The sequence below is a fragment of the Hyla sarda genome, chromosome 3, assembly GCF_029499605.1.
Source record: "Hyla sarda isolate aHylSar1 chromosome 3, aHylSar1.hap1, whole genome shotgun sequence".
In the NCBI taxonomy this organism is placed as follows: domain Eukaryota; kingdom Metazoa; phylum Chordata; class Amphibia; order Anura; family Hylidae; genus Hyla; species Hyla sarda.
This window is the reverse complement of record NC_079191.1, coordinates 26,763,562-26,835,650: the sequence shown is the minus strand read 5'-3', so window position 1 is coordinate 26,835,650 and position 72,089 is coordinate 26,763,562. Positions and strand designations below refer to the sequence as shown.

The 72,089-nt window shown below is 44.8% G+C and overlaps 1 protein-coding gene across 1 annotated transcript; it reads left to right on the top strand.

Moving 5' to 3' along the window:
• The first annotated feature begins 16,881 nt into the window (after positions 1–16,881).
• On the top strand, positions 16,882–71,134 carry CDC5L (cell division cycle 5 like). Its single transcript, XM_056563942.1, has 16 exons — positions 16,882–17,061; positions 21,792–21,895; positions 26,965–27,126; positions 27,366–27,493; positions 28,178–28,277; positions 38,487–38,705; positions 41,537–41,684; positions 50,462–50,650; positions 52,694–52,842; positions 54,083–54,245; positions 55,386–55,550; positions 60,475–60,555; positions 61,701–61,946; positions 63,979–64,176; positions 67,222–67,434; positions 70,534–71,134. The coding sequence occupies exons 1-16, from the start codon at positions 17,017–17,019 to the stop codon at positions 70,636–70,638; spliced, it is 2,415 nt and encodes an 804-aa protein (XP_056419917.1). The 5' UTR covers positions 16,882–17,016; the 3' UTR covers positions 70,639–71,134.
• The last annotated feature ends 955 nt before the right edge of the window (positions 71,135–72,089 follow it).

The window sequence follows — 72,089 nt, the reverse complement described above, 5'->3', positions numbered from 1 at the left end:
ATGTTCAACCTTTCGTCAGAATTCAGTTCCATATTTAACAAAGCAGCAGAATCCCATTGAAATTAATGGGAGTCTGCTGCATGCAGAATCCACCCAGAATTTCCATATTGTGAGCAGGGCCTTAGTATGTAAACCATAGGGGTTTCTTCACCCCAGTAACACATTGTTTTTTGTTTTGTTTTAAAGGGGTACTCTGGTGGAAAACATATATATATATATATATATATATATATATATATATACACACATATATATACATATATATATATATTTATTTTTTTATTTTTATTTTTTAATCAACTGGTGCCAGAAAGTTACACAGATTTGTAAATTACTTTACTATTAAAAAAATCTTTACCCTTCCAGTACTTTTTAGGAGCTGTATGCTACAGAGGAAATCCTTTTCTTTTTGAATTAATTTTTTGTCTTGTCCACAGTGTTCTCTGCTGACACCTCTGTCCATGTCAGGAACTGTCCAGAGCAGCATAGGTTTGCAATGGAGATTTTCTCCTACTCTGGACAGTTCCTGATACAGACATCAGGTGTCAGCAGAGAGCACTGTGGACAAGACAAAAAAGAAATTCAAAAAATAAAAGAATTTCCTCTGTAGCATACAGCTGCTAAAAAGTACTGGAAGGGTAAATATATTTTAATAGAAGTCATTTACAAATCTGTTTAACTTTTCGTCTTTCCACTTTGAAGAAATGACCACTAGGGGTCTCCCTACCAGTCCTGGCAGCAAGCATTTCAGACTCATGCTGGAGTCCTAAACCCTACGAGCTGCCAGTCTGCTTTGTTCACAAAGGAGAACACTCAGAGCTGCCAGCCTGCTTTGTTCACAGCCTGTTTGGCTGTGAACAAAGCAGGCTGGCAGCTCTGAGTGTTTAGGACTCCAGCATGAGTCAGAAAGGCTTGCTGACAGGACTGATCGGGAAAAATACAATAGAAAGAAGCATATTTTTCATTAACATGCTATTGGAAAGTTATTCAACATTCATTAATCTAAAATATATCAAAAGTTTATTTGATGAGAGGTACCCTTTAAAGGGATGCATGTGTGACCCCAAATAACACTCAGCAACTGAATTTAAAAGGGGCCACATTCATAGATGGTGAATGTGGCATTGAAATTTTAAATTATTTTCTATATTGGTCATCGATTTGTATAGGTAATATAGGTAAAGTTTTCCTTTTATCATACTATCCATACGTACCCTCCATTCACTGGGAAATTGTTCCTTTTTGTCTGTTAATACATATTCTACAATAAGTACTTTTTGAAAATATGTGTATAAACAGATTTTATATGGATATACAAAGAAAGTTTCCTAAATCCCCCTTTTTTGCCCTCAGGAATGATAGAGCGGTGGTAGTTTATCGTTCTATACCTCCCATGAAGAGCTCCATTGCTCCACATCCGGCAATATTCTGCAGAGTGCGCTGCACAGCTGGGGACTATTACACCGTGTATAGTATACACAGTCGGAATACAAGTCAGAGATGAGAATAGGAGAGCGCTCGATAAAGTAATAAAACACACTGCAAGGCATGGCGGGGGGTAAATACTCTACAATGTGCAATGGATATAAGACAATGATGCTGACTGGGAAACACTCCTGATTGTTGAGAAGAAAATGGATGAATAGGGACAAGGGGCCCCACATCACCCGTAGTACTAGATCCTTTTTTGCTTTGTTTTGTAGTGTTGCTTGTGAATATTCGCAATACGAATTTTATTCGCGAATATTGCATATTCGCGAATTCGCGAATATTCACAAATATAGCACTATATATTCGTAATTACGAATATTAGTTTTTTTTTTCACAGTACACATCACAGTGATCATCCCTCTCTGCTTCCAGCTTGTGTGGTGTAAAGAAGGCTCTAATACTACTGTGTGAGACTGGCGTTCGAATTTTCGCATATGTGAAAATTTGCATATGCAAATTTTTGCATATGCAAATTTTCGCTCATGCTACTTTTTGTATATGCTAATTTTCACATATGCTAATTTTTGCATACGGGAATATTACGAATATGCGAATTTAGCGAATATATGACGAATATTCGTCCATATATTCGCGAAATATCGTTAATTCGAATATGGCCTATGCCGCTCAACACTATTGTTTTGCTGTTCTGCTGACCATTTGTATAGTTGTTTTTTGTTCAGTATTGTTCATAATATGGTTGGACATCGCATTATGTCAACAAGGTCGTGGCCATATCTCAATAAGGTTGCATTCACACTACGTTTGCAGCCTACGGCTGGGAGATTCCAAAACCGGGCTCTCCCGTATCCCGGCCAGCTTCTCATTCACTATAATGAGCCGACCGGAGTCAGATAGTGACTCCCTGTGTGATAGCCTGGGGATGTAGGGTATGGGGAGTGTAGCTGTGCAGTAATTAAAGGGTGCTTGTTAACCCTTGCTATTCGTGACGCCAGGGTGGGGGCAGCATAAATTCCGTTGCGGAAAATCTGCTGCAGACAGCCGAGGAGAGCCCGCCCCCTTTTGAATACGCAGCGGGAAACCCGCAAATAAATCCGCCCGTGTGAACGTACCCTTACTGAAGATTTTCTCCCAGCTTCATAAACTGAACAGTCTCTATGCATACAACTGCTTTCTCTGGAGATTGACGAAGGTTGGGACTTTAGCAATTTAGAGTCTTTAGGTATTATGCGCTGTTCCACTGGATTTAGGGGATTTAGTTGCGGTCCAGTAGTCACGCTAGCTTTAGAACTCACGGTTTTAGTTCTGCTGAGGCCGGTAGGCTTTGAGGCCTAGCATGTCTTTGAAAGTTGCGCAGATCCGTCCTGCTAGTCCGGCATCCACGAGAGCAGCAACCCAAGAGAGCCATAATTGGACGCAGCTCCCTTATATGGGCAGGGGCTGGACTAGTGCTAATTGGTACAAACGGATGTCAATCACCATTACAAAGATTTGTGGGTAACACGTGACCCAAGGACCTCCTAAGGTCCTCCAACATACCATAAAGGATATTAACATGGTCACATGACCGAAGGTCCTGCGACGCTAAACAAGGTAAGTACTATACATTATATTAGATATATTCTATTATTAAATATATACATTTATTAGCATTAGAGAATTAGACTTAAGGAGAGGCGACTAGGGGCTGTCCCACCTGAGGGACCCTAACTGAGCGTAGTTACTCTGACTTTGGGGACCTCTACACTAGGTACGGTATGCAATATGGTACCGGGCCACCACAGCTGACTCTGGTCGGCTCATTAAAGTGAATGGGTTTTGGCGCCGGTCCGGCTGGGAACTGGGAGCTCCCGGTTTTGAAATTTCCCAGCCAGATCCGGCAGCTGTAGTGTGAATGCTGCCTAACCAAGCATGTCGGCCTGCTGCGCATCTTAGGAATGGACAGTTAATTCATCCAGAATTTTAAGACGCGATTTCTTATGAGATTTGGTACCACCAAACGTGACCAAAATATGTATTAAAATACAAACTTTTGAGAACATGGAATGTAATTATGCACAGCATTGCTGTTACCCACCATTTACCAGGCGAATGTGAGGTGGTTAGTGCAGTGGCATTGCTAGGGAAGTAAGGGGGGTGTAAGGGTGACAGAATGGGGGCATTATATGTGAAGGGCACAGAACTGGGGCATTATGTGTGAGGGGCATAGAATGAGGACATGATATGTGAGGGGCAATGAACGGGGGGCATGCTATGTGAGGGGCAAAGAATGGGGGCATTATATAAGAGGATCACAGAACGGGGGCATTATATGTGAGGGCCACAGAACGGGGGCATTATATGTGAGGATCACAGAACGGGGGCATTATATGTGAGAAGCAGAGAATGGGGGTATTATATGTGAGGGCCATAGAACAGGGGCATTATATGTGAGGGCCATAGAACGGGGGCATTATATGTGAGGGTCACAGAACGGGGGCATTATATGTGAGAAGCAGAGAACGGGGGCATTATATGTGAGGGCCATAGAACGGGGGCATTATATGTGGGGCCATAGAACAGGGGCATTATATGTGAGGGCCATAGAACGGGGGGCATTATATGTGAGGGCCATAGAACGGGGGCATTATATGTGAGGGCCATAGAACGGGGGCATTATATGTGGGGCCATAGAACAGGGGCATTATATGTGAGGGCCATAGAACGGGGGCATTATATGTGTGGGCCATAGAACAGGGGCATTATATGTGAGGGCCATAGAACAGGGGCATTATATGTGAGGGCCACAGAACGGGGGCATTATATGTGAGGGCCATAGAACAGGGGCATTATATGTGAGGGCCATAGAACAGGGGCATTATATGTGAGGGCCACAGAACGGGGTCATTATATGTGAGGGTCACAGAACAGGGGCATTATATGTGAGGGCCACAGAACAGGGGCATTATATGTGAGGGCCACAGAACAGGGGCATTATATGTGGGGGTCACAGAACAGGGGAATTATATGTGAGGGCCACAGAACGGGGGCATTATATGTGAGTGGCAAAGAACTGGGGCATTATATGTGAGTGGCAAACAACAGGGGCATTATATGTGAGTGGCAAAGAACTGGGACATTATATGTGAGGGGCACAGAACGGGGGCATTATATGTGAGGAGCAAAGAATGGGGGCATTATATGTGAGGGCCACAGAACGGGGGACATTATATGTGAGTGGCAAAGAACGGGGGCATTATATGTGAGTGGCAAAGAACGGGGGTATTATATGTGAGTGGCAAAGAATGGGGGCATTATATGTGAGTGGCAAAGAATGGGGGCATTATTTGTGAGTGGCAAAGAACTGGGGCATTACATGTGAGGGGCACAGAATGGGGGCATTATATAGAGGATCAGAATCCGCTGACATAGTGAGGAGCCATCTGGGCGTCAACTTCTGCAGAGAGAAGATATAGCTGGAACAATTCCCGGTGGTATATACCAGCTGAATTAGATCAGGAAAGACTATAGAGAAGATGTCACCTGTAGTCACTGATATCATTGTGTATTCTCCTCACTATAGAGAAGACATCACCTGTAGTCGCTGATATCATTGTGTATCCTCCTCACTATAGAGAAGACGTCACCTGTAGTCACTGATATCATTATGTATTCTCCTCACTATAGAGAAGACGTCACCTGTAGTCACTGATATCATTGTGTATTCTCCTCACTATAGAGAAGACGTCACATGTAGTCACTGATATCATTGTGTATTCTCCTCACTATAGAGAAGACATCACCTATAGTCACTGATATCATTGTGTATTCTCCTCACTATAGAGAAGATGTCACCTGTAATCACTGATATCATTGTGTATTCTCCTCACTATATAGAAGATGTCACCTGTAGTCACTGATATTATTGTGTATTCTCCTCACTATAGAGAAGAGGTCACCTGTAGTCACTGATATCATTGTACATTCTCCTCACTATAGAGAAGACATCACCTGTAATCAATGATATCATTGTACATTCTCCTCACTGTAGAGAAGACGTCACCTGTAGTCACTGATATCATTGTGTATTCTCCTCACTATAGAGAAGACGTCACCTGTAATCACTGATATCATTATGTATTCTCCTCATTATAAAGAAGACGTCACCTGTAGTCACTGATATCATTGTGTATTCTCCTCACTATAGAGAAGATGTCACCTGTAATCACTGATATTATTGTGTATTCTCCTCACTATAGAGAAGAGGTCACCTGTAGTCACTGATATCATTGTACATTCTCCTCACTATAGAGAAGACATCACCTGTAATCACTGATGTCATTATGTATTCTCCTCATTATAAAGAAGACGTCACCTGTAGTCACTGATATCATTGTGTATCCTCCTCACTATAGAGAAGACATCACCTATAGTCACTGATATCATTGTGTATTCTCCTCACTATAGAGAAGATGTCACCTGTAATCACTGATATCATTGTGTATTCTCCTCACTATAGAGAAGATGTCACCTGTAATCACTGATATCATTGTGTATCCTCCTCATTATAAAGAAGAGGTCACCTGTAGTCACTGATATCATTCTGTATTCTCCTCACTATAGAAAAGATGTCACCTGTAATCACTGATATCATTGTGTATTCTCCTCACTATAGAGAAGATGTCACCTGTAGTCACTGATATCATTGTGTATTCTCACAATAGAGAAGATGTCACCTGTAATCACTGATATCATTGTGTATTCTCCTCACTATAAAGAAGATGTCACCTGTAGTCACTGATATTATTGTGTATTCTCCTCACTATAGAGAAGATGTCACCTGTAGTCACTGATATCATTGTGTATTCTCCTCACTAAAGAGAAGACGTCACCTGTAATCACTGATATCATTGTGTATTCTCCTCACTATAGAGAAGACGTCACCTGTAGTCACTGGTATTATTCAGTATTTGTCACGATGCCGGCTGGCAGGTAGTGGATCCCCTGTGCCAGAGAGGGATGGCGTGGACCGCGCTAGTGGACCGGTTCTAAGCCACTACAGGTTTTCACCAGAGCCCGCCGCAAAGCGGGATGGTCTTGCTGCGGCGGTAGTGACCAGGTCGTATCCACTAGCAACGGCTCACCTCTCTGGCTGCTGAAGATGCTGAAGATAGGCGCGGTACAATGGAGTAGGCAGAAGCAAGGTCGGACGTAGCAGAAGGTCGGGGGCAGGCGGCAAGGATCGTAGTCAGGGGCAACGGCAGGAGGTCAGGAACACGGACTAGGAACAGACAAGGAATGCTTTCACTAGGCACAAGTGCAACAAGATCCGGCAAGGGAGTGCAGGGGAAGTGAGGTATAAGTAGGGAGTGCACAGGTGATTACCAATTAAGCTAATTGGGAAGATTGGGCCAGGCACCATCATTGGTGCACTGGCCCTTTAAATCGCAGAGACCCGGCGCGCGCGCGCCCTAGGGAGCGGGGCCGCGCGCGCCGGGACAGGACCGAGGGAGAGCGAGTCAGGTACGGGGACCGGGGTGCGCATCGCGAGCGGGCGCTACCCGCATCGCGAATCGCACCCCGGCTGAAGGCGGGACCGCAGCGCACCCGGTCAGTGGATCTGACCGGGGCGCTGCAACAACGAAGATGAGGCGAGCGCTCCGGGGAGGAACGGGGACCCGGAGCGCTCGGCGTAACAGTACCCCCCCCCCTTGGGTCTCCCCCTCTTCTTGGGGCCAAAGAACCTGAAGAAAAAAAACTCGATTTTTCCGAGATTAGGTCCAATGCAAATTAGGAGGGGTTCTGTGTGGAAATGTACGAGACAGTCCAATCTTTTATTGAAAAAACAATAGATGTAGAGGGGTCTGGCGAGACTGGTCACAGGAACGTAGAACCTGTTGATGAGAGAGGCCAAAAAAAATTTTCCTGCAGATCCGGAATCCAAGAAGAGCATAGTAGAAAAGGAGAAGGTAGAGGCAGATATCCGCACAGGCACAGTAAGGCGTGGAGAAGCAGAGTTGACATCAAGAACTGTGTCACCTTCGTGCGGAGTCAGCGTGCGTCTTTCCAGGCGGGGAGGACGGATAGGACAATCCTTCAGGAAGTGTTCGGTACCGGCATAGTACAGGCAAAGATTCTCCATGCGGCGTCGTGTCCTCTCTTGAGGTGTCAAGCAAGACCGGTCAACATGCATAGCCTCCGCGGCGGGAAGCACAGGAACAGATTGCAGAGGACCAGAGGAGAGAGGAGCCGGAGAGAAAAAACGCTTCGTGCGAACAAAGTCCATATCCAGGCGGAGCTCCAGACGCCATCCGGAAGAACGCATGTCAATGCGAGTGGCTAGATGAATGAGTTCATGTAGGTCAGCAGGAGTCTCACGTGCGGCCAGAACATCTTTAATGTTGCTGGATAGGCCTTTTTTAAAGGTCGCGCAGAGAGTCTCACTATTCCAGGACAACTCGTAAGCAAGAGCACGGAACTGAATGGCGTACTCGCCAACGGAAGAAACACCCTGGGCCAGGTTCAGCAGGGCAATCTCGGCTGAAGAAGCTCGGGCAGGTTCCTCAAAGACACTTCGAATTTCCGAGAAGAAGGAGTGTACAGAGGCAGTGACGGGGTCATTGCGGTCCCAGAGCGGTGCGGCCCATGACAGGGCTTTTCCAGACAGAAGGCAGAACACGAAAGCCACCTTAGACCTTTCAGTAGGAAACTGGTCCGACATCATCTCCAAGTGCTGGGAACATTGCGAAAGAAAGTCACGGCAATACTTAGAGTCCCCATTAAATTTGTCCGGCAAGGACAGGCGGAGGCTAGGAGTGGCCACTCGCTGCGGAAGGGGTGCAGGAGCTGGCGGAGGAGATGATTGCTGAAGAAGTTGCGAATGTTGGCGCACTTCCGACAGCTGGTGGGTTAGAAGGGCGACCTGTCGGGCGATATCAGAGGCAACTGGCAGGGGATGTTGGTGCAAAATGGTGGACACTTCCGACAGCTGGTGGGTTAGATGGGCGATCTGTCGGGCGATATCAGAGACAACTGGCAGGGGAACCTCAGCGGGATCCATGGCCGGATCTACTGTCACGATGCCGGCTGGCAGGTAGTGGATCCCCTGTGCCAGAGAGGGATGGCGTGGACCGCGCTAGTGGACCGGTTCTAAGCCACTACAGGTTTTCACCAGAGCCCGCCGCAAAGCGGGATGGTCTTGCTGCGGCGGTAGTGACCAGGTCGTATCCACTAGCAACGGCTCACCTCTCTGGCTGCTGAAGATGCTGAAGATAGGCGCGGTACAATGGAGTAGGCAGAAGCAAGGTCGGACGTAGCAGAAGGTCGGGGGCAGGCGGCAAGGATCGTAGTCAGGGGCAACGGCAGGAGGTCAGGAACACGGACTAGGAACAGACAAGGAATGCTTTCACTAGGCACAAGTGCAACAAGATCCGGCAAGGGAGTGCAGGGGAAGTGAGGTATAAGTAGGGAGTGCACAGGTGATTACCAATTAAGCTAATTGGGAAGATTGGGCCAGGCACCATCATTGGTGCACTGGCCCTTTAAATCGCAGAGACCCGGCGCGCGCGCGCCCTAGGGAGCGGGGCCGCGCGCGCCGGGACAGGACCGAGGGAGAGCGAGTCAGGTACGGGGACCGGGGTGCGCATCGCGAGCGGGCGCTACCCGCATCGCGAATCGCACCCCGGCTGAAGGCGGGACCGCAGCGCACCCGGTCAGTGGATCTGACCGGGGCGCTGCAACAACGAAGATGAGGCGAGCGCTCCGGGGAGGAACGGGGACCCGGAGCGCTCGGCGTAACAGTATTCTCCTCACTATAGAGAAGATGTCACCTGTAGTCCCTGATATTATTCAGTATTCTCCTCACTATAGAGAAGACGTCACCTGTAGTCACTGATATCATTGTGTATTCTCCTCACTATAGAGAAGATGTCACCTGTAATCACTGATATCATTGTGTATTCTCCTCACTATAGAGAAGACGTCACCTGTAGTCACTGATATCATTGTGTATTCTCCTCACTATAGAGAAGACGTCACCTGTAGTCTCTGATATCATTGTGTATTCTCCTCATTATGTCCTGTCAGAGCTGGAGTCACTTGTAAGTTCTGCAGTAATGATGAGTGAAACAACAATTCCCAGCATAACTTCACCACTTCTTAGATTATACTGGGAGCTTTAGGTGGTAGATTTTCGATATGAGACTTCTCTAGCACTGTCCCATATTGTGGCAATTGGTATATTTGATTATTATACTGGAAATAATTTTCCTCAACACACTACACCACTGGCGTCCTTCACCACAGGCTAACTGACGTGTGTTCTTCTATTAAGAGATAGTGAAAATCAAAGTAGTAATATCTGCTGTAAGTATTGCCGTGTATGGTACAAGTATTTGCTTGTAAAAGTCGTCCAGTAAAGCAAAAAATGTAAGAAAAAAAAGTATTACAATATTTAAAACATTTCAAAATTAAAATAAAAAAAATGCCCTTTTCCCATTTTTTTTGTCTTAATAAAAAAAAAAAATCTAGACTACAAAAAAAATAAAGGGGTACTCCGGTGGAAAACAATTTATTTTAAATCAACTTGTTACAGAAAGTTAAACAAATTTGTAAATTACTTTCAGGAACTGTCCAGAGCAGAATATGTTTTCTATGGGGATATGCTCCTATTCTGGACAGTTCCTGACATAGACAGAGGTGTCAGCAGAGAGCACTGTGGACAGTCAGAAAAGAAATTCAAAAAGAAATGAACTTTCTCTGTAGTATACAGCAGCTGATAAGTACTGGAAAGATTAAGATATTTTTTATAGAAGTAATTTACAAATCTGTATAACTTTCTGGCACCAGTTAATTTAAAATAAATTGTTTTCCACCGGAGTACCCCTTTAATACCATAATAATGGTATTGTCATGTGAGGAAATGTCCAAACTACTAAACTATAATGTAAAAATTTAAAAATACCCAATGCCAGAATTGCAGTTTTTTGGCAATCTTGCCTCCCATAAAACATAATAATAAAAACTGAAAATCTCATCTACCCCGAAATCCTACGAATAAAAACAACAGTTCCCTATGCAAAAAACAAGTCCTCACATATTGTAGATCCATGGATGGAAAAACACAAAAGCAATAGGGGTCAGAATTTGGTGATGGAAAGCAACTAACATTTAAATTTTTATTTTTTAATAGTAAAACATAAAAACTTTAGTAATCCGGTATTGAAAAACAAAAAAACAAGACTGTGAATGATTCGTTCACAGTCTTGTTTTTTTGTTTTTTACCCCTTCCAACAAAATTGTCCAATATTTGTTTGTTTATTTTATCTTATTTATAATTTTTTTATTTTTTATTTATTTATTTTTTTTTTTTCGTTTTTTACAATAACAACCTAAAAATTATTTTTGGTTTCACAAGACATTATGGTAAAATAAAAGGTGCTATTAAAAAGTAAAACTTGTCCTGCTAAATATAATCCCCCATATGGCTATGACAATGGAGGAATAAAGAGGTAATGGCTCTTAGAAGGTGAGGAGAATAAAAGCGTAAATAAAAAATTTTTAAAAATCGCTGAAGGATTGACACAAGGAATAAAAACACAAGAACAAAGGGGAACGATGGGAAATGTGTTTGGAGATCAGAAGCAATGTCAGAAAATATTATTCCTAAGAATATAGTATTATCTGATTATCTTCATCTCACCTGGTTATTATAGAAGCTACAGAGAAGTCTTGTCCTTGTATTCTAGAAGGACAATGTTTGTAAATTCTGAACACAGTACAGTGGTCCCTAAACATACGATGGTAATCCGTTCCAAATGAACCATTGTTTGTTGAAACCATCGTATGTTGAGGGATCCGTGCAATGTAAAGTATAGGAAGTTGTACTCACTTGCATACCCCGCCGCTCCGGCCCGTCAACGCTCGTCACCGCTGCCCTGGATGTCGCCCTCCATCGCTGTCGCCACGTCCCTGTGATGTCCCCGCCACTCCGGAACGTCTCTGCTGCCCGGGATCGTCGCTCTCACGTCGCCGTCATCACGTCGCTATGCACGCCGCTCCTATTGCATAACGGTATGGCGTGCGCGGCGACGTGATGGCGACGATGGAGAGTGCCGATGATGCAGGGGATCCCGAAGAGGACGTGCCGGAGCCCCGAGGACAGGTAGGAGACCATCACCGGAGCACATGCGGCACCGTAAACGGCTATCTGGTGGCAGCTGAAGCAGTCTGCGCTGCCGGATAGCCGTTTATGCGATGGCCCCGACATGCAAAAGCATTGTATGTTGATGCTGCCTTCAACATGCGATGGCCTCTGAGAGTGATCGTATGTCGGGGCCATCGTAGGTCGGGGGGCACAGTAATAGGGTCACCTAGGTTGTCTGCTATGTGGATAAATTCAATGGAGCCCAGAAATGATGTACACGTTGAGCAAAGACCATGAACATACAGTAACTAATGTGCTTATCCAGCAGGGGGGATGGGGGGGGGCTTCTCAGACTTGAATATCCAAGTCCAGGAGTCTGAGATTTTGGGGTTGTATGTGGGGTCTTTATACTCTGTGCCTTCCTAGAATGGGTATCATTGCATCTCTTTCATTCACAAAGGGCCCTTGGGTGTTGCCATCGTTGGGAGTCCAAGTGGCCGGACCCCCAGTAATCACATATTTTTTACCTATAGATATTCCTGTAGACAGATGGTAAAACTTATTCAGAGGCCAAACCAGATGCCACATGTGTTGTCGGTGCCCAGGAGTGAGGACGGCAGGAACAGAAAGAGATCAGTATGCAAAGATGGGAGTATCTCCACACATTCTGACAGACCGGGTAAGTATGGTTCACTTTTACCGGTACTCCGGTTAAAAACTTTTTTTTTTTTTAAATCAACTGGTGCCAGAAACTTAAACAGATTTGTAAATTACTTCTATTAAAAAAATCTTAATCCTTCCAGTACTTATTAGCTGCTGAATACTACAGAGGAAATTATTCTCTTTTTGGAACACAGAGCTCTCTGCTGACATCACGAGCACAGTGCTCTCTGCTGACATCTCTGTCCATTTTAGGAACTGTCCAGAGTAGGAGAAAATCTGCATAGCAAATATATGCTGCTCTGGACAGTTCCTAAAATGGACAGAGATGTCAGCAGAGAGCACTGTGCTCGTGATGTCAGCAGAGAGCTCTGTGTTCCAAAATGAAAATAATTTCCTCTGTAGTATTCAGCAGCTAATAAGTACTGGAAGGATTAAGATTTTTTTATAGAAATATTTTACAAATCTGTTTAACTTTCTGGCACCAGTTGATTTTAAAAAAAAAAAAGTTTTCCACCAGAGTACCCTTTAAAGATCTGTGGAAAGCTGGATAACAGTCCCTATGGGCCATGTAGTAGTGTGTTTTTGCTACCCATGTACATCAGAGACACGTTTCACAGGCTGTTTTTTTCTTTTTTATTATCATTTTGAAGTTCTCCTTAAAGGGGTACTCCGCTGCTCAGCGTTAGGAACAAAATTTTCGGAATCCTTAGAGCTGCAATGGGAGCTCGTGACCTCATAGCCCCGCCCATCATGATGACATGCCCCGCCCCCTCAATGCAAGTCTATGGGAGGGTGTGACACGCCCCCTCCCATAGACTTGCATTGAGGAGCGGGGCATGACATCGGGAGGGGGCGGGGCTACCACGTCACGAGCTCCCGGATCAGGCTCTAAGCGTTCTGAAGATTTTGTTCCAAACGCTGAGCAGCGGAGTACCCTTTTAAAGTAATGAGATGACCGGAGTACTGGAAATGACGACCTCAGGCTGATATCTGGACTCAAGTATTTGTATTGATGTTGTATCAATTATAATAATTAGGCCTCTGAGGCCAGAGGAAGCGCTTTTCTTAGCGCAAAACTGCCGGCAGTCGCCTCCTCCCTGAGCGCCCCCTGTTCCTGCCGAGGATTCCGTCGGGTGATGTCCACGTTTGGAACCTGAAGACGCTATATGTGCGGTGAGTGCGGGTACTGTGTGGCCTTTGTGTCATTAGATTTGTAAATTACTTCTATTAAAAAATCTTAATCCTTCCAATAGTTATTAGCCTCTGAAGTTTTCTGTCTAACTGCTTATTGATGATGTCACGTCCTGCTGTACATGATGGGAAAATATCCCCATAGAAACTGCACAGCTCCCGGGACGTGAGTCATCATTTTCTTTTTGGAACACAGAGCTCTCTGCTGACATCACGAGCACAGTGCTCTCTGCTGACATCTCTGTCCATTTTAGTAACTGTCCAGAGCAGCATATGTTTGCTATGGGGATTTCCTTTTACTCTGGACAGTTCTTAAAATGGACAGAGATGTCAGCAGAGAGCACTGTGGTCATGATGTAAGCAGACAGCGCTGTGTTTCAAAAAGAAAATAATTTCCGTTGTAGTATTCAGCAGCTAATAAGTACAGGAAGGATTAAGATTTTTTTAATGGAAGTAATTTACAAATCTGATTAACTTTCTGGCACCAGTTAATTTAAAAAAAAAAAAGTTTTTCACCGGAGTAACTCTTTAATATTCCAGCAACTTAATAGAACAAGACTAAAGCGATCAGGATACAGATTTGCCTGAAGTGCGATGCAAGTCTATGGGACTTCCAGCCCATCCGTATCCTTATCGCTGTAGCCTCAGGCTATGAAGTTCGAGATTTAAAGGGGAACTCCGGTGAAAACCTTTTTTTCTTTTAAATCAACTGGTGGCAGAAAGTTAAACATATTTGTAAATTACTTCTATTAAAAAAAACTGTAATCCTTCCAGTACTTATTAGCTGCTGAATGCTACAGAGGAAATTCCTTTCTTTTTGGAACACTGATGACATCACGAACACAGTGCTCTCTGCTGACATCTATGTCCATTTTAGCAACCGTGCATAGCAGATGCATAGCAGATGCATAGCAGATGTATGCTAAGGGCAGCATGGTGGCTCAGTGGTTAGCACTGCTGCCTTGCAGTGCTGGGGACTTGGGTTCAAATCCCACTAAGGACAACAATAAATAAAGTGTAATTATTATTATAATAACGTCAGCAGAGACAACTGTGGTCATGATGTCATCAGAGAGCATTCCAAAGGTATTTCCTCTGTAGGATTCAGCGGCTAATAAGTACAGGAAAGATGAAGATTTTTAAATAGAAGTAATTTACAAATATGTTTAACTTTCTGCCACCAGTTGATTTAAAAGAAAAAAGCTTTTCGCCGGAGTACCCCTTTAAACAGATATCCTGCCTTCAGAGTGTGATCTGATTTACCCTTTATAGAAGGGGTTTTCTTCAATCGGTCACATTTATAAAAACAATTGCAATTTGGAACATAGGTGCAGCCTATGTATGAAGCATCTAGTAGCGGTCCTGATTAATTTTTCTTGTGTTTTGTCCAATTTAGGAGATTTGCACCATAAGTAGATGTTTTTCAGTACCATAAAAGTGTCTGTCTACACCAGATGACTGTTTACACGCTGAAATATTTGCGGAATTTCTGCCTAAAAAAAAACGGTTTCCAGGATGGCCATTGTATGTTGAGACCATTGTATGTTGAGACTATAACTCTATGGAAACCTGGTAATTGGTTCTAAAGGCACCAAAATGCCATCCAAAAATAGGAAAAAGTGAGGATTAAAGAAAAATAAATAGATAATTAATATAGATAAAGCAAATCCTTACATATAAAAGTAATAAAGATCTGCTGGGAGCTGTAATCACTGTCTATGTCAGTGTTTCCCAACCAGGGTGCCTCCAGCTGTTGCAAAACTACAACTCCCAGCATGCCCGGACAGCCAAAGGCTGTCCGGGCATGCTGAGAGTTGTAGTTTTACAACAGCTGGGGGCACCCTGCTTGGGAAACACTTGTCTATGTAGAGGACAAGAGCTTCTTCAGGGTCCTGTACAGTACACAGTGTCCTAAAAATGTAACATGGAGCCGCCCTCACCTGGTGCCCAAAGGAGCAGCTAACCCTGGGACAGGTAAAGAGTACAGAACATGTAATACCTCCCTGTACTGTAGGGGGCGCTACCAGACGCCAGTCAGTGCATGCACTTCAGTAATACAGGTAAAGAGTACAGAGCATGTAATGCCTCCCTGTACTGTAGGGGGCGCTACCAGACACCAGTCAGTGCATACATTTCAGTAATACAGGTAAAGAGTACAGAACATGTAATACCTCCCTGTACTGTAGGGGGTGCTACCAGACACCAGTCAGTGCATGCACTTCAGTAATACAGGTAAAGAGTACAGAACATGTAATACCTCCCTGTACTGTAGGGGGCGCTAACAGACACCAGTCAGTGCATGCACTTCAGTAATACAGGTAAAGAGTACAGAACATGTAATACCTCCCTGTACTGTAGGAGGTGCTACCAGACACCAGTCAGTGCATACACTTCAGTAATACAGGTAAAGAGTACAGAACATGTAATACCTCCCTGTACTGTAGGGGGCGCTACCAGACACCAGTCAGTGCATGCACTTCAGTAATACAGGTAGAGTACAGAACATGTTATACCTCCCTGTACTGTAGGGGGCGCTACCAGACACCAGTCAGTGCATACACTTCAGTAATACAGATAAAGAGTACAGAACATGTAATACCTCCCTGTACTGTAGGGGGCGCTACCAGACACTAGTCAGTGCATTCACTTCAGAGTAATACAGGTAAAGAGTACAGAACATGTAATACCTCCCTGTACTGTAGGGGGTGCTACCAGACACCAGTCAGTGCATGCACTTCAGTAATACAGGTAGAGTACAGAACATGTAATACCTCCCTGTACTGTAGGGGGCGCTACCAGACACCAGTCAGTGCATACACTTCAGTAATACAGATAAAGTGTACAGAACATGTAATACCTCCCTGTACTGTAGGGGGCGCTAACAGACACCAGTCAGTGCATACGCTTCAGTAATACAGGGGTTTTACCAGTGAATACCCATTCTGATTGGTCGGTTCTTCCAGCCATTTACACGTTTCACAGATCTAGACTGTCTGTACATTGTATGTTGAGTTTAGTTTCAAGTTACAATGGTCCAGAAAAGACCATTGTATGTTGAAACTATTGTATGTTGAGGCCATTGTATGTTGAGGGATCACTGTAATGGGCGCTGGCAGAACATGGACTACAGGAAATGCGTTGTCTCCATAGACGGCAATGCATTTTCGAGCGGATTCAGCAGAAATAATTTAATTCTTTCAGCAGAGACCCAAATCCTAATTTCTGTGGCAGATGTTTCCACCATGGAAATTCTACACGGTGCAAACAAAATTCTGATGAGAATACTGCTCTGGTAAAGTAAAAGCAGAGAGGTGATTGGTTGCTATGGGCAACAAAAAGAATTTTACTAAGATAACTCGATAAATCTCCCCCTATGTCAGTAGTTCATTATACATTGTAGCAGTTCCCGCCTCCGGACAGCAGAGGGCGCTGAGAAGATGACAGGTCTCCCCCAGGACGCTCTGCCTCCTCCGCTCTCCTCGGACTTAGCGCGTCACCGCCAACCACAACAGGCGGCGCGGTGTCCCCGGAGCGGACGGATCAGAGGACGGTATCTCTCCCGGTGACGGAGCCCGCACACCGCAGCCATGCCGCGTATTATGATAAAGGGAGGGGTGTGGAGGAACACGGAGGTGAGGAGCCGGGCTGTGCGGGGGAGGTCTCCGTGTACCGGGGCTCTGCGGCCTGAGGGGCCCGATCATACATCACACAGGTGGACAGCATGCTGGGACTAGTAGTACTGACTGCACAGCATGCTGGGACTAGTAGTACTGACTGCACAGCATGCTGGGACTAGTAGTACTGACTGTGCTGCACAGCATGCTGGGACTAGTAGTACTGACTGTACTGCACAGTATGCTGGGACTAGTAGCACTGACTGCACAGCATGCTGGGACTAGTAGTACTGACTGCACAGCATGCTGGGACTAGTAGTACTGACTGTACTGCACAGCATGCTGGGACTAGTAGTACTGACTGTGCTGCACAGCATGCTGGGACTAGTAGTGCTGACTGTACTGCACAGCATGCTGGGACTAGTAGCACTGACTGCACAGCATGCTGGGACTAGTAGTACTGACTGTACTGCACAGCATGCTGGGACTAGTAGTGCTGACTGTACTGCACAGCATGCTGGGACTAGTAGTGCTGACTGTACTGCACAGCATGCTGGGACTAGTAGTACTGACTACTGCACAGCATGCTGGGACTAGTAGTACTGACTGTACTGCACAGCATGCTGGGACTAGTAGTGCTGACTGTGCTGCACAGCATGCTGGGACTAGTAGTACTGACTGTGCTGCACAGCATGCTGGGACTAGTAGTGCTGACTGTACTGCACAGCATGCTGGGACTAGTAGTGCTGACTGTACTGCACAGCATGCTGGGACTAGTAGTACTGACTGTGCTGCACAGTATGCTGGGACTAGTAGTACTGACTGTACTGCACAGTGTGCTGGGACTAGTAGTACTGACTGTACTGCACAGCATGCTGGGACTAGTAGTACTGACTGTACTGCACAGCATGCTGGGACTAGTAGTACTGACTGTGCTGCACAGCATGCTGGGACTAGTAGTACTGACTGTACTGCACAGCATGCTGGGACTAGTAGTGCTGACTGTACTGCACAGCATGCTGGGACTAGTAGTACTGACTGTGCTGCACAGCATGCTGGGACTAGTAGTACTGACTGTACTGCACAGCATGCTGGGACTAGTAGTGCTGACTGTGCTGCACAGCATGCTGGGACTAGTAGTACTGACTGTGCTGCACAGCATGCTGGGACTAGTAGTGCTGACTGTACTGCACAGCATGCTGGGACTAGTAGTACTGACTGTGCTGCACAGCATGCTGGGACTAGTAGTACTGACTGTGCTGCACAGCATGCTGGGACTAGTAGTGCTGACTGTACTGCACAGCATGCTGGGACTAGTAGTACTGACTGTGCTGCACAGCATGCTGGGACTAGTAGTACTGACTGTGCTGCACAGCATGCTGGGACTAGTAGTGCTGACTACTGCACAGCATGCTGGGACTAGTAGTGCTGACTGTACTGCACAGCATGCTGGGACTAGTAGTGCTGACTGTACTGCACAGCATGCTGGGACTAGTAGTACTGACTGTACTGCACAGCATGCTGGGACTAGTAGCGCTGACTGTGCTGCACAGCATGCTGGGACTAGTAGCACTGACTGCACTGCACAGCATGCTGGGACTAGTAGTACTGACTGTGCTGCACAGCATGCTGGGACTAGTAGTGCTGACTGTACTGCACAGTGTGCTGGGACTAGTAGTACTGACTGTACTGCACAGTATGCTGGGACTAGTAGTACTGACTGTACTGCACAGCATGCTGGGACTAGTAGTGCTGACTGTACTGCACAGTATGCTGGGACTAGTAGTGCTGACTGTACTGCACAGTGTGCTGGGACTAGTAGTACTGACTGTACTGCACAGTATGCTGGGACTAGTAGTACTGACTGTACTGCACAGCATGCTGGGACTAGTAGTGCTGACTGTACTGCACAGTATGCTGGGACTAGTAGTACTGACTGTGCTGCACAGCATGCTGGGACTAGTAGTGCTGACTGTACTGCACAGTGTGCTGGGACTAGTAGTACTGACTGTACTGCACAGTATGCTGGGACTAGTAGTACTGACTGTACTGCACAGCATGCTGGGACTAGTAGTGCTGACTGTACTGCACAGTATGCTGGGACTAGTAGTACTGACTGTGCTGCACAGCATGCTGGGACTAGTAGTGCTGACTGTGCTGCACAGCATGCTGGGACTAGTAGTGCTGACTGTGCTGCACAGCATGCTGGGACTAGTAGTGCTGACTGTGCTGCACAGCATGCTGGGACTAGTAGTACTGACTGTACTGCACAGCATGCTGGGACTAGTAGTGCTGACTGTACTGCACAGCATGCTGGGACTAGTAGTACTGACTGTGCTGCACAGCATGCTGGGACTAGTAGTACTGACTGCGCTGCACAGCATGCTGGGACTAGTAGTACTGACTGTGCTGCACAGTATGCTGGGACTAGTAGTACTGACTGTGCTGCACAGCATGCTGGGACTAGTAGTACTGACTGTGCTGCACAGCATGCTGGGACTAGTAGTACTGACTGTACTGCACAGCATGCTGGGACTAGTAGTACTGACTGTACTGCACAGCATGCTGGGACTAGTAGTACTGACTGTACTGCACAGCATGCTGGGACTAGTAGTGCTGACTGTACTGCACAGCATGCTGGGACTAGTAGTGCTGACTGTGCTGCACAGCATGCTGGGACTAGTAGTGCTGACTGTACAGCATGCTGGGACTAGTAGTACTGACTGCACAGCATGCTGGGACTAGTAGTGCTGACTGTACTGCACAGCATGCTGGGACTAGTAGTACTGACTGTACTGCACAGCATGCTGGGACTAGTAGTACTGACTGCACTGCACAGTATGCTGGGACTAGTAGTGCTGACTGTACTGCACAGCATGCTGGGACTAGTAGTACTGACTGCACTGCACAGTATGCTGGGACTAGTAGTGCTGACTGTACTGCACAGCATGCTGGGACTAGTAGTGCTGACTGTACTGCACAGCATGCTGGGACTAGTAGTGCTGACTGTACTGCACAGCATGCTGGGACTAGTTGTGCTGACTGCTGCACAGCATGCTGGGACTAGTAGTACTGACTGTACTGCACAGCATGCTGGGACTAGTAGTACTGACTGCGCTGCACAGCATGCTGGGACTAGTAGTACTGACTGTGCTGCACAGTATGCTGGGACTAGTAGTACTGACTGTGCTGCACAGCATGCTGGGACTAGTAGTACTGACTGTGCTGCACAGCATGCTGGGACTAGTAGTACTGACTGTACTGCACAGCATGCTGGGACTAGTAGTACTGACTGTACTGCACAGCATGCTGGGACTAGTAGTACTGACTGTACTGCACAGCATGCTGGGACTAGTAGTGCTGACTGTACTGCACAGCATGCTGGGACTAGTAGTGCTGACTGTGCTGCACAGCATGCTGGGACTAGTAGTGCTGACTGTACAGCATGCTGGGACTAGTAGTACTGACTGCACAGCATGCTGGGACTAGTAGTGCTGACTGTACTGCACAGCATGCTGGGACTAGTAGTACTGACTGTACTGCACAGCATGCTGGGACTAGTAGTACTGACTGCACTGCACAGTATGCTGGGACTAGTAGTGCTGACTGTACTGCACAGCATGCTGGGACTAGTAGTACTGACTGCACTGCACAGTATGCTGGGACTAGTAGTGCTGACTGTACTGCACAGCATGCTGGGACTAGTAGTGCTGACTGTACTGCACAGCATGCTGGGACTAGTAGTGCTGACTGTACTGCACAGCATGCTGGGACTAGTTGTGCTGACTGCTGCACAGCATGCTGGGACTAGTTGTGCTGACTGCTGCACAGCATGCTGGGACTAGTTGTGCTGACTGCTGCACAGCATGCTGGGATTTGTAGTTCTGTCTCTGCAGCACATCATGCTGGGACTTGTAGTTCTTCCTCTCCTTATTGCAGTATAATTTTCCTGGCAGAGAATGCTGGGACTTGATGGAAAGTGTCTGGGACACTTCAAGGAGATCCTGTTCCCTATAGTTTACCAGTAGATGATAGAACCTTTTTATTTACCTTGCTGATCTTGCTGGGACTTGTAGTTCTTTTGTATAAATTAACAACGGACTGCCACCATTCCCCTTGTGAGTAGTATGTGAGGTTTGGGAGAGTTTCTTTAGGGAGACATCCCTTCAATATTTCCAGGAGGACTAATAGAGGAACTATATCTAAAAGTAGGGAGGTCAGTCAGAGCCAGACTGTCCACATGTCATGTGACTAGAGATGAGCGAATTTACAGTAAATTTGATTCGTCACAAACTTCTCGGCTCGCCAGTTGATGATTTTCCTGCATAAATTAGTTCAGCTTTCAGGTGCTCCGGTGGGCTGGAAAAGCTGGATACAGTCCTAGGAGACTCTTTCCTAGGAATGTATCCACCTTTTCCAGCCCACTGGAGCACCTGAAAGCTGAACTAATTTATGCAGGAAAATCATCAACTGGCGAGCCGAGAAGTTCGTGACGAATCGAATTTACTGTAAATTCGCTCATCTCTAGATGTGACCTTCCATGTAATACTAACAGTTCCCTCTAGTGGGTGCTGTAGGGAAGATGATGTCACTTTTTCTAGGGATAACAATTGATCTCTGGGGTCCCAAGGGCATTTAGTGACGGGTTAATTTATATATATATATATATATATATATATATATATATATATATATATATATTTTTTTTTTTTTTTTCTCATGTATTTTATATCTATTTCTTCTCATAGGATGAAATCCTCAAGGCGGCGGTTATGAAATATGGCAAAAACCAGTGGTCTCGTATTGCGTCCCTACTGCACAGGAAGTCCGCCAAGCAGTGTAAAGCCCGATGGTAATGTGAATCCTCCGTACACCACTACTTACCTCATCATCTAACGTACAGTCCTCCCAGACCATTGTAACTTTATCCTATACCCAACATGCAATGCCATAGACCAGTCTTTCTCAACCAGGGTGCCTCCAGCTGTTTTCAACAGCTGGAGGCACCCTGGTTGGGAAACACTGTCATAGACGATCCAGATCCGCAGCACGGTCGTAAGATCTAACCGCTTTCACATAGAGACATAGAATGTGTCAGCAGATACGAGCCATTTGGCCCATCTAGTCTGCCCAAAATTCTGAATACTTATGAATCGTACTTATTCATTTCTTATATGAAGGATATGAAAAAATAAGAGACCACTGTGGTACTCGGCAGAAGGGGCTACAATCATAAAAACTAAAAGCTAGCATTTAGTAATTATAAAACAACCCAGAGCAATGGAGCTAAGGAAATCTACAAGACTAGGCAGAAAGAGGCCAAGCAAGTTATAAGAAATTCTAAAGCGCAGGCAGAAGAAAAACTAGCTCAGTCTGTGAAAAAAAGGATAAGACATTCTTCAGATATTTAAATGAAAAAAGTTAATTAAAATTAGGGATCGACCAATTATCGGTTTGGCCGATATTCACGATTTTGGACATTATTGGTATCGGCAATTACCTTGCCAATATGCCGATAATGCCCCGCCTCCCCGGCCAGAGACCGCTGCCCCATTGCCTCCCCCATCCCCGGTTTTATAATTACCTGTTCCCGGTGTCCGCGCTACTTCTGGCTAGTGCGACGTGCTGCGCTGTACAGCGCAATGACGAGTGACGTCCTCAGCGCAACATCACCGTCAGTGCGCACAGTGACAGCTCAGGACGGAGCCAGAAGTAGCGCGGACCTCGGGAACAGGTAATTATAAAACCGGGGATGGGGAGGCAATGGGGCAGCGGCGGTGGTGGTTGGACTAGGGAGGACCCCAGGACAGGCAGGGGGAGAGAAGCGGGCGGTGGTGGTCTATGGCCCCTCAAAACCCGTTGCAGTTCATTGATTTAAATCGGGCGCTTTAAATTATTGATCTGCAGGGCCTTTGGAATAGCCGATAAATTATACCGGAATATCGGTATAAGTTATCGGCTATCGGCCTGAAAGGTCGCAGATTATGGGTATCGGCCCTAAAAAATCGATATCGGACAATCTCTAATTAAAACAAGGAATAACTTAATTAAAACCAAAGGAAGGAAGGTATGTAGAAGAGAATAAAGGGCTAGCGGACTGCCTTAATGAATACTTGTGTTCAGTTTTTACAGAAGGAAAAGGACCTCAATTAGGGAGAAAGACTAATGAATCGTTTGATGCATGTGTCTTTACAGAGGAAGAGGCTCAATGTTTGCTGTCTAAAGTGAAGACAAATAAGTCACAGGGGCCTGATGGGATACACCCAAAATTATTAAGAGTTTAGTGGTGAGCTAGCAAAACCATTAGCAGATTCATTTAACCAATCACTGGTAACAGGAGTCGTCCCGGAAGATTGGAAATTAGCAAATGTCGTGCCCAAGTATTAGGGAGGAATCAAGCAACTATAGGCCAGTAAGTCTGACATCAATAGCGGGGAAATTAATGGAAACCCTACTAAAGGATAGGATTGTGGAACATCTAAAATCCCATGGATTGCAAGATGAAAAACAACATGGGTTTACTTCAGGGAGATCATGTCAATCAAATCTCATTGATTTTTTTTTTTGACTGGGTGACTAAAATAATAAATGGTGGAGGGGCAGTAGACATCGCATATCTAGATTTTAGTAAGGCTTCTGACACTGTCCCACATAGAAGACTTATCCATAAACTACAGTCATTGAGCTTGGACTCCAATATTGTTGAGTGGATTAGGCAGTGGCTGAGTAACAGACAACAGAGGGTTGTAGTCAAAGTAGAATATACAGAGCAAGGTCTTGTTACCAGTGGGGACCTCAGGGATCTGTACTGGGACCAATATTGTTTAATATCTTCATTAGGGATATCGCAAAAGGTCTCTATTAGAGATGAGCGAAGTTACAGGGATACGATTCGTCACGAACCTCGCGGCTCGGCAGTTGATGACTTTTCTTGCATAAATGAGTTCAGCTTTCGGGTGCTCCGGTGGGCTGGAAAAGGTGGATACAGTCCTAGGAGAGTCTCCCCTGCAGAAGTGGTCGCTGCAAATACAGGGAAGGAGTTTAAGCATGCATGGGATAAGCATAAGGCTATCCTTCATATAACATAGGACAGGGACTATTGATAGGTTTCAGACTATTGGGCAGACTAGATTGGCCAAATGGTTTTTATCTGCCGACACATTCAATGTTTCTTATACCTATCCGTATCTTATATGAAGGATAGTCTTATGCCTATCCCTATCTTATATGAAGGATAGTCTTATGCCTATCCCTATCTTATATGAAGGATAGCCTTATGCCTATCCCTATCTTATATGAAGGATATCCTTATACCTATCCCTATCTTATATGAAGGATAGCCTTATGCCTATCCCTATCTTATATGAAGGATAGCCTTATGCCTATCCCTATCTTATATGAAGGATAGTCTTATGCCTATCCCTATCTTATATGAAGGATAGCCTTATGCCTATCCCTATGTTATATGAAGGATAGCCTTATGCCTATCCCTATCTTATATGAAGGATAGCCTTATGCCTATCCCTATCTTATATGAAGGATAGTTTTGTCTATCCCTATCTTATTTGAAGGATAGCCTTATGCCTATCCCTATCTTATGTGAAGGATAGCCTTATCACTATCCCTATATTATATGAAAGATATCCTTATACCTATATCTATCTTATATGAAGAGAAAGCAGAAAAGCAGCACTCCAAAAGAAAAAAAGTGCACGGGTGCCTACTGTGTCAGGTCCAGGTTGGTGACCCCTCCAAAACACAAAGCAATATGAACAGTGGCACACCAAGTGACAAAAAAGAAAGGTGATTTATTCAAAAAAACGTGTTGGGCAACGTTTCAGCTGGCTCACCCAGCCATTTTCAAGCCAGCTGGGTGAGCCAGCCGAAACGTTGCCCAACACGTTTTTTTTTGAATAAATCTCCTTTCTTTTTTGTCACTTGGTGTGCCACTGTTCATTTTGCTTTTTATCTTATATGAAGGATAGTCTTATGCCTATCTCTATCTTATATGAAGGATAACCTTATGCCTATCCCTATCTTATATGAAGGATAGCCTTATGCCTATCTCTATCTTATATGAAGGATAGCCTTATGCCTATCTCTATCTTATATGAAGGATAGCCTTATACCAATCCCTATCTTATATGAAGGATAACATTATACCTATCCCTATCTTATATGAAGGATAGTCTTATGCCTAACCCTATCTTATATGAAGGATAGCCTTATACCTATACCTATCTTATATGAAGAATAACCTTATGCTTATCCCTATCTTATATGAAGGATAGTCTTATACCTATCCCTATCTTATATGAAGGATATCCTTATACCTATCCTATATGAAGGATAACCTTATGCCTATCTATCTTATACAAAGGATATCCTTATACCTATCCCTATCTTATATGAAGGATAACCTTATACCTATCCCTATCTTATATGAAGGATAACCTTATACCTATCCCTATCTTATATGAAGGATATCCTTATACCTATCCCATTCATGCTTAAACTCCTTCACTGTATTTGCAGCGACCACCTCTACAGGAAGGCTATTCCATGCATCCACCACTCTCTCAGTAAACCTTTCACCTTCACGTTTCCCCTATACCACAGAAATGCATTCCATTAACCCCTTCCAAACCCATGGACTACATTTAGGTTATAGGCCGGGTGAGGGAGTATGACACGTGCCTGGTAGGTACCGGCTGCCATCCTCAGCCGACACTTGCCAGTAACGACGGGCTTCAGAGATCACTTGTCATTTAACTATTTAAAGGAGAAAGCTAATAAAAATAAACTTATCCCCTCTCCACTTTCACCTGGGTTGGTATAATTGCGGGGTGCTGATAACTTCTTAGGCTGCGTTCACACGGCCATCTAGACCCGTCCCGTTCTTTTCCCGTTACGCACAGTAACGGATGTTATCCATTTGTATCCGTTCTTGCTCAGTTAATAAACGTTTTTTTTTTTTTTTTTGTTCTGAGCATGTTCAGAAGTAAAAACGGATCAAAAAATGGATGACCTTAAAGGCTCATCGGTTTTCCATAGACTTAAATGTTAAACTTACTGTATCCGTTTTTTCTGACGGGAGAAAAAAATACCGCATGCACAATCTTTTCTCCCATAAAAAACAAAACAAAAAAAAAACATGGAAATGAGCGCAGACGGGTACAAACGGATGTGAAAGGATTGTTAAAAATCCCAATGACATCAATGGGATTATTTTACAACCGTTTGTAATCCGCGTTTACAAGCAGCAACAACGGAACCTAAAGGGGAGAAAAAAAAAACTGGGACAGACGGCACCCTTATGCATAACATGGATCTGTGTAAGTAACCAAACAATAAACTATTAAAAATAATTTTAATATTTTAAAGAAATCTCTCCCTTCCCCCTATAAAAAAAAAAAAAAATAATAAAAAAAAATTGTAATCACCCCCCTTTTTCCATTATCCAAAGAAAAAGTAAAATAAAATAAACATATTTGGTATTTCTAATACCGGTTCGGAGGAACCTGCGCTCTGTATAAGCAGTGTTTTTTTTATAGTTTTGACAGCGGCCACTAAAGGGTTAAAGGGGTTGTCTCGTGTTCAAAAACACTTTTTTTTTATTTTTTTTTATTTTTTTCCTGCAAAAACAGCACCACTCTTGTCCACAGGTTGTGTCTGGTATTGCAGCTCAGCTCCATTGAAGTGAATAGGACTGTAGGACTGAGCTGCAGTACTACACACAACCTGGGGACAGGAGTGGTGCTTTATTTGCAAAAAAAATTAAAATAATAATAATATTATTATTATTATAATTATAATAATTATTATAATTAATAAACAATCAAGCACCACAAAGTTGTACAGGTGAGCCACCGGCTGGCAAGTTGTTCTAACCACTTCTCTTTTTTTATTTTTTAATGCTAGGTACGAATGGCTGGATCCCAGTATTAAGAAGACAGAATGGTCACGTGAGGAGGAAGAGAAGCTGCTGCATTTGGCCAAGCTGATGCCCACACAATGGAGGACGATCGCCCCGATTATTGGCAGGACGGCCGCCCAGTGTCTGGAGCACTATGAGTTTTTACTGTAAGTCACACGACGCAGAATGCCTGTTCCAGTGCTTCCCAACCAGGGTGCCTCCAGCTGTTGCAAAACTACAACTCCCAGCATGCCCGGACAGCCTTTGGCTGTCCGGGCATGCTGGAAGTTGTAGTTTTGCAACAGCTGGGGGCACCCTGGTTGGGAAGCACTGGTATATAGAATATGTAGAGATTTTTAGGATATTAATTCTATTGTTTTTTTTTTTTTTTTTCTCCCCCTTTCAGAGATAAAGCAGCGCAGAGGGACAATGAAGAGGAGGCGGCTGATGACCCTCGGAAGCTTAAACCGGGAGAAATCGACCCAAATCCTGAAACCAAACCCGCCAGGCCGGACCCAGTGGACATGGACGAAGGTATATTCATTAGGCTTTTTCTTATACAATCTGTACTTTTAGTTTTTAACATTGGATTACAAAAGTCAAGGATGCCTTCTTATGTGCATTGCCATGACACTTCTATTGCTCTGCCTCTGGGTTAAAGGGGTATTCCAGTGAAAAACAATAAAAAAAATTTTTTTCAAATCTGGCTCCAGAAAGTTAAACAGATTTGTGAATTACTTTTATTTAAAAAATTTTTTTTTTAATTCTTCCAGTACTTATCAGCTACTGAAGTTGAGTTGTTCTTTTCTGTCTGACCACAGTGCTCTCTGCTGACAACTCTGTCTGTCTCAGGAACTGTTCAGAGTCGGAGCAAATCCCCATAGCAAACCTCTCCTGCTCTGGACAGTTGCTGAGACAGACAGAGGTGTCAGCAGAGAGCACTGTGGTCAAACAGAAAATAACAACTCTACTTCAGCAGCTAAGTACTGGAAGGATTAATATTTTTTTTTTTTTCAATTAAAAAGTAATTTACAAATCTGTTTACATTTCTTGAGCCAGTTGATTTTTTTTTTTTTTTTTTTACAGTAATACCCCTTTAATCTTATAGCACCCAGTGGGCACTGTGGCACCTACTGATTGCTATTTTATTTTTTTTTAAACCTTTTTTGACTTCTCCAACTTTGTTGCCTGAACGTATACAGTGTTTCTTCCTTGCAGATGAGCTGGAGATGTTATCTGAGGCCAGAGCTCGTCTTGCTAACACCCAGGGTAAAAAGGCCAAGAGGAAAGCGAGAGAGAAGCAGCTGGAGGAGGCCAGGTGTGTTGAACATGTAGGGTTATGCAGATACTTTACATTATGGATGCGTGGAAGAGCCTTCCTGCAGAAGTGGTCGCTGCAAATACAGGGAAGGAGTTTGAGCATGCGTTGGACAGGAATAAGGCTATCCTTTTATAAGATGGGGATGGGCATAAGGCTATCCTTCATATAAGATAGGTATAGACATAAGGCTATCCTTCATATAACATAGGTATAGACATAAGGCTATCCTTCATATAAGATAGAGATAGACATAAGGCTATCCTTCATATAAGATAGGGATAGGCATAAGGCTATCCTTCATATAAGATAGGGATAGGCATAAGGCTATCCTTCATATAAGATAGGGATAGGCATAAGGCTATCCTTCATATAAGATAGGGATAGGCATAAGGCTATCCTTCATATAAGATAGGGATAGGCATAAGGTTATCCTTCATATAAGATAGGGATAGGCATAAGGTTATCCTTCATATAAGATAGGGATAGGCATAAGGCTATCCTTCATATAAGATAGGGATAGGCATAAGGCTATCCTTCATATAAGATAGGGATAGGCATAAGGCTATCCTTCATATAAGATAGGGATAGGCATAAGGCTATCCTTCATATAAGATAGAGATAGGCATAAGTCTATCCTTCATATAAGATAGGGATAGGCATAAGGCTATCCTTCATATAAGATAGGGATAGGTATAAGGCTATCCTTTATATAAGATTGGACTAGGGACTATTCATAGTATTCCGGACATTGGACAGACAAGATGGGCCTGACTGGTTTTTATCTGCCGACACATTCTATTGGGGATATTCATCAAAACCTGTGTAGGGAAAGAGTGGTGCCCCTAGCAACCAATCAGATCGCTTCTTTAATTTTTAAAAAGGCCTCTGAAATGAAAGGAGGGATCTGATTGGTTGCTATGGGCAACTGGTCAACTTTACTGCTACACAGGTTTTGATAAATTCCCCCCTAAGTTTCCATATTTCTGCAGCGGAATACCTTACAGAGCACCCGATCTCCCCTCTTTATATAACTGTGCATTAGAAGATGAAGCTTCCAGCTCAGTCTCAACAGCACCTGTCTCCACCATGACCCAGTCCTATAGAGTCACATTACAATCTCCTACTACTGGCTATGAGTGCTATGAAGGCAGAGTAGGAAGCTTTGTCTCCAAATGCACAGTGTACAGTGGGGCAAAAAAGTATTTAGTCAGCCACCAATTGTGCAAGTTCTCCCACTTATAAAGATGAGAGGCTGTAATTGTCATCATAGATATACCTCAACTATGAGAAACAGAATCAGAAAAAAAATCCATAAAATCATTGTCTGATTTTTAAAGAATTTATTTACAAATTATGGTGGAAAATAAGTATTTGGTCAATAAAAAAAAAGTTAATCTCAATACTTTGCTGGCAATGACAGAGGTCAGACATTTTCTGTAAGTCTTCACAAGGTTTTCACACACTGTTGCTGGTATTTTGGCCCATTCCTCCATGCAGATCTCCTCTAGAGCAGTGATGTTTTGTGGCTGTCACTGGGCAACACAGACTTTCAACTCCCTCTAAAGATTTACTATGGGGTTGAGAACTGGAGACTGGCTAGGCTACTCCAGGACCTTGAAATGCTTCTTACGAAGCCACTCATTCATTGCCCGGGCGGTGTGTTTGGGATCATTGTCATGCTGAAAGACCCAGCCACGTTTCCTCTTCAATGCCCCATTTATGGCCCCATTCTTTCCTTTACACAGATCAGTCGTCCTGGTCTCTTTCCTGAAAAACAGCCCCAAAGCCTGATGTTTCCACCCCCATGCTTCACAGTAGGTATGGTGTTCTTTGGATGCACCTCGGCATTCTTTCTCCTCCAAACACAATGAGTTGAGTTTTTACCAAAAAGTTCTACTTCGGTTTCATCTGACCATATGACATTCTCCCAATACTCTTCTGGATCATCCAAATGCTCTCTAGCAAACTTCAGATGGGCCCGGACATGTACTGGCTTAAGCAGGGGGACACGTCTGGCACTACATGATTTGAGTCCCTGGCGGTGTCGTGTGTTACTGATGGTAGCCTTTGTTACTTTGGTCCCAGCTCTCTGCAGGTCATTCACTAGGTCCCCCCTCGTGTGGTTCTGGGATTTTTTGTGAATAATTTTATCACCACAGGGTGAGATCTTGCGTGGAGCCCCAGACCGAGGGAGATTATCAGTGGTCTTGTATGTCTTCCATTTTCTAATAATTTCTCCAACAGTGGATTTCTTCACACCAAGCTGCTTGCCTATTGCAGATTCAGTCTTTCCAGCCTAGTGCAGGTCTACAATTTTGTTTCTGGTGTCCTTCAACAGCTCTTTGGTCTTGGCCATAGTGGAGTTTGGAGTGTGACTGTTTGAGGTTGTGGACAGTTGTCTTTTTATACTGATAACAAGTTCAAACAGGAGCCATTAATACAGGTAACGAGTGGAGGACAGAGGAGACTCTTAAAGAAGAAGTTACAGGTCTGTGAGAGCCAGAAATCTTGCTTTTTTGTTGGTGACCAAATACTTATTTTCCACCATAATTTGCAAATAAATTATTTAAAAATCAGACAATGTGATTTAATGGATTGAGGTATAGTTGAGGTATACCTATGATTAAAATTACAGGCCTCTCATCTTTATAAGTGGGAGAACTTGCACAATTGGTGGCTGACTAAATACTTTTTTGCCCAACTGTACAAGCTGCAGAGAACAGCGCCTTCTTTGAGGTATTTTGGCGCTGAATTCAAAATAAACATAATTTTAGAAAAATGTAAAAAAAAAAAAAAACTCTGGATACATCTTCATAAGCTTTATTTAGCTTGTGGCAGGACAGGTAAACACACACTATCCTATTGGAGCTGTACTAATTTATGGCTGTGAGCACCACCAGTGCATGTGCCTATTTTCTCTTGTAATTTAGAAATATGAACAGTGCTGCAGAATAGTCTTTTGGCTTAAAAACATTGGGAGATACACTTTAACCCCTTAAAGGGGTACTCCGGCGCTTAGACATCTTATCCCCTATCCAAAGGATAGGGGGATAAGATGCCTGATCGTGTGGGACCCCCGTGATTTTGCACACCGCACCCTGTTTAAAATCAGTCCCCGGAGCGTGTTCGCTCCGGGTCTGATTACTGTCGATCACAGGGCCAGAGCGTTGTGACATCAAGGCTCCGCCCCCTCAATGCAAGCCTATGGGAGCAGGCATAACATTGAGGGGGCGGAGCGTGATGTCACACGGGGCGGAGCCTTGACGTCACAACGCTCCGGCCCGTGATTGACAGTAATGAGACCCGGAGCGAACACGCTCCGGGGACTGATTTTAAACTGGGTGCGGCGTGCAAGATCACGAGGGGTCCCCAGGGGCAAGACCCCCGCGATCTTTATCCCCTATCCTTTGGATAGGGGACAAGATGTCTTAGGGCCAGAGTACCCCTTTAAGGACCCATTTTCACCTTAAGGACTCAAAACAATCTTCGTTTTTGCACTTTCGTTTTTTTCCTCCTCATCTTCTAAAAATCATAACAATCAATTTTGCACCTAAGGACCCATATAAGGGCTTGTTTTTTGCGTCACAAATTGTGCTTTGTAATGACATCACTTATTTTATAACCTAATCTGTGGCGAAACAATAAAAAAAATTTTGTGGCGTGAAATGAAGAAAAAACACAATTTTGCAACTTTTTATTGATTCCATTTCTACGCAGTGCACTTTTCGGTAAAAAGGACACATTGGCCGAGATATCATTGTAGGTGTAAGTGAAGCATTTTTTTACACCTTTTTTTTTCTCTATCGGCTCCATTGGGGGGACACAGACCTTGGGTATATGCTGCTGTCTCTAGGAGGTTCGACACTATGGCAACAAGAAAAGTCGGCTCCTCCCAGAAGGGTATACCCGCCCACTGGCACCTGAGGTAATCAGTTTTAGCTTAGTGTCTAAGGAGGTAGACACGGTCTGGAGTTCTCTCCAGACCAGGTCTCATATTTTTTTATTTTCCTAGTTAGGGAATATGCTAGTTTTTTCCTTTTTCTTTCCTGTTTTCAGGTGGGGACTCAGGAACATAGCGTTCACTGTTTCTCCATTGCGATTGAGGGGGCAGGCATCTTGGATGTTCTGTCAACCCCCTCTCGCCAACGGTCAGCGTCTGGGGTTGTACCTCATGGGTCCAGGTCCCCCATCTTTCCCTGCTCGTCTCGCTTTTCAAGCCCGGCATGATGCAGGTGACAAAATGCTGACTGATGACTTCATGACTGAAGACTCAATTAGACTCCACTGAAGGTGGGTATATTTCCCCCTTTTCTTGCAGGTCCTAGGATTCTTCATCCTCTGGAGACCCCTACTTCAGCCCACTCCTCTTTATTGTTCTCTCCTGAATTGTGGGGAACCCTTTCAGGCAATGGGGGTCTAAAATCAGTGGTGTATGACTGTGCAAGTCTTTCCTTTTCTTCGGTGTCTATTCATTCAGACGCCGACACTACTTGGGCAGTTACTTTCATTTCGGCAGCGGAACACTGCTGACTCCTCCTGCGCTCTCTGTGAGCGCGGCCCCTATCTCCGGCCATATTGCTCACTGCGCCGGACCACAGCCCTGTTCTCCTGTCGGCAGCCGCGTGCTGCCTGCGGTGTTTTTTCTTTATGGGAGCGAGGACGCCGTTAGAGCCCGGCCATTTTCCTTCTCTGGCCGCGGGCCCTTGTCGGGCTTTAGCCCTGCCCACTCACAGCCGCGGGAATCCTTCTCTCTCTCCTTCTCTGTATGTGGCCAGTCCCTTTCTCTTCCAATCAGCGCTAAGCGCGTGCAGAGGGTTTCTAAGGGCCAATGAGTGGCGCCCTTTGGCTAGACTGGTCTCACACTCTTCTCATTGGCTATGCTTTCTTCTCCCTCGCTCTCTCCCCTCAGCCATGCAGCACTCCTCACAGCTGCTATCTTATTGGGGACACACACTGAGTGAGCAGTTTCTTTAAAAAAAAAAAATGTAAATAAATATAAAAGAATGGATGTGTTCGAGCCCGGAACTGTCCCTCCTTCTGGACAGATACCACGGGCCTGGTCACCTATTGTTCTTGCAGGGGTTAGCAACTCTACCATACTTGGTTCTGCTAAATCCACTTGTTCGCCTGCACCACTGCTTCCCCTGCTATTTCTACCACTCTCCCAGTCTATATCGACTTGGCTCAGGTCTCCCATCCTGTGGTGACAGCCTTGGAGAGGTCCGCCCTACGCCGGCCCTCCAGATGGACCCGCTCTCCCCCTATACTCACCGTTCTCGCAAGCGTCATAAAGGTGTTTCATCTGACTCTCCTCGTTCCCATTCACCTGGAGAACTTGTGGATGGAGTTTCCAATTGGATACATCTCACATGGTGCACTCATTGGTTTCGGCCATAAGAGACACCTTCCAGCAAAAGGACCCAGGAACTTCGGACATGGTCCAGAAGTTTCCTCTCGTCAGGATCTTCGGACGTGGCTCCAGAAGTTTCCTTTCATAGAGGACCGCATGGATAATCCTGATGTGGTGTACTCATTGGTTTCAGCCATAAGACACACCTTCCATCTAAAGGACCCAGGAACTTCAGGCGTGGCTCCAGAAGTCTCCTTTCTTCGTGCCCGATCGGCACCTAAGTCTTTCAGCTCTCACGCTGAATTTTGTGCCCTGCTGGTATCTGCCTGGAGGCACCCTGTCAAGAAGGTTCAAGCGCGGTATCCCTTCGCCATGGACCTCATTGCTCGGTGGACCTCCTCTCCAACTGTGGATCTACCGGTCTCCCGCCTCTCTAAGGCACCTACCTACCTCTAAGGCTGTTGGCTGATGTGGCTGCCTTTAAGGATCCAGCGGACATGAAGGTGGAGACTTTGGCAAACCTTGCCTTTGAGACAGCAGGTTCTTCATGCTTTTGCTTCAGCCTGGCTGTCAAGGCCCTTTCAGTATGGTCTCCCAACTCCGCCAGGGTAGTCTTCAAGATCCCTCTAGAGGATTTGTTTAATCTAGCTCTCCGATGCTCCGCAGCTGGAGATTTTCTGTGTTCTGCTTCCATGCGCAGCCACTGTGCTGCCTTTGCCACAAGCTACCTGGTAGCCACCGTCCCTCCATATGGCTTAAAGCCTGGAATGTGGATGCCGTCTTCAGGAAGTGAGGTGACAGGTGGAGAAGATTTCTTTATTACCTCTGGATAAGGCTCACAGAACCGCTTTCTGTCGTAAGTCCTCCTTCTGGTTCTGTGGATCTTTGGTACCATCAAGGGGTGCCAACAAAGGGTCCAGCCAGGCGCTTTCACGGGAAGAGGGCTCCCTCCTTCCGGACCTATCCCGGAGGTCGGCTATCCTTTCCGGACGTTTTGCGGCCCCATCAGGCACCCGTAGGCCTTCCTCGGTCTGAAGGGTCGCCCCCACCCGCCGACCTTTCTCGGGTGGATGGTCGGCTCTTACTCTTCTGGGACGCCTGGACTATACACATTCAGGACTACTAGGTCAGGGATGTGGTAGTCAACGGATACAGGATCAAGTTTGCTTCCCTTTCTTGGGATTGCCTTTTTCTTTCCTGGACCCTCCGGTTCCCCTCTAGCGAAAGCAGTTCGGGGCGCGCCCCAGCTCCTTTTTTATCCAGGGAGTAATTGTCCCAGTTCCTTCAGGGGAATGTTTTCGAGGTTTATTCCAACCTCTTTGTGGTCCCCATGGAAGGTGTTTCTGTTCGCCCACTCGTGGTTCTCGAGTATCTCAGCCAGCATCTTCTGCCTTCCTTCCCGAATGGTGTCTCTCCATTCGGTGCTGGCGTCCATGGTTCACAGGGAGTTTTCGTTCCTCGGTGGACATCAAGGATGCCTGCCTCCACATCTCATTGTTTCCCGGTCATCGGAGGTAGCTCCGCTTTGCAGTTCCGGATGGTCATTTCCTATAGGGGCTCTCCATTTCGGTCTGACCACTTCTCCGCGGACCTTTCACAAAGTCCTGGCGCCTGTGTGAGCCCCTTTTATGGACAACAGTTGTTTCTGTGATTCCTTCCTTGGACGAGCTCCAGCCAGGGCTCAGATCCTTGAGTCTTAGTCTCAACCTCGAGACCTTGTCTCACTTCGGTTGGGTGTTCAATCGGGACAAGTCCAACTGCTCTCCTTGGGCTCCAGTTTGACGCGGCCTCTACCCGCTTTCGTTTCCGCCGACTATTCAGCTGACTCTCTTATCAAATATCCAATGACTTCGGCACCCTGCTCCAGTTTCCATTCGCGTTTGCATGGATGTCCTGGATCGGTTAGTGGCGGCCATGGAGGCCGTGCCATTTGCCCAGTTTCATCACCAACCTCTTCAACTGGTGATTCTCTTCTGGTGGGACAGGTCTTCATTGTCTCTCGACCGCAAGATCGTTCTCGGGGCCTTGGTCCCCCGAGAAGCCCTTTTCCCCTTCAACATATTTGGGCCTAGGGCAATTCTTTCTTGGCTTGCTTCTTGGGAAATTCCCTTCGGGGCGGAACTCCGATTCCGGCATCTCAGCGATCTTCATTCCGGACGTTTCTGGGATGTGGTCTTTCTCAGACGGTTCTCAGCCGTCCAAGGCAAGTGGTCCCTACATCCGGAGGGGTTTCCAGTAACCTGCAACCTCTGGGGCGCTCCAGGCGTGGACCTCTGCGCGTTCCCCCACAACCAAACCGTTCCCTTCTATTGGTCGGGCTTTGCCCTTCCTTATCTGTTTCCTCCCCCTCCTCTCCTTTTGGGGTCCTGAGGCATCTCACAGCAAAAGGGCGTTCCCTCCATTCTCGTGGCCCAGACTGGCCCCGGCGGGCATGGTACGTCGTCATGGTCAGGCTCCTGAACGACTTACTGCTGCGCCTTCCCTATCGTCCAGACCTCCTGTATCAGGTCTCCTGGGCCACCTCTATTTACCGTCTCTGCCATGCAAGGCCCCCCTTTTGAACCTCTCAGGGACATATGTCTTCGCCTCCTTCCCCGCAAGGTGGCGTTCCTTATTGCTCTTCCCTCTGTTAGGAGGGTGTCAGAGCTGGCAGCTCTATCCTGCAATTCTCCTTTCCTGGTTGTATACCAGGACAATTTGTTTTGTTTTCCGTCCAGGTCCGTCCTTCGTACCTGATATGGTTTTGACTTTTTCATCTCAATGAGGACATCGACCTTCCGACCTTTTGTCCGGCCCCTTCTCATCCCTGGAAGTGTTTGTTCCACAACCTGTTGTGGTCGTTGGACAAGACAACCATTTTGGGAGCTTACCGCTGCAAGGGGAAGATCCACCCTTCAGGGTTTTGGCTCATTCCATCAGTTTTTTGGAGAATCCTGGGCCTCCGCTACGTGGCTTCGTCCTTGCAGTCCTGTGAGGCGTCCACGTGGTCGTCCTTGCACACTTTCTCAAGGTGCTACCAGATTCATGCCCTCGCATCAGCTGATGCTACTCTGGGCCGTAAGACGTTGCAGGCGGCGATGGTCCAACCGTCCACCTGTCTGATTCCTTACCCACCCAAGGGACGGCTTTGGTACGTCCCAAGGTCTGTGTCCCCCAATGGAGCCGATAGAGAAAAGGAGATTTTTATCCTTACCGTAAAATCTCTTTTTTGAAGGATCCATTGGGGGACACAGCTCCCACCCTGTTCTGGTGTTTCTATTTCAGTCATTTGTCCGAGGGTGTGCTCAGTTACCTTTTCTTCTGGTTGCTCGGACAGTCTGTGTGGTTTTTCTCTGGACCTGTCGGTCTTCTCCTATTGCTCTGGGACTAAAACTGATTATCTCAGGTGCCTATGGGCAGGCATACCCTGCTGGCAGGAGCCGACTTCTCTTGTTGCCATAGTGTCGAACCTCCTAGAGACAGCAGCATATACCCAAGGTCTGTGTCCCCCAATGGATCCTTCGAGAGAGAGATTTTATGGTAAGCATAAAAATCTCCTCTTTTGTGTGCTGGTAATGTGTAGGAACACCAGATTTATTAAATGGTCACAAAGCATTTGATAAATTTTGTGCAGGACCCATTTTCTGAAATTTCTCTCTTAACCTACACCAAAAAGCTAAGCTAAGTCTGGGCTGGTGTAGCTTGAGACTTCTCAGTGGCTTTGCGCCTTTTCACAAAAAGGTGCAGTTTATAAAACCCTTTTATATCATGTGTATTGTCAAAATCAGTGGATTGCAACTCAAAATCACCAGAAATATGTAAACCAAAAGGTGCAAATAAATCCTGCTTGCGCCTTTTCTAGACGCAAAAAAAAAGTCTAAAGACAATGATAAATTTCGGCCATTATCTTTATTCTGTAGGTCCATAGGGCTACAAGGATACCCAATTTAATGAAGGGTTTATTTATTTTACTACTTTTAAAAAAGTAGTTAGCGTGATAAGGGCGTACAGGTATGGCCTGAGTCCTTAAGTGGTTAAGGAGCAGTTCTGTAATGTTCAAGCCTATAGGCACAGTTGTTTAAAGGGAATCTGTTATCAGTGTCAGTAGTACAGGCAGGTAGTGCTTGTGACACTTATTATAATCATACTTGCCTACCACGATCCTTGGTCCCGTGTTTTTTTTTTTTTTTTTTTTTTTAACTGTAAATTTTGATTGAGATTTTTAGAATACATTCCAAACAGGTAAGATAACACAAGTAAAGGCATATCTTCCTTATTCGGGCAGCAGACTTGGGCAGTCAGCACTCTAGGAACGCAGTGACGTCACCGATGTTCCTTCGTCCCTCGGGCCAACTGCGAGCAGCCTTGAAGAAACTGCAGCGGTGACGTTAGTGTGCTTCTGGAGCTCTGTCAATGAACCAAGCCTGCTGCCCAAATAAGGAGAACAGGACCACATATCTGGGCAGGTAAGTATCATTATAATCAGTCGCCTGCATTTCAGGCCTGTGCCAACAGGTTAGTGTGGGTGACTGTGATGACATTCCCTTTAAATAAAGGTTGCAGTAACTTGGTGTAAGCAGAACCTGATGTCTTATTGGTATCTGTCATTTCAGGCCTGTGCCAACAGGTTAGTGTGGGTGACTGTGATGACATTCCCTTTTAAATAAAGGTTGCAGTAACTTGGTGTAAGCACAACCTGATGTCTTATTGGCATCTGTCATTTCAGGCCTTTTAGGTCATTATACCTCATATGTTGGCGCAGAATATGGAGTCCTTATCATTTGGTTTGTATGGGGTTAATCCTGACTCCTCATTGTGCCTGTCAATGATCTGCTCTCTTGGCCGATGGTATTGATGATCTCATTGGTTATTCACAGGCGTTTGGCGGCTCTTCAGAAGAGGCGAGAGCTGCGGGCAGCAGGAATCGAGATACAGAAGAAAAGGAAAAAGAAGCGTGGCGTAGATTACAATGCTGAGATCCCGTTCGAGAAGAAGCCGGCCCCGGGCTTCTATGACACCTCCGAGGAGAACTATGATGCACTAAACGCAGACTTCAGAAAACTGAGGCAGCAGGACCTGGACGGAGAGCTTAGATCGTAAGTGAAGGAGGGCACCATGTCTGCTTGGGTGATTATAGAAAGCTGATGTGTATGGGGATTGTACAGGCACGAGATACTGGAAAGGCTCCTCTACTTCTCACAATCCCTTGATAATAAAGTGATGGTAAAGTTCACCCCTGTAGCGCCACCCCAGGAGAAATGACAGCGGCACAGTCTGTGCGAGACAAGAGATACGCTTAGTAACTTTGTAAAGATAGAACTAGTTGGTACAAAGTACCAGAGTCCCTGTCTTTAGCCCAATTATGTGCTTGAAGGGGTTATCCAGGAAAATACTATATATATATATATATATATATATATATATATATATATATATATATATATATATATATATATATATATATAATCAACTGGCTCCAGAAAGTTAAACAGATTCGTAAATTACTTCTATTAAAAAAATCTTAATCCTTTCAGTACTTATGAGCTGCTGAAGTTGAGTTGTTCTTTTCTGTCGAAGTGCTTTATGATGACCCCTGTCTCGGGAACTGTCCAGAGTAGAAGCAAATCCCCATAGCAAACCTATTCTACTCTGTGCAGTTCCCGAGACAAGCAGAGATGTCGGCAGAGAGCACCGTTGCTAGACCGAAAAGAACAACTCAACTTCAGCAGGTGATAATTATTGGAAGGATTAAGGTTTTTTAATAGAAGTCATTTACAAATCTGTTTTACTTTCTGGAGCCAGTTGATATATAAAAAAAAAATTACTGGAATTTAAGGTGAATATCCACAGGATAGGGGATAAGTGATTGCGGGGGTCCAGCCACTGGGACCCCCTGGGATCTCCTGCCCGGCACTTCTGTAAGGCTGCATTCACACCACGTTTTGTACATACGGGTGCCGTATCTGGCGGCGGGAGGGGCAAACCGGGCGCTCACGTACCCCAGCCGGATCAGCCAGTGACTCCATTTACTTTATTGATCCGACCGGAGTCAAACGGTGACTCCAGTCGGCTCGGTTTTGACCCGTATGCGGTTTCCTGACCGGACCTAAAACCGTAGTATACTACGGTTTTAGGTCCGGTCCAAAACTGCATATGGGTCAAAACTGAGCCGGACAGAGTCACAGTTTGACTCCGGTCAGATCATTAAAGTAAATGGAATCACTGGCTGAATCGGCCGGTTTATGTGAGCGCCCGGTTTGCCCTTCCCCCCCCCCCCCCCGCCGGATCAGGCACCGTATGTACAAAGCGTGGTGTGAATGCACCCTAATGCGAGTGCACAGAGTGATCTTTGCTCTATGCTGGATTACTGTCGACCGAAGATGTGGCCAACATATATCTCTATGGGATATCCGAAGATACATAAACGCTGTATCTCCATCTCTCCCTTAGACATGAATAGATTGGACGTGTCGACTACGGCCGCTCCGAAGCCAAGCACAGGCGGCTAACATCCTGAGATGAAAAATGACCCCTATAAACTAGTTTTTGTTAGATTTTAAAAGTAGTGAAACCTATTTTCTTTTGATACTCATTTTAAAGGGGTACTTCCCTGGCAAAGATTTTATTTTATTTTTTTAAATCAACTGGTGCCAGAAAGTTAAACAGATTTTTGAATTACTTCTATTAAAAAAATCTTAATCCTTCCACTACTTATCAGCTGCTGTTATGATCCATAGGAAGGTCTTTTCTTTTTGAGTTTACTTTCTGCCTGACCACAGTGCTCTCTGCTGACTGAGCAGGATAGGTTTTCGATGGGATTTGCTGCTACTCTGGACAGTTCTTAAAATAGACAGAGATGTCAGCAGAGAGCACTGTGGTCAGGCAGAAAGGACATTCAAAAAGAAAAGAACTTCCTGTGGATCATAACAGAAGCTGATAATTAATGGAAGGAGTAAGATTTTTTTTTTAAAAAGAAGTAATGTAAAAATCTTTTTAAATTTCTGGCACCAGTTGATTTAAACAAAAATGTTTTCCAGTGGAGTACCCCTTTAAGCCAGTGTTTCCCAACCAGGGTGCCTCCAGATGTTGCAAAACTACGACTCCCAGCATGCCTGGACAGCCGAAGGCTGTCCAGGCATGCTGGGAGTTGTAGTTTTGCAACAACTGGGGGCACCCTGCTAGGGGAAAAACTGCTTTAAGCAATCGTAATGACCCACAGTCATAAAGGATGCAAAGTAAAAACAAAACTCACGGAAAATAGTGGACTTGTATTTTTCCATTGCCTCTCATTGCTTTCCCCCTCAATAATAAATAAATAAAAATAAAAAAATTCCATTGATGAAAATATAACATTTATGGGAAGAATTAGGAATATAAACAATATTGCCAAAAAATTGTTACAGAGGATTGGAAAGGGATTAAACTAACATTACAACTAGAAATGAGCGAACTTACAGTAAATTCGATTCGTCACGAACTTCTCGGCTCGGCAGTTGATGACTTATCCTGCATAAATTAGTACAGCTTTCAGGTGCTCCCGTGGGCTGGAAAAGGTGGATACAGTCCTAGGAGACTCTTTCCTAGGAACGAATCCACCTTTTCCATCCCACCGGAGCACCTGAAGGCTGAACTAGTTTACACAGGATAAGTAATCAACTGCCGAGCCGAGAAGTTCGTGACGAATCGAATTTACTGTAAGTTCCCTCATCTCTAATTACAACGTTGGTGCTGATGGGGAAAGTGAACCTGGACCAGCCTGGGTTAGTAGTGATTCATTGTGGAGATTGGGGTGGGGGGGGTCGCGGCGTCACAGATGGTGACTTTAGAATGTTGTCTATATCTGTAGCAATTTGCAGACAAGACCTGAGTGATAAAGCTCAGAAGTCTGTTTATTTTACCTAAATACATTTCATTATTTTGTTGCCAGTGAAAAAGAAGCAAAAGAACGAAAGAAAGACAAACAGAATATAAAGAGGAAAAAGGAGTCCGACCTGCCGGCAGCAATCCTCCAGACCACCGGCGGGGTGTCCGAACTGACCAAGAAGAGGAGCAAGTTGGTTCTACCATCTCCTCAGGTTTGTATTCGTCTCAATGATAGGAGGATTAAGGATTCGTTATTGTAAAGCTTCTCTTAAACAAATCTTTCCAGATAAAGACGAAGGGGAATTTGTGATATTCTGCAGATTGGTAAAATGATCTGCTTTTTTTTTTTTTTTTTTTACCAATGGCTGCCGTGATCGCCAAGTGAGCGGACATGAAGGGTGGTGGCTGTCCCCTTTGTCCAATTTCCTGGTAAATAGTATTGAACGTTTATCCCAGTTCCAAGCTACTATAGATTTCTGGAGCTGCCGCACACAGCAGCTTCACATGTACTTGGATTAATCAAGATGAAATCCGATGCAATCCTACACTAGTGGGAGGTTTACTTAAAGGGGTACTCTGCCCCTAGATATCTTATCCCCTGGCGACCCCTACGATCTCCCTGCTGCACCCGCCGCTTGTTTACGGCGCTGTGTTCCGTGATCACCAGAGATGTTGCAGCAGACACATACAGTAGAAATGGGACTCGCCCCAGCTCCACACCTCCGACGCGTTTCACCGGGATAGGCTTCATACCGCCCCGTACGCGGAAAAATTAAAAAGTTATAGGGGTCAGAAGATGACATTTTTAAACGTATACATTTTCCTGCATGTAGTTATGATTTTTTCCAGAAGTGCGACAAAATCAAACCTATATAAGTAGGGAATCATTTTAATCGTATGGACCTACAGAATAAAGATAAGGTGTCATTTTTACCGAAAAATGTACTACGTAGAAACGGAAGCCCCCAAAAGTTACAAAATTGCGTTTTTTTCATTTTGTCGCACAATTTTTTTTTCATTTCGCTGTAGATTTTTGTGTAAAATGACTGATGTTTTTGCAAAGTAGAATTGGTGATGCAAAAAATAAGCCATCATATGGATTTTTAGGTGCTAAAGTGAAAGGGTTATGATTTTTAAAAGGTAAGGAGGAAAAAACGAAAATGCAAAAGCAGAACAACCCTCCGTCCCCAAGGGGTTAAAAATAATAAAAATAAATGCAGTGTGTGGTTTATCATGATAGGGGCAGTGAACTGGGAGGATTATAACATTTTTACAAGATCATGAGCGGTCAGGGAGGTGGTGTTCCTATCGCCCGATGCTCGGGACATGCAGTTCTGGGCGCAGGGCAGGTGAATTTTTTTCAGGCCCTTAGCCCTGCTTTGGGCAAGCAGGACCAGACCTGAAAGCCCCCGACAAGCACAGCGGCACTCAGAGGGGTATATGGAGCCCCCGGCTGTTTTCAGTAGCTGGGGGCGATGCTAATTAATGCTTTAGATCGCCACTGTCAAAGCTGACAGCGGTGTTTAAAGGGACTTGCCTCTGCTTCCCTGGTGTCCGTGGCTCTGTCATTGATAGTCTGGCTGGACTAGGCTCTATCAATGGATCACAGAGCACACAAATCAATGGAGTCCTGTATGAGGACTTCAATGACTCCTCCTAAAAGTCCCCTAAGGGACTAATAAAGTGTAAAATAAATAAAAAAATAAAAAATTCTCTATCGGCTCCATTGGGGGACACAGACCGTGGTTGTATGCTGCTGTCTCTAGGAGGTGTGACACTATGGTAATAAAAAAAAGTCGGCTCCTCCCAGCAGGATATACCCGCCTTCAGGCCCTGGGCTAATCAGTTTAAGCTTAGTGTCCGAAGGAGGTGGACATGGTCTGGAATTCTCCAGACGAGGTCTTCTGATTTTTTGTTTTCCTAGTATAGGACGTCTTAGTTTTTTATTCCTTTTTCTTTCCTGTATTCAGGTGGGGACTCAGGGACTCCGGTTCCCTGTTTCCCCATTGCGAGTAAGGGGGCACAGACATTGCGTATATGCGCTGTTCACCCCCCCCCTCGCCAACGGTCAGCGCCTGGGTTGATACCTCATGGCTCCTGGTCCCCCTATTTCCCTGCTCGCCTCGCTCGCGCATAGCAGCCAGGCGTGGTGCAGGTAACTAAAGCTGACTGAAGACTTCACTGAAGACTCCATTAGGTAAGTTCTTCTGACTGAGGTACTTTCCCCCTTTTTCTCCTTAGGTGCGGACTTGCAACCTCTGGAGACCCCCTGTTTTTGAACCACCTTTTCAGGTTATGGGGCTGGCTTATACAGGGGCTGGACTTTTATTCTGGGGGAGCCGTGGCATCTTAGGGGGCATGTACTCTGTTTTTCATTGTGTACTTCACTGTGTGTGTGGTTACTTGTGACTACGACTGCAGCGCCTTATATGCGGCTGACAGCCGTGGCGCTGGTACGGGCCGGGCGCTCTCTGCGCCGGCTTACTTTCACTTTCTCCGGCAGTCTCTCCCGGCGTATGGGCCGCCCGCTCTATTCCCGAGCGCATATGCGGCTGACATGTGGGCTCGGGACAAGGAGCGGGCGCCATTACAGCTTCTTCTCTCTGCCTTTCTATAGCTCCGCCCACAGGGCTGTCAGAGCTATTCAGAGGCGCGAAGTAGCCTCCAATCAGCGCCGTGGGAGCGATTTTCAGTTAGAAGGGGCCAATTAGTTAGTGCCTCTGCTTCAGGAACGCCCCTTTCTACTATTGGCTGGCCTGTTTCTTACACTCTAGCTGCACGGAGCCAAGTTCTCTTCACTGCAGCTGCCAGGGGACACAGACTAGGGTGAGAAAGTTCCTGTCTCTTTTCTCATAATGTCCGTACCCAGAGCTGTTCCACCCTCTAAACAGAAACCTGGAACGTCAGTGACTTATTTTGTCTGTAAGCACTGTAGTACCAAGATGCCTAGCTCTACCGAGCCCACTTGCCCTGCCTGCTCCCCCAGACCCCCTGATGCCCTTTCGGTTTGGTGGATTCAGCCGCTCCACCAGCCTGGGTTTCTTCCCTGACCCAGTATATGGCTGACTTGACCAAAGTCTCCTGTTCGGTGGCTGAGGCCTCCTGGTAAGTGGTGTCCGCCTTGAAGGGGTCTTCCCTGCGCAGGGCCTCTGAGAGGGCCCGCTCCTCGTCTCCACATACTTCACACTCTCACAAGCGTACTAGGGGGGCCTCGTCTGAATCTGCCATTGAGTCTTCAGATAGACGTGAGCGTTCCCCTCGTGAGTCCCGCCCCCCCCCCCCCCCCCCCGTCATATAGGCACAAACGTCGCTCCTCCAGAGGGCGTTCTCGGAGTCGCCGTTCTGTCACGCCAGAGCCGCGTACCTGGTCAGGGTCGCCCCCCTCCAGGACTGCCTCTACTCGTTCACATTCTCCTGGTGAACTGGCGGACGAGGCTTCCGAGCCGGCATCTGACTCAGAGGACCGCTTGGACTCTGTGAACTCATTGGTGACAGCCATAAGAGACACCTTTCACTTAGAGGACCCAGATCCTTCGGATGTCAATCCAGGAGTATCCTTTCATCGTGCTAAGCCAGCACCTCAAAGGTTCAGCTCTCACACTGACTTTGACGACATTCTGGAATCTGCATGGAAACATCCAGACAAGAGGTTCCCGGGAATCAAGACGATTCAAGAACGTTATCCATTTGACAAGGACTTTGTCACTAAGGTGGTTTCCCCTCCCTCAGTGGATCCACCAATCTCCCGGATCTCTAAGGCGACTACACTAGATGCCGCTGCCTTCAAGGATCCCACGGACAAGAAGGTAGAATCCTTAGCGAAGTTTGCCTCTGAAACAGCTGGCTCTTCTCTTCTTCCCATCTTCGCCTCGACATGGGTGTCCAGGCCCTATCGGAGTGGTGCCAAAAGCTCCATCAGGGTATCTTAGCGGGATCCCCCCCCAGAGGATCTATCTGCTCTGGCTCTCCAATGCTCTAAAGCTGGGGACTTCCTGTGCGCAGCTTCCATGCAGTCAGCCCGTTGTTCTGCCTTTGCTGTGGGTCACCTAGCGGCTCTCCGCCGCTCTGTGGCTTAAAGCTTGGAATGCGGATGCCGCTTCCAAAAGGTCTCTCACTGAGCTTCCTTTTACGGGTGGCCGTCTTTTTGGCAAGCGCCTTGATGAAATTATCTCTTAGGCGACGTTAGGTAAGAGTTCCTTGTTGCCTCAAAATAAGGCTCGCCCTACTTCCCAAAGGAAGTCCTTTTCCTTTCGGACCTCTGGCTCCAGCAAAGGGTCTGGGCAGGCGCCTTCGTGGGACAAGAAGGCTCCCTCGTTCCGGGCACGCCCGTCTTAGAAGTCGGACTCCAACCGGTCCGGCCGTTTTGCGCCCAAATCAGGCAACCGCAAACCCACTTCTGCATGAAGAGAGGCCCCCACCCGCGTTTTTTTTCTCGGGTTGGAGGTCGTCTCTTACTTTTTTGAGACATCTGGACCTCACACATTCAGGACTCTTGGGTCAGGGACATGGTGTCCAACGGTTACCGAATCGAATTTACCTCCCTTCCGAGGGATCACTTTTTTTCGATCACAGGCCCGCCGGTCTCCTCCTCTGGCGAAGCAATTTCGAGAGGCTTTCCAGTCTCTGCTTCTCCAGGGGGTTATCGTTCCCGTTCCTCCCAGGTGAACGGTTTTGGGGTTTCTATTCCAATCTTTTTGTGGTTCCCAAGAAGGACGGTTCTGTGCGACCAATCCTAGACCTCAAGCGTCTCAACTGTCATCATCTTATCCGCCACTTCCGAATGGAATCTCTCTGTTAGGTGGTGGCATCCCTGGAACAAGTGGAGTTTCTTTCATCGGTGGACATCAAGGATGCCTACCTCCATGTGCCAATATTTCCAGGCCATAATCGGTACCTCCGCTTTGCAGTTCTGGAGGGGCATTTTCAATTCGTAGCCCTCCCCTTTGGTCTGGCCACGGCTCCTCCGGTCTTTACCAAGATCCTTGCGCCAGTGATGGGCCTGTTACGGTCGAGGGGAATCTCGGTGATACCCTACCTGGACGACCTTCTCATCAAGGCTTCAACCAGAGCCCAGACTCTGGAGAATGTGGACGTCACTCTCCACACTCTGGATCGCTTCGGGTGGATGGTCAATCGGGACAAGTCAGTCCTCTGTCCTGCCCAGTCTCTAATCTTCTTGGGACTTCGCTTCGACACAGCCTCTGCCTGAATTTGCCTCCCGCTGGACAAACATCTGGCGCTTCTGTCGGGGGTCTGCTCCCTTCGGACCCAGGTCTCAGTCTCCATCCGCACTTGTATGGAAGTCCTGGGTCCGATGGTGGCAACTATGGAGGCCGTACCCTTTGCCCAGTTTCATTACCGCCCCCTTCAACTGGCGATTCTCTCTCGATGGGACAGGTCTCCTCTGTCCCTCAATCGTCAGATTGTTCTCCCTCGCAGGGTCCATCAGTCTCTGCTTTGGTGGCTCTGCTCCCCCCTTCTTCTCCAAGGGCGGTCATTCCTTCCCCTTCACTGGCAGGTAGTTACAACTGATGCCAGCCTGTCGGGCTGGGGCAGCGTGTTCAGGGATTGGACGGTTCAGGGACTCTGGTCTCCCCGAGAGACCCTTCTTCTGATAAACATATTGGAATTACGGGCGATTCTTCTTTGTCTTCTTCATTTGGAGTCCCGTCTTCAGTCCCATCCTATCCGCGTCCAGTCGGACAATGCCACAGCCGTGGCCTACATAAATCGACAAGGCGGCACTCGCAGCTCGGCAGCCATGGCCGGGGTGACAAAGATTCTCACTTGGGTGGAAAGCAAGGTTGCGGCCATTTCGGTGATTCACATTCTGGGAGTGCTCAACTGGGAAGCTGACTTCCTCAGTTGGTCCTCACCCGACCCCGGCGAGTGGTCTCTAAATCCAGAGGTCTTTGCGCAACTCTGCGTACTCTGGGGCATTCCGGACGTGGACCTCTTCGCGTCCCGGCACAATCGGAAGATCCTTCCTTTGGTGTCCAAGTCCCGGGACCCTCAGGCTCTGGTCGTGGACGCCCTAGTGATTCCTTGGGTGGGGTTTGCCTTACCCTATCTGTTTCCTCCCCTTCCGCTCCTTCCCAGGGTGCTGAGGAAGCTCAAAACCGAGGACGTCCCCGCCATTCTGGTAGCTCCAGATTGGCCCTGAAGGTCGTGATGCGCCAATGTAGTCGGGCTCCTGGATGACGCTCCACTGCGCCTTCCGCTCCGTCCGGACCTGCTCTCTCAGGGTCCTCTTTGCCACCCCAATTTACAGTCTTTGCATTTGACGCCGTGGCGGTTGAGACCGTGGTTTTGAGGGCATTCACACCATGCTCGGGGCTCGTAAGCCCTCCTCCGCAATAATTTACCACCGTACTTGGCGATCTTATTTTCATTGGTGTGAAGCTCAGGACTTATCCCCGGTAACCTTCTCGGTTCCCTGTCTTCTCTCCTTTTTGCAGTCGGGGTTGGAACTGGGGTTGTCACTCAGTTCCCTTAAAGGTCAGGTTTCGGCCCTTGCTATTCTTTTCCAGCGACCCCTGGCTTCTAATTCTCGTGTCCGGACTTTCCTTCAAGGAGTGGCCTTGCTGTTTCTCCTTATCGGTCACCCTCTTCCTTTTGGGACTTGAATTTGGTTCTGAGTGCCCTCCAGGGTGAACCCTTTGAGCCCCTTAGAGAGGTGTCTCTCCACCTCCTTTCTTGGAAAGTGGCGTTTCTTGTTGCTATCACCTCCATCCGGAGGGTGTCTGAATTGACAGCTCTCTCCTGCCGTTCTCCGTTTCTGGTCATCCACCAGGACAAGGTTGTTTTCCGGCCAGATCCTTCCTTTTTGCCTAAGGTGGTTTCTCAATGAGGACATCGTCCTCCCGTCTTTTTGTCCTGCTCCTTCTCATCCTAAGGAGCGCTTACTACACAGGCTGTTCGGTCTTATCTCTCCATCACTTCTTCATTTCTTCAGTGTGATTCCTTTTTCGTCCTTATGGAAGGTCGTCGTAAGGGACAACCTGCTTCCAAGGCCACCATTTCTTGGTGGATTCGGTCCGCCATTTCGGAAGCCTATCACTGTAAGGGGAAGATTCCTCCTTTCAGGGTTGTGGCTCATTCTACCCGTTCTGTTGGGGCATCCTGAGCTCTCCAGAATAGAGCCTCGGCCTTGCAGATTTGCAAAGCGGCTACCTGGTCATCTTTGCACACTTTCTCGAGGTTCTACAGAGTTCATACCTTCGCATCGGCTGATGGTAGTCTTGGTCGTAAAGTATTGCAGGCGGCAGTGGATCGGCCGTCTGCCTGACTGCTTATCTGCCCACCCAAGGGACGGCTTTGGTACGTCCCACGGTCTGTGTCCCCCAATGGAGCCGATATAGAAAAGGAGATTTTTGTTTACTTACCGTAAAATCTCTTTCTCGGAGGATCCATTGGGGGACACAGCTCCCGCCCTTTTTGGGGTTTCCTTTGGTTCTTTGTCCGAGGGTGTGTTCGGTTATGTTTTTTTCTTCTGGTTCTCGGACAGTTTGGGTTTTTTCTTGTTGGTCTCCTCCTATTTCTCTGGAACTTAAACTGATTAGCTCAGGGCCTGAAGGCGGGTATATCCTGCTGGGAGGAGCCGACTTTTTTTTATTACCATAGTGTCACACCTCCTAGAGACAGCAGCATACACCCACGGTCTGTGTCCCCCCAATGGATCCTCCGAGAAAGATTTTACGGTAAGTGAACAAAAATCTCCTTTTTATAGAAGTTTAAAAGACACACTTCCATATTAAAAGTTCAAATCACCCTCTTTTCCTATATAAAAACATGTAAGCATAATAAAAATAAACATATTTGGTATCGTTGCGTGTGTAATTGTACGAACTATAAAAATATAACATTATGTATCCCGTACAATGAATGACGTAAATTAAAAAAAAAAAAATTAAATTCCAAACCACAGAATTGCAATTTTTGATATCCCACAATTTTATTTATTTTTTTTTTTAATGTCAGATCAATGCCAAAATGGTACCGATACAAAGAACAGATTATGGCACAAAAAATTGAGCCCTCATACAGACTCTTATACGCAAAAAACAGGGGTCAGAAAAGGGCAATAAAAAAAAAATTCTTAACGTTTTTGAATTCTTTTTAAGTTAAACATGAGGGAAACTATACAAATCTGGTATTGCTGTAATCAGGCTGACCTAAAGTATCAAACTAACATGTTCGCTCAACCACAAGGTAAATGGCGTAGAAAAGAGAACAACCAAATTTGCTAAATTTATCTATTAACTATTTCGATTTCACTTTACGAATATATTATTATTATTATTATTTTTTGTTTCAGAGCATTTGTTATGGAAAAATTTAAAGGTATTATTATAGTAGGTAGGTAGGGCGAGGAGGAAGAAATGAGTGTTAAAGCGAAAATTCGCCAGGACAAGTGGATCGTCATGAGGGACAAGTAGATTTTGCTCCATTTTAGTCACTTGGACAACTTATTTTTATTAAATTTCCACACCCCTGGAGGTACTCTTTAAAGGGGTATTCCGGCCCTAATACATTTTATCCCCTATCCAAAGCGTAGGGGATAAGATGTATGATTGCGGGGGTCCTGCTGCTTGTGCCGTCATGCCCCCGCCCCCCTCCAATAGACTTGCATTGAGGGGGCGGAGCGTGACGTCACATAGGGGCGGAGTCGTGACGTCACAATACTCCGACCCCGTGGTTGTCACTCTACACACTTGAAGCCTCCAACGCTGCGGAGAGCTCGAGAAGGTGGGTGCTGAATGACAAATTGTGGTGGGACCCCCTCGATCAGACATTTTATCCCCTATCCTTTATCTAGGAGATAAGATGTATTAGGATCGGAGTACCCCTTTAAGGTTACAATTTCCATTTGCTGCATTCGTCCAGCAGGGGGCACACTATACACTCAGTTCACTTGCATTGTAGCCCTGTTGAAAATCTGGCAATTAAAATTTAAGAATGTGCTTTTTTTTTTTTTTTTTTTTTTTAGATTTCCGATGCAGAGTTGGAAGAAGTGGTGAAGATCGGACAAGCCAGTGAGATCGCCCGGCAGACGGCAGAGGAATCCGGAATCACCAATTCTGCATCCAGCACCTTACTATCTGAATACAATGTTGCAAATAACAGCATCGCCCTCAGAACGCCAAAAACACCGGCCGCCCAGGACCGCATTCTGCAGGTAACCAATATAACCAGAAGGGGTTTCTTATGTGCAATGTACTGTTACTATAGGGAACATAGCATTTCTCTATCTGCCTGCAGTAATCCTTATAGTGAAGGTTGTAGGAAAGTATAAAACGCCATTTAGTTTATATAATGCAGTGTTTCCCAACCAGGGTGCCTCCAGATGTTGCAAAACTACAACTCCCAGCATGCCTGGACAGCCGAAGGCTGTCCAGGCATGCTGGGAGTTGTAGTTTTGCAACAGCTGGAGACACCCTGGTTGGGAAACACTGAAATAATAAATGCTAAGTGCCCTCTATCTGCCTCCAAAGCCAAGATCTGTCAACATATTGTTGACTCAATGCAAGGTGCTGCATGCAGGCAATGCTGGGAGTTGTAGTTTCACAGCCAGCAGCTGGAGGACCACATATTGAAGACCAGTGCTGTACGTTGACCCTTTTTTATTTTATTTTTTATTTTTTTAAGCACATGTGCATCCATGTGTTTCATTATTGTAACTGGTTCATGTGATGACCCCTTCACCCTCAGAAAAGATGTTTATGTCCGAGGAAGTGGGCTGTCCTGGGTCAGCTGACTTCCTTTGCACTACAGGAAAACATCAACCAGGGTACTACGGGGAATGGGAGGACTACAGGACCCAGAAAGATTATCAGAATTAGGGTTATTTAGTTTAGAAAAAAGAAGGCTTAGGGGAGCCCTAATAACTATGTATAATATATCAGGGGACCGTACAGAGATCTCTCCCATGATCTATTTATACCCAGGACTGTATCTATAACAAGGGGGCGTCCTCTACGTCTAGAGGAAAGAAGGTTTCTACACCAGCACAGACGGGGGTTCTTTACTGTAAGAGCAGTGAGACTATGGAATTCTCTCCCGGAGGAGGTGGTCATGGGGAACTCTGTAAAAGAATTTAAAAGGGGTCTGGATGCATTTTTGGAGAATAAGAACATCGCTGGTTATGTATAATAGATTTATAGTGACAGAACGTTGATCCAGGGATTTATTCTGATGCCATATTTGGAGTCGGGAAGGAATTTTTACCTCTAGTATGAGGGTTTTTTGCCTTCCTCTGGATCAACTCAGTAGGGACTTATTAGGGATATAGGTTGAACTTGATGGACTCTGCTCTTTTTTCAACCTTATGAACTATGGTACTATCATCACCTATCAGATCAATCCTTTTAGCGTCAGACACCTTCTTTTCCAGCTCTATCTGTATACTGCTGCTATCTCTATGGCATCAGGATATAGAGTGGTTCTACATCTCTTCTTTATTTCTACACTGCTGGTATGTATATGGTATCTGGATATATGTTAGTTATATACCTCCCCCTCCAGCTCTATCTTTATACTGCTGCTATCTCTATAGGGTCAGGATATAAAGTAGTTATATACCTTCCCTCTAGCTCTATCTGTATACTATTGCTGCTATCTCTATGGAATCAGCATATATAGTAGTTTTAAAGGGTTACTCCGCTACCCAGCATCCGGAACATTGAGTTCTGATTGTGTGCGGGCTTTCGTGTTCACACCCGCCCCCTCGTGACTTCGTCATGTGACGTCACGTCCCGCCCCTTCAATGCAAGTCTATGGGAGGGGGCCTGACTGCCATCGCGCCCCCTTCCCATAGACTTTCATTGAGGGAGCAGGGCGGGTGCCCGCACACAGTGTTCGGTACTTGATGTTCTGGACGCTGGGGAGCGGAGTAACCCTTTAAACATCAAAACTAATACATATATAATGTGAAATGCCACCAACCTAAAGTTTTAGGAGTTCACCTGGCTAAACTTCTGCACCAGCTGCCTAATAAGATGACCAGGTGTGATGGTGAGAAGCATTAAAAAATCATTTTAGTGATGGAATAGAAGTCAGTCTGGTGTCTAACTCATGCCTGCCATATCAGCTAAAACAGGTAAGCACAAGGCATACACAGGAACCTCTACATTATTCTGTAATAAGAGCCTATGCTGCACTATATAAGTAAAAAAAAACAATTCCTGGAGTGCTTTAACATCTTGTTTTTGTGTATTTTCAGGAGGCACAGAACTTGATGGCACTTACAAATGTGGACACCCCCTTGAAGGGTGGGCTCAACACCCCACTGCACGAGAGCGACTTCTCCGGTGTCACACCACAGAGACAAGTAGTTCAGACTCCCAATACTGTGCTGTCAACACCATTCAGGTAAACACATTTAACACTGTTACTACCAACCCAAAGTATCTAGCCATGGGTATAATTTTATTCGTATTGACCCACAGAATAAAGAACATGTCATTTTTATCGTAAAGTGTACAGTGTAAAACCCTCCAAAATGGGCAAAATTATTGTTTTCATTTCAATTTCCTCCCTAAAAAAAATAAAAATAATAATTCTTTGGGTTCTCCGTAAATTTTTTGGTAAAATGAGGTTTCATTACAAAGGACAATTGGTCACGCAAAACACAAGCCCTTATATGGGTCTGTAGATGGAAATATAAAAGAGTTATGGATTTGGAAAACGAAAACGCAAAAATAAAATTGGCCTGGTCCTTAACGTCAAAATGGACTTGGTCCTTTAGAGGTTAACACAAGAAACTGACGCATTTCCACCCTCTATTATGGCGGTTCATCAGGGAACGAAAAGCTGGGTAGAAATCAAAGCCGCACAACTGGTAATTATAACACGCAGGCAAAAGATAAAAACATGCCACAACGTTACTTGCTATTGGTCCAAATGGACCACTGACTCAGAACCCTTGTATTGCAATATCCAAGGGAGAGAACCAAATAAAGCAATGTTAAAGGGGTACTCCTGTGGAAAACTATTTTTATTTTTTTAAATCAACTGGTGCCATAAAGTTAAACAGATTTGTAAATCACTTCAATTAAAAAATCTTAATCCTTCCAGTACTTTTTAGGGGCTGTATACTACAGCGGAAATGGTTTTCTTTTTGGAACACAGAGCTATCTGCTGACATCTGCTGTCCATTTTAGGAACTGTCCAAAGCAGCATATGTTTGCTATGGGGATTTTCTCCTGCTCTGGGCAGTTCCTAAAATGGACAGCAGAGGTCAACAGGTGGTCATGATATCAGAGGAAATGCATTTCTTTTTTGGATTTCTCTTTAGTATACAGCTTCTAAAAAGTACTGGAAGGATTAAGATTTTTTTTTAATAGAAGTGATTTACAAATCTGCTTAACTTTCTGCCACCAGTTGATTTAAAATAAAAAAAATTTTCCACGGGAGTACCCCTTTTAAGCAATTTTTCACGATCTCAATGAGTCTCGGTGCTCATAGAAAGGAGGCTGCTTGTGAACGAGTAGCAGGAATATCCTGTCCTGGTTCTATGCACAGATTGTTGTGGAAACTGCTTCCGTCTTCTTTCCAGGATCCCAACATTTGTCCGCCCTATACTGACCCTTTTTATCCTTTGCTTCTCTAGAACCCCATCTCAAAGTTCAGAAGGATTAACCCCGAGAGGTGGCATGACCCCCAAGCCAGTTATTGGAGCCACACCAGGAAGGACACCATTACGGGACAAGCTGAACATCAATCCAGAGGATGGATCGGTGGATTACAATGATCCTACTTATATTAAACATCTGGTAAATTAACATAGAAAATGTTTCAAGATTCATAGTTGAAAGTGTCCCTGTCGTCTGCTTTTGGGCGTTCAGATCCCCACTGAAAGAGCTAGGAGAAGCACTCTGCGGAGAACTTCACTCGTATTGCTGCAGGACACTGACTCTAAGCTTATATGGCTCGTGTATGGGGCTGCAGTGATCCAGGGAGTGAAGCGCTCCGCTGTGTCATTCTGCCAGCTGTATATAATGTTTGAGGGTCTGAACGTCCAGACCCTAACCCAGTGTTTCCCAACCAGGGTGCCTCCAGCTGTTGCAAAATTACAACTCCCAGCATGCCCGGACAGCCAAAGGCTGTCCGGGCATGCTGGGGGTTGTAATTTTGCAACAGCTGGAGGCACTCTGGTTGGGAAACACTGCCATAAGCCATCAACTTCTTTTTCTTTTTTTTTTTTTTTTTTTTTTTTTTTTTTTTTTTTAAATGACTGGGATTTTTTTTTCTATTATTTTTTTATTTAAATAAACTGGTGCCAGAAAGTTGAACAGATTTGTAAATAACGTCTATAAAAAATAAAAATAAAAATCTTAATCCTTCCAGTACTTATTAGCTGCTAAATACTACAAAGGAAATTATTTTCTTTTTGGAACACAGAGCTCTCCACTTACATAACAAGCACCGTGCTCTCTGCTGACACCTCTGTCCATTTTAAGAACTGTCCAGAGTAGGAGAAAATCCCCATAGAAAACATATGTTGCTCTTGACCGTTCCTAAAATGGACAGAGATGTCAGCAGAGAGCTCTGTGTTCCAAAAAGAAAAGAATTTCCTCTGTATTAATCAGCAGCTAATAAGTACTGGAAGGATTATGATTTTTTAATAGAAGTAATTTACAAATCTGTTTAACTTTCTGGCACCAGTTGATTAAAAAAAAAAATATTCTTTTCAACCGGAGTACCCCTTTAAGACCAGCTGGTTCTGGTCAAGTCTATCCTAAAATTCCAAAAGGTTTACAGTGTGACTTTGATTCCTTTTCCCAGGTCTTGGCTCACTAATATTTCAGTATAAGGCCTAGTGATTTATAGACCGGTCGTACAGAGTATGGGAAGCTACATTGATAAATCTGAATGTATTCTGTAAAATTCTTCTTCTTCTGTGTTAAACGCAGGAAAGGGAGTCTCAGGAACAGCTACGTCTTGGACTAATGTCTCTGCCGGCCCCGAAAAATGACTTTGAGATCGTCCTGCCAGAAAATGCTGAGCGAGAGCTGGAGGAACGAGAACAAGAAGACTCCTTCATAGAAGATGCCTCAGATGTGGAGGCGCAGAAACAGGTATTTATCTTTGTGTCCCAAATGGATGTATATCAGGGGTGAGGGATAAATGTGAGATCATGGGGGGGGGGGGGGCTCCATCTCTGAGACCCACACCGGTCACTAGTAGCGGAGTCCTGAGAACATTCATGGTAAGGGGGTAGTTTGTATGGAGCGGCATCCATCACTCCATACAAGTTTATAAGAGTTAAAGGGAATGTGTCACCAAATGTGATATATATATATATATATATATATATATATCACTGATCGGTTAGCCCGTTATGAACCTTTTAAAATTGCTTTTATTATTAAAATTCTGAACACTTGTCGGGTGTATATATTTTGTAGATCGCACCTTAGCCGCCTTCTTCTAGCCTTAAACACAATTACTTAAAGAGACATGTATCTTACTTCTGTCTTCTATTGTATATTGTCAGGCCGTGTTCAAACTGTGCGTATATCGTGCGTTTTGTTACTGTGCACAGTTTAGTTGCTAAAGTGGCTATGTGCAAAATGTCTTCTTAACTTTGGCAATCAGTGTATCCATTAGTGTAGTGCTTTTTTGGTGAGTACATTGCATATACTGTCCTCATATACTCATAGCATTGAAATGTTATTGCACTGTCCACAGTCTCTTATTGCACTATTAATTATTGCACTGTCCACAGTCTCTTATTGCACTATTAATTATTGCACTGTCCACAGTCTCTTATTGCACTATTAATTATTGCACATGCCACTTAGCTTTTTTTCTTCCTTTAGGAGATAAGGTGCGTCTTTGGAGATAAGGTGCGTCTATCCTTGGAGCTTGAGTGTGCGTATTAAGCCGATCCTATGCCGATCCTACGCGTTTCCTCTGTGCGATTCTTCAGGGACCTTGTTGCGGCTTTTCAAATCTTGGCTTGCATCCTTTTGTGTAAGCGGCTCCTTTCATGTGTGCGGCTCTGATGCCGGCCGTGATGCCGTGATGACGGCCGGCATCAGAGCCGCACACATGAAAGGAGACGCTTACACAAAAGGATGCAAGCCAAGATTTGAAAAGCCGCAACAAGGTCCCTGAAGAATCGCACAGAGGAAACGCGTAGGATCGGCATAGGATCGGCTTAATACGCACACTCAAGCTCCAAGGATAGACGCACCTTATCTCCAAAGACGCACCTTATCTCCTAAAGGAAGAAAAAAAGCTAAGTGGCATGTGCAATAATTAATAGTGCAATAAGAGACTGTGGACAGTGCAATAATTAATAGTGCAATAAGAGACTGTGGACAGTGCAATAACATTTCAATGCTATGAGTATATGAGGACAGTATACGCAATGTACTCACCAAAAAAGCACTACACTAATGGATACACTGATTGCCAAAGTTAAGAAGACATTTTGCACATAGCCACTTTAGCAACTAAACTGTGCACAGTAACAAAACGCACGATATACGCACAGTTTGAACACGGCCTGACAATATACAATAGAAGACAGAAGTAACATACATGTCTCTTTAAGTAATTGTGTTTAAGGCTAGAAGAAGGCGGCTAAGGTGCGATCTACAAAATATATACACCCGACAAGTGTTCAGAATTTTAATAATAAAAGCAATTTTAAAAGGTTCCCTGTTCGTCAGCCTATATATATATATATATATATATATATATATATATATATATATATATATATATATATATATATATATATATATATATATATATATATATATATCTCTATATATATATCTCTCTATATATATATCTCTATATATCTCTATATCTCTATATATATATATCTCTATATATATATATCTCTATATATATATATCTCTATATATATATATATATATCTCTATATATATATATATATATCTCTATATATATATATCTCTATATATATATATATCTCTATATATATATATATCTCTATATATATATATATCTCTATATATATATATATCTCTATATATATATATATCTCTATATATATATATATCTCTATATATATATATATCTCTATATATATATATATCTCTATATATATATATATCTCTATATATATATATATCTCTATATATATATATATCTCTATATATATATATATCTCTATATATATATATATCTCTCTATATATATCTCTCTATATATATCTCTCTATATATATCTCTCTATATATATCTCTCTATATATATCTCTCTATATATATCTCTCTATATATATCTCTCTATATATATCTCTCTATATATATCTCTCTATATATATCTCTCTATATATATCTCTCTATATATATCTCTCTATATATATCTCTCTATATATATCTCTCTATATATATCTCTCTATATATATCTCTCTATATATATCTCTCTATATATATCTCTCTATATATATCTCTCTATATATATCTCTCTATATATATCTCTCTATATATATCTCTCTATATATATCTCTCTATATATATCTCTCTATATATATCTCTCTATATATATCTCTCTATATATATCTCTCTATATATATCTCTCTATATATATCTCTCTATATATATCTCTCTATATATATCTCTCTATATATATCTCTCTATATATATCTCTCTATATATATCTCTATATATATCTCTATATATATCTCCATCTAATAAATATATATATATATATATATATATATATATATATATATATATATATATATATATATATATATATATATATATATATATAAAATATAATTATATTATATTTTTTTTTTTCTTTTTAGGTTACATTTTTTCACTTTTCGTTTTATATTTTTGGAAATATAAAAAAAAAAAAAAAAAGTACTTGTCAGAAAATATGAAAAATTAAATACCGTATTTTTCGCCCTATAGGACGCACCGTCATATAAGACGCACCCTATTTTAAAGAAGCAAAATCTAGAGAAAAAAAATTCGGCACCCTTCAACCTGCGGACCTCCAGATGTTGCAAAACTACAACTCCCAGCATGCCCGGACAGCCGTTGGCTGTCCGGGCATGCTGGGAGTTGTAGTTTTGCAACATCTGGAGTCCACTGGTATAGGAGGTAGTACTCATGTGTCCCCGCCGCTCCGGACCATCACCGCTGCCCTGGATGTCGCTCCATCGCTGTTGCCGCGTCCCCGTGGTGTCCCCGACGCTCCGGACGTCGTCTTCCCCGGGATCCACGCTCTCCGTCGTTGTCATCACGTCGCTACGCACGCCGCTCCAATTGGATGATGGGATGACGTGATGACGTCGGAGAGCGTCGGCCATGCACGGGATCCCGGCATGGAGCAGACACCGAGGAGGCAGGTAAGGTCCCTCCTGGTGTCCTGTAAGCTGTTCGGGACGCCGCAATTTCTCAGCGGAGGTCCCAAACAGCCCGACTGAACAGCCGCGTTAGTGTTATTTTCGCTTCAGACGCGGCGGTCAGCTTTAATCGCCGCGTCTGAAGGGTTAATACAGGGCATCACTGCGATCGGTGATGTCCTGTATTAGCCGCAGGTCCCGGCCGTTGATGGCCGCAGGTATTCGCCGTATAAGACGCACCAACTTCCCCCCCCCCCCCCCCCCCCCAGTTTTGGGGAAGAAAAAGTGCGTCTTATACGGCGAAAAATACGGTAACTTGTCATATCTCCCACTGTTGACCAGCAGAGGGAGCTACCATGAGGAATCTGGTGAAAGCAAGCATCTTGTCTAGCTGCTGCAAATTAGACCTCGCCTGTCTACTGTCCTCCTTTGCCTATGTGCAAAAGGGGGGGGGGGGGATTTTTTTTTTTTTTTCAATAGCACTGTCACCATTTTGATGGTGTCTGAAGAGTGTTAAAGGGGTACTCCACTGCTCAGCGTTTGAAACAAACTGTACCGAATGCTGGAGCCGGCGCCAGGAGCTCGTGATGTCTTAGCCCCACCCCCTCAATGTAAGTCTATGGGAGGGGGTGTGGCGGCTGTCACGCCCCCTCCCATAGACTTGCATTGAGGGGGCGGGTGACATCATGAGGGGGTGGGGCTCACGAGCTCCCAGCTACAGCGTTTGGAACAGTTTGTTCCAAACGCTGAGCAGTGGAGTACCCCTTTAAAGAACAGACTAGATATCTCTTGATAGGTCACTGCTCCTCAGGGACTTCAATAAAATGGCGCTGGCTCCCCCTTTCATTTGACCTAGACTGTGCTATTCACATGTGCAGAAAGCAGTCAATGCTTTTCTATGAGAGACCCTCAGTCTTAACTTTCTTTTGCCCTGTGCCTGCCATAAAGCAACTGTGTAGGTGTTGTGAAATGACACACCATAAAGAGGCTACAGTAATGGCAGCCTCCAGTACACAATTTATTAATAAATGACATTAATACGACATTATCCTTAAACAAAATACATGAAGGAAATTCTTTATCAAGATAGAATAATTGTATTTATAAAAAAGAAAAGAAAATTGTGACCCATTCCCTTTAAAGAAGTGTTTCTAAACCAAATAACTCGCCATGAGGCAGCCATCTAGTCGTCATAGGCACCATAAACCTACAACATTTGCACGTGTACATTTTCAACAAACAGCGCCACACCTATCCAGAGGTTGTGCGTGGTATTACAGCTCATTGACTTTAGCTGAGTTGCAAACACAAAGCACAACCCTCATGGACTGAACTGGCGTGGTCTCTGGCAGAAAGCAGAAATGTTTTAAACTTTGTGGTGTTTGATGGCATCAATATTTAAAACTTTAGTTTAGGGATTGACCGATATCTGTTTTTTAGGGCCGATACCGATACTGGAGGTTAGGGCCAATATTCCGGTATAAGTTAACGGAGCATTATCGGATTATCGGCAAGGTAATTGCCGATATCAATAACGTCCAAAATCGTGAATATCGGACGTTAATATCGGCCAAACCCTACTCTAGTTGCTCAAAATATTCTCTGACTTGTGTGTGTTATGGGAGAATACTGCTGATAATATTGTGTGCTTTGTATTTTCAGGCACTTAGAGATGCACAACGGGCGAAGGAACTGAAGCAGAGACACAAAGCTGTGCAGAAAGCCTTACCAAGACCCTCTGAAGTAAGGAGGCGGTTAACTTGTCTTGTATTTTTTGTGATGTCACTTGTTTCCGAGTACTAGGGTCCCACTAAAATCCACCCTTTATTAGTATACGTTCAAATGTGTGAAATGAGAACAAATTGTATAACTATTTGTTCTGCCCAATATTCTGAATACTATGAATAGTCCCTTGCCCTCTCTTATATGAAGGATAGCCTTATTCCTATCCCTATCTTATATGAAGGATAGCCTTATGCCTATCCCTATCTTATATGAAGGATAGCCTTATGCCTATCCCTATCTTATATGAAGGATAGCCTTATGCCTATCCCTATCTTATATGAAGAATTGCCTTATGCCTATCCCTATCTTATATGAAGGATAGCCTTATGCCTATCCCTATCTTATATGAAGGATAACATTATGCCTATCCCTATCTTATATGAAGGATATCCTTATACCTATCCCTATCTTATATGAAGGATAACCTTATACCTATCCCTATCTTATATGAAGGATATCCTTATACCTATCCCTATCTTATATGAAGAATAGCCTTATACCTATCCCTATCTTATATGAAGAATTGCCTTATGCCTATCCCTATCTTATATGAAGGATAGCCTCATGCCTATCCCTATCCTTCATATAAGATAGGGATAGGCATGAGACAATCCGTCATATAAGATAGGGATAGGCATAAGGCTATCCTTCATATAAGATAGATATAGGTATAAGGCTATCCTTCATATAAGATAGGGATAGGCATAATGTTATCCTTCATATAAGATAGGGATAGGTATAAGGCTATCCTTCATATAAGATAGGGATAGGCATAAGGCTATCCTCCATATAAGATAGGGATAGGCATAAGGCTATCCTTCATATAAGATAGGGATACGCATAAGGCTATCCTTCATATAAGATAGGGCCAGTGACTATTCATAGTATTCAGAATATTGTGCAGACTAGATGGGCTGAATGATTCTTACTTGCTGACACATTCTATGTTTTGTCTTTGCTCTTTTCATGTACTTTCTGCAAACATTCCCTTTCTATTGTACCTGTGGCCCTCATGTAGTAGGGGCCCTGACACAGTGTGTGACACGTGAGATCAGGGTTCCCCTGTGTGTATTGATGATACTGACATCACTCTTGGGTTTCAGGTAAATGAGACCGTTCTGAGACCTGCGAATGTAGAGCCGCCCCTTACTGACCTGCAAAAAAGCGAAGAAATGATCAAGAAGGAGATGACCACAATGCTGCACCACGACTCCCTGCATCATCCGTACGGAGACAATGCTGGGGGCAAGAAGGCCAAAGCCCCTGGTGCTGTCCCCACAAGCGTAGAACATGTGGCATATCTGGAGCAAAATTCATATGACAAGTTCACAGAAGATGAACTGCAGCATGTAAGTGGCTGTATAATACTGCATGATGCGTATGTAGAGGGGAGGTTTAATCTAGGACCCATATGGGACAGTTTAACCTCTTAAGGACGCAGGGTGTACCTGTATGCCCTGCGCCCGGTAAATAAAACTGGGTCACGCCATGACCCCGCGTCATACCGGGTTGGTCCCGACAGCTAATGATAGCCTGGACCCTGGGCTAATAGCGTCCACACCTCTGTCCATATCAGGAACTGTCCAGAGCAGGAGTAAATCCCCATAGAAAACCTCTCCTGCTCTGGACAGTTCCTGACATGGACAGAGGTGTCAGCAGAGAGGACTGTGGTCAGACAGAAAAGAAATTAAAAAAGAAAAGAACTTCCACTGGGGCATACAGCAGCTGATAAGTACTGGAAGGATTAAGATTTTAATATAGAAGTAATTTACAAATCTGTTAAACTTTCTGGCACCAGTTGATTTAAACATTTTTTTTTTTCCAGTGGAGTATCCCTTTAAAGGGGTATTACAACAGGACAAAAATGTATCCCCCTATCCAACATATAGGGGATAAGCGTCTGATCGGACCCCCATGTCCGGGAGAGCAGTGTACCGGTACACAGTCCATGCAGTATCTGCGAGAGATTCCTATTGTGCTCTCATAGACAGTGAATGGCGCTCATGCTGACACTTCTGTATTCTAGAGATCACGGGGTCCCCCACAAGCAGTCACTTACTACAGTGGTCCCTCAAGTTACAATATGAATTAGCTCCAGGATGACCATTGTATGGTGAATTCATTGTATGTCGAGACCATAACTCTATGGAAACCTGGTAATTGGTTCTAAAGCCCCCAAAATGTCATCAAAAATAGGAAAAAGTGAGGATTAAAGAAAAATAAGTAGATAAATAATATAGATAAAGCAAATCCTTACATATAAAAGTAAGAAAGATCTGCTGGGGGCTGTAATCACTGTCTATGTAGAGGACAGAAGCTTCTTCAGGGTCCTGTACAGTACACAGTGTCCTAAAAAAAGTAACATGGAGCCGCCCTTACCTGGTGTCCAAAGGAGCAGCTAACCCTGGTACAGGTAAAGTGTACAGAACATGAAATACCTCCCTGTACTGTAGTGGGCGCTACCAGACACCAGTCAGTGCATGCACTTCAGTAATACAGGTAAAGAGTACAGAACATGTAATACCTCCCTGTACTGTAGGGGGCGCTACCAGACACCAGTCATTGCATGCACTTCAGTTATACAGGTAAAGAATAGTACAGAACATGTAATTCCTCCCTGTACTGTAGGGGGTGCTACCAGACACCAGTCAGTGCATACACTTAAGTAATACAGGTAAAGAGTACAGAACATGTAATTCCTCCCTGTACTGTAAAGGGTGCTACCAGACCCTACCTGTATTACTGAAGTGCATGCACTGACTAGTGTCTGGTAGCGCCCCCTACAGTACAGGGTGGTATTACATGTTCTGTACTCTTTACCTGTATTACTGAAGTGCATGCACTGACTGGTGTCTGGTAGCGCCCCCTACAGTACAGGGAGGTATTACATGTTCTGTACTCTTTACCTGTATTACTGAAGTGCATGCACTGACTGGTGTCTGGTAGCGCCCCCTACAGTACAGGGAGGTATTACATGTTCTGTACTCTTTACCTGTATTACTGAAGTGTATGCACTGACTAAAGAGTAGTACAGAACATGTAATACCTCCCTGTACTGTAGGGGGCGCTACCAGACACCAGTCAGTGCATGTACTTCAGTAATACAGGGGTTTTACCAGTAAATGCCCATTCTGATTGGTCGGTTCTTCCGGCCATTGACAGGTATCACAGATCTGGACTGTCCGTACATTGTATGTTGAATCTGGTTTCAAGTTACAATGGTCCAGAAAAGACCATTGTATGTTGAGGCCGTTGTAAGTTGAGGGATCACTGTACTTTCTAGCACTGGAGTACCCCTTTAAGCTGCTCTCTTCTTTCTACTTTGAATCCATCGGCTTAGTGGTTCCTTCGTCTATACTAATCTCCTTCTTCATATTCCAGGCGGAGGAGCTCCTGCAGCAAGAGATGGAGGTGGTGAAGCAAGGTATGGGCCACGGAGACCTGTCCCTGGACGCCTACAACCAGGTGTGGGAGGAATGTTACAGTCAGGTGCTTTACCTCCCTGGACAAGGCCGATACACCCGAGCCAACCTGGCCAGCAAGAAGGACCGCATCGAATCTCTGGAGAAGAGGCTGGAGGTGAGCGTGTCTACTGTGTGGTGTTCTCCATACATTACTCTCTCTATAAGAGTACGTTCACACGCGCAGATTTTTTAGCGGGTTTTCCGCTGCGTATTTGAAAGTGGGCGGGCTCTTCTCGGCTGTCCGCAGCAGATTTTCTGCGGCGGAATTTACGCTGCGGAAAATCCGCCACAGTCCCTACTGACTTCAATGGGGCTTGCGGCGGATTTTCCGCAGTGTACATTCCGCCGCGGAAAATCTGCTGCGGACAGCCGAGAAGAGCCCGCCCTCTTTCAAATACACAGCTAAAAAATCTGCGCATGTGAACGTACCCTTACAGTGTTTTCCAACCAGCGTGCCTCCAGCTGTTGCGAAACTACAACTCCCAGCATGCCCGGACAGCCAAAGGCTGTCCGGGCATGCTGGGAGTTGTAGTTTTGCAACAGCTGGAGGCGCGCTGGTTGGAAAACAACACTCTAGGATTACATTACAACACATTGATAATGGCATCATGGACGAGCATGTGTGTTGTCCACGATGCATGATATCTCAGTGTAGTGACATCACAACAACTCACACCTAATGTAACATAATGTGTAGCTGTGTAGCCTGTTGCCATGGTAACCAACTGTCCTGCTCTGCCATTGGTCAAAATCAGTTCTGACCAATGGCAGGGGATAGGAGGAGATCGCAGCACTTCGACCTCACTCCTAGCCCTCAGGATGATTGGGGCTGTCTCTGACAGCTCCAATCATCCCTATTTTCCGGGTGATCGGGTCACCAGAGACCCGATCTGCCCGGAATAGCAGAAAATCCCATGTCTGAATTGACATGCGATTTTCTGCGATCGCCAACATGGGGGGGGGGGGGTCTCAGGACCCCCCTGGGCGATGTGCCGGGGTGCCTGCTGAATGATTTCAACAGGCATTGCAGTCCACAATCGGCAAGCGTCGGGGACCGAAATTCCCACGGGCGTATGCATACGCCCACGTCCTTAAGGACTCTGGATGCAGGGCGTATGCATATGCCCGGCGTCCTGAACAGGTTAAAGATATGTAAAGCAAAATTCCAAGAAAACATTCCTGGTTTAGTTTATTTATTTTTGGCTACATGTTGATAGGGTTGCCATGAACACATCCACGTGTATTAGAAATAGCTGCTGATTTTACTGTAAAATTTGCAGCACTTCCACTGTGTGTGAATCCACCCCGTGTCCTACACCCAGACTTTCTTGTAGAGTTTATGGAACTTTTTTCGCCAGTTTTAAATCCTATGAGAAATATTGGCTATTATAACTAATGTGTACGGGAGCCTGTAGTGTTCAGTACAAAATAGCTCAGGCAAGTGGTAATGCACAGTTTCACCAGTAGATGGCAGCAGTGTTCTTCCCATGTGCAGGGATCTATTGATGTCTCTTCTCCGTTTTCAGGGTTTTACCTTGTAGATTAAGTTACTTTACCACCTTTTTGTTTGAAATGTGGACGACTCCTATAGTGAATAGATGATCACTTACCTCATCCATCATATTACCATGAAGTTGTCTCATGCTTAAATGAACATACCGCCTAGGACCAAGTCCAGTGTTTCCCAATCGGTGTGCCTCCAGCTGTTGCAAAACTACAACTCCCAGCATGCCTCGACATTTTGTTTTTAAGTCAACTGGTGCCAGAAAGTTAAACAGATTTGTAAATTACTTCTATATAAAAATCTCAATCCTCCCAGTACTTATCAGCTGCTGTATGCCCCAGAGGAAGTTCTTTTCTTTTTGAATTTCCTTTCTGTCTGACCACAGTGCTCTCTGCTGACAACCTCTGTCCATGTTAGGAACTGTCCAGAGCAGGATAGGTTTGCTATGGGGATTTGCTTGTACTCTAGACAGTTCATGACATGGGCAGAGGTGTCAGCAGAGAGCACTGTGGTCAGACCAAGCAAATTCAAACAGCAAAGAACTTCCTCTGGAGCATACAGCAGCTGATAAGTACTGGAAGGATTACAATTTTTAAATAGAAGGAATTTAAAAATCAGTTTTTTTAACTTTCTGAGACCAGTTGATAAAAAAAAAAAAAGTTTTCCAACAGGGTACCCCTTTAATATTGTCTCATATCCTCATGTCCTCGGTTTACACAGATGAGTAAGTGTAACAGTGTTTCCCAACGAGCGTGCTCCCAGCTGTTGCAAAACTACAACTCCCAGCATGCCCGGACAGCCGTTGGCTGTCCGGGCATGCTGGGAGTTGTAGTTTTGCAACAGCTGGAGACTCCTTGGTTCGGAAACACTGCTTTCACATTTAAGGCTTATTTTAATTTTTTTATTTTTTTTGTACCATTCTTGCACACTGTTTTGTTGTATGGACCATTTGTTTGGGGAATTTTTCCCAGATAAGGTCTTGCCCTGCAATTTTAACCCCTTAAAGAGTACCTGTCATGATCTTGTTAAATGTTATAATCCTCCCAGGTCACTACCCCCATCATGATAAACCACCCCCTGCCTTTATTTATAATTTTTTAGTTTTCTACCTTGATATTGCTCTGTATTTTCTGCTCAGTCTCAGTCAGATTCACAGACTGGGAAGGGGTGTTCCCCAGCAGGCGTGACATCATCTAAAGCCATGAGAGGACTTCCTCCCTCACTCCGCTACATACAGCCTAGAGCAGTTCAGTGTGAGTTGAGCTATGATTGGCTAAGGCTGCACAGACCCCCCCCCCCCCCCCCCCCCCCTCTCAGCATTCCCTGATTTTGGACTTCTGCCAGGCCAGCAGGAGTCCAAAGTCTGTGCAAAAGATGGGGGGGAAATGTGCTCTGGACAAGTAGGGAGACACCTAGTGGCAGCTTTTTTTTAAAACACAAATAAAACATTTTTTTGTTAAACAAAGTACATTAGAAAGATTTGTTATTTACCATAAGGAGTGCAATAGAAAACATTTGTTTTAATGACAGCGCCCATTTAAGGATGAAGGGCCTACATGTATGAAGCACTCCCCGACCCTAGTGTTTCCTGTAAGAATATTGAGAGGACTGTAACATCCCTGTTTTTTTTTTTTTTTTCTTTTTCTTTCTTTTCAGGTAAACAGAGGTCACATGACTGCGGAAGCCAAAAGAGCAGCGAAGATGGAGAAGAAGCTGAAGATTCTGTTGGGCGGTTACCAATCCCGAGCAATGGGGCTTATAAAACAGCTCAACGAAATCTGGGATCAGTATGAACAGGCCAACCTGGAGCTGAAGACGTTTGAGGAGCTGAAGAAGCATGAGGATATCGCCATCCCCAGGAGGATAGCGGTAAGAGATCACTACTGTTGTATCATAGGCGCCTGTTCGGGACGATAAGATGATTATAGTGGATTGGGTGGAAATGAATGCATCCTTAACAGGGTTAATTCGATTACTTATCTTGAGTTATATCCTGTATTATACTCTAGAGCTGTACTCACTATTCTGCTGGTGAGATCACTGTGTACATACATTACATTACTTATCCTGTACTGATCCTGAGTTGTATCCTGTATTATACTCCAGAGCTGTACTCACTATTCTGCTGGTGGGGTCACTGTGTACATACATTACATTACTTATCCTGTACTGATCCTGAGTTATATCCTGTATTATACTCTAGAGCTGTACTCACTATTCTGCTGGTGAGGTCACTGTGTACATACATTACATTACTTATCCTCTACTGATCCTGAGTTATATCCTGTATTATACTCCAGAGCTGTACTCACTATTCTGCTGGTGGGGTCACTGTGTACATTACATTACAATACTTATCCTGTACTGATCCTGAGTTATATCCTATATTATACTCCAGAGCTGTACTCACTATTCTGCTGGTGAGGTCACTGTGTACATACATTACATTACTTATCCTGTACTGATCCTGAGTTATATCCTGTATTATACTCCAGAGCTGTACTCACTATTCTGCTGGTGAGATCACTGTGTACATACATTACTTATCCTGTACTGATCCTGAGTTATATCCTGTATTATACTCCAGAGCTGCACTCACTATTCTGCTGGTGAGGTCACTGTGTACATACATTACATTACTTATCCTGTACTGATCCTGAGTTATATCCTGTATTATAATCCAGAGCTGTACTCACTATTCTGCTGGTGAGGTTACTGTGTACATACATTACATTACTTATGCTGTACTGATCCTGAGTTAAATCCTGTATTATACCCCAGAGCTGTACTCATTATTCTGCTGGTTTTGTGCTGTCTGCACTTTACACAGTTCCTACAAGCAAATAATGAGTAACATGAATGTTCTTTCTGATATACGGGGCATGCTGGGATTTGTAGTTTTTGCATCGGAGGTCCACAGTTAGGAGACCAATGGCTTATATTAATTTGAGAGAACCGCAATGCATCTCAACAGTGTTTTCCAGGGAGTCCATAAATGTTTTCCTGGATTTCAGAGCTTGGCAATGTACGGAAGTCCCATTGGGAATGAATGGAGCGGCAGTCAAGCATACACTCTGCTGGGCCCATTCATTTTGGGGATAATTTACCTCAGTTTTTCTGATTGCCTGGAGGTCCCTGCAGTCTGATCCCCACCGATCAGCCAGGAATTCTCTACCCTGTACATAACATTTGATTTAGGGATAACACTTATAAAGTAATGTCATGTAATGGGTACTTGATGCCGATCCAGATCAGTGAACCAGTGCGCTGCATTGTGGGGTTACCGCTCTTTACATTGACTTAAAAGGGTCCGGAGCAGGTTTGCCCATTTTAAGCTCAGTCAATGTAAGTAAATGTATGTAAATGGGAAATTGTTCTGATAGATTTTATAAGTTCCTCAGCATTTCAAGATGTTTGCTTTCAATGAATAGGAACACTCTTGGTTTATAGTCAAATGCATCAAACCTGTTTATAGCCAGTCCTGCTCTCAGCTGAGAAATACAATTGTATCCAGTCTAGACAATGCTCTGTGAGCTAAACATCCTGCACTCCAGACTAATACATCGTTTCTCAGCTGAGAGCAGGACTAGTTATGTACAATGTATTAGCCTGGAGTGCAGGATGTTTAGCTCACAGAGCATTGTCTTGACTAGATAATTCTCCCTGTTTTCTGTTTTTCAGCTAAGAGCAGGACTAACTATGTACAAAGTATCAGTCTGGAGTCCAGGCCTAGTTTAGCTCACAGAGCATTGTGTAGAATGGATAATTCTCTCCGTTTCTCAGCTGAGAGCAGGACTATCTATGTACAGAGAATTATCCATTCTACAAAATGCTCTGTGAGCTAAACTAGACCTGGACTCCAGACTGATACATTGTATATAGTTATTCCTGCTCTTAGCTGAAAAACGGAGAGAATTATCTAGTCAAGACAATGCTCTGTGAGCTAAACAGCCTGGACTAATACACTGTAATAAACCAGCAGAGTGATTCAGCTACTGATGTTTAGCTCACAGAGCATTGCCTAAACTGGATACAATGGTCTCCGATTTTCAGCTGAGAGCAGGACTAGCTATGTACAGTATATCAGGCTGGAGTCCAGGCTGTTTAGCTCACAGAGCATTGTCTAAACATGATACAATTGTATCAGTTCTCAGCTGAGACCAGGGCTATCTATGTGCACTGTATCAGTCTGGAATCCAGGCTGTTTAGCTCACAGAGCATTGTCTAGGCTGGATAAAATTGTATCAGTTCTCAGCTGAGAGCACGACTATATACGGAACAGGTGTTCTGCCTCTTGAGTGTAAACAGGAGTGTTCTCATTCACTTACAGCAAGCAAATATCTTACAGCGCTTCTGTCATTCAAAAAAATTTTTTGACACGTTGCACAGACAATGTCAAAAATATAGATCAGTCTGTATCTTCCACTATTATAGATATAGGTGGGTGAAGCGCACAGCAGCGTGCTTCACTCCACAGCTCAGTACTGAATCTGACTGATTGCAGGGGACTAGTCCAGGGGGCCTAATTTCTGCAACGAGCACCGATCTGGAGAGTGAAGGGCCATGCCGTGCGTTTCACCCGGCTATATCGAACAAAGTGGTTCTCATTACTCAGACCCTGACTGATCAAAAATTTCCCAACCAGGGTGCCTCCATGCAAAATTACAACACCCAGCAGGCCCGGACAGCCTTTGGCTGTCCGGGCCTGCTGGGAGTTGTAGTTTTGCAACAGCTGGAGGAAACGCCGTACTAGACAGAGTGCTGATAGAAAATCCTTCACACTCATTCATTATCAGTCGTGGCAGAGCAGTGGGGGAGAGCTACTGCAGCAGCCAGTTGCCTTACAGAACACCCTTGAGAAGAGAAGCGAAATGTCTGATGTTCTTGAACGTATGGTTTTCTTTATTTATTTTTCTTTATTTTTATATATTCCAAATATTTTAATTGTTCTTCTTTTCCCCCCCTCAGTCCCTTAAAGAAGATGTGCAGCGGCAGGAGGAAAGAGAGCGGGAGCTTCAGCAGCGGTTTGCAGAACTTCTTCTGGAGAAGGAAGGTTCGGTTCCCAAATACTAAACCCGCGTGAATGTCTCCCGCCCGCCGCCGGCCACGTGTGTGCATGTGCTCGTCCTTCCGCCTGATCAGTACTGCCGCCTGATCAGTACAGATCTGCTGCTCGTGTATCTGCCGTGTCCCGTTGTGAGCCGAGCTTTACACGCCCGTACAATCTGAAATCCTCTCTCTACGTAAAAATGAGACCCTAGTTGGTGTAATGACTTTCACCGAAATGATGAGAACAGTGACTGATATATTTTTATTTTGTGATAATAAAAGCCCCTCATCAATCCCATCCGGCAGTATAAAGTGGTGCCCTGTCAGCTGGGGTGGTGGGGCGGGGACACCCTTTATTTTTACTAGCTGTATATTTGTTGTGTCTTTTTTTTTTCTTCTGTTTTTTACCAGTTTAAGCGACTCATTCCATTGAATGTAGGCAGCAGCAGCGTTGTATCATCATTTAACCTCGGAGGTGTTCATTGCCTGCGGATTATCGATGTACAAATAAATATTACTATAAGGATAAACGTGTACGTTTTTTTTTTTTATCTTGTTTTGTTTTTGTTTTTACAGGACGCGCATCAAATATAGAAAAAGATCTTTAAACATTCTGTTAGTTTTTGGTAGGGAACAATCTTGTACACATTTAACACCATTTTCACCTTTTTAAAGGGGTACTCCGCTCCTCAACGTTTGGAACGCCGGCGCTGGGAGCTCGTGACGTCATAGCCCCGCCCCCTCATGACATCAAGCCCCGCCCCCTCAATGCAAGTCTATGGGAGGGGTGTGACATCCGCCACGCCCCCTCCCATAGACTTGCATTGAGGGGGTGGGGCGTGATGTCATGAGGGGGCGGGGCTATGACATCACGAGCTCCCAGCTCCAGTGTTTGGAACAGTTTGTTCCAAATGCTGAGCAGCGGAGTACCCCTTTAAAGGGGTTATCCAGGAAAAAACTATCCAGGAAACTCGCTGTAAACCCCCCACCCCTATGATTGTATCCAGAAAAACACTACACCTACACAAAATAAAAAGTAAAACACTGCATATACACATACACCTTATGCAGTCATCCCCCCCCCCCCCCCCCCCCCCAATAAAGATAAAAAGCTTCATGTACGGCAATGTTTCCAAAACTGAGCACCCAGCTGTTGAAATACAACTCCCAGTTTTGCTGGACAGCCACTGACTGTCAAGGCATGCTGAGAGTTTTGCAACAGCTGGAGACACCCTGTTTGGGAAACACTGGCGTAGGGTATTTTGGTGACGGAAGCAAATCCCCAATTTAGGCCTCAAATGCGCATGGCGCTTTCTTGCTTTGGAGCCCTGTCGTATTTCAAGGCAACAGTTTAATGCCACAGATGGGGTATTTCCGTACTAAAATTTTTTTTTTTCTTTCTCCTTTTACCCCTTATGAAAATGTAAAGTTGGGGTCTACACCAGCTTGTTAGTGTGGAAAAATAAAATTTTTTA

Coding starts and splice junctions, on each gene's coding strand:
- CDC5L (XM_056563942.1), top strand. CDS start 17,017: ATGCCGCGTATTATGATAAAGGGAGGGGTGTGGAGGAACACGGAG. Junction 27,127..27,365: donor GAGCACTATGAGTTTTTACT/GTAAGTCACACG, acceptor TCCCCCTTTCAG/AGATAAAGCAGCGCAGAGGG. Junction 27,494..28,177: donor CCCAGTGGACATGGACGAAG/GTATATTCATTA, acceptor TCTTCCTTGCAG/ATGAGCTGGAGATGTTATCT.